The sequence below is a fragment of the Trematomus bernacchii genome, unplaced genomic scaffold (genome assembly GCF_902827165.1).
Source record: "Trematomus bernacchii unplaced genomic scaffold, fTreBer1.1, whole genome shotgun sequence".
NCBI classification, from domain to species: domain Eukaryota; kingdom Metazoa; phylum Chordata; class Actinopteri; order Perciformes; family Nototheniidae; genus Trematomus; species Trematomus bernacchii.
Window position 1 is genome coordinate 5,610,371 of NW_022987705.1, and position 67,611 is coordinate 5,677,981.

General features: G+C 40.0%; 5 protein-coding genes across 8 annotated transcripts; 3 read left to right on the top strand and 2 right to left on the bottom strand.

Moving 5' to 3' along the window:
- The first annotated feature begins 4,804 nt into the window (after positions 1-4,804).
- spag7 (sperm associated antigen 7) lies at positions 4,805-9,790 on the top strand. 2 transcript variants are annotated; one of them, XM_034140593.1, is made up of 8 exons: positions 4,805-4,920; positions 6,255-6,322; positions 7,049-7,137; positions 7,234-7,318; positions 7,404-7,493; positions 8,481-8,637; positions 8,741-8,898; positions 8,929-9,790. In XM_034140593.1, exons 1-7 carry the CDS (start codon positions 4,836-4,838, stop codon positions 8,854-8,856), a joined length of 690 nt encoding a protein of 229 aa, XP_033996484.1. In that variant the 5' UTR covers positions 4,805-4,835; the 3' UTR covers positions 8,857-8,898; positions 8,929-9,790. The 2 variants fall into 2 exon arrangements, with proteins under 2 accessions (XP_033996484.1, XP_033996483.1); XM_034140592.1 differs by having other exon boundaries at positions 8,741-9,790.
- A 325-nt stretch (positions 9,791-10,115) lies between these two features.
- Positions 10,116-17,047, top strand: chrdl2 (chordin-like 2). 2 transcript variants are annotated; one of them, XM_034139804.1, is made up of 12 exons: positions 10,116-10,367; positions 10,516-10,539; positions 11,669-11,781; positions 12,261-12,350; positions 12,444-12,589; positions 13,722-13,815; positions 14,126-14,187; positions 14,661-14,823; positions 14,946-15,134; positions 15,234-15,407; positions 15,907-15,999; positions 16,083-17,047. In XM_034139804.1, exons 1-12 carry the CDS (start codon positions 10,243-10,245, stop codon positions 16,214-16,216), a joined length of 1,407 nt encoding a protein of 468 aa, XP_033995695.1. In that variant the 5' UTR covers positions 10,116-10,242; the 3' UTR covers positions 16,217-17,047. The 2 variants fall into 2 exon arrangements, with proteins under 2 accessions (XP_033995695.1, XP_033995696.1); XM_034139805.1 differs by lacking the exon at positions 10,116-10,367 and having other exon boundaries at positions 10,410-10,539; positions 12,257-12,350.
- Positions 17,048-25,013: 7,966 nt separating this feature from the next.
- On the bottom strand, positions 25,014-30,987 carry xrra1 (X-ray radiation resistance associated 1). The gene is made up of 16 exons (XM_034140393.1): positions 30,858-30,987; positions 30,053-30,201; positions 29,880-29,951; positions 29,724-29,796; positions 29,536-29,633; positions 29,035-29,155; positions 27,357-27,444; positions 27,134-27,252; positions 26,964-27,049; positions 26,785-26,878; positions 26,586-26,704; positions 26,329-26,505; positions 26,106-26,247; positions 25,864-25,979; positions 25,637-25,742; positions 25,014-25,554 (listed from the first exon to the last, which is right to left on the bottom strand). Exons 1-16 carry the CDS (start codon positions 30,946-30,948, stop codon positions 25,370-25,372), a joined length of 1,836 nt encoding a protein of 611 aa, XP_033996284.1. The 5' UTR covers positions 30,949-30,987; the 3' UTR covers positions 25,014-25,369.
- A 449-nt stretch (positions 30,988-31,436) lies between these two features.
- LOC117490162 (sialidase-3-like) lies at positions 31,437-34,432 on the top strand. The gene is made up of 3 exons (XM_034139776.1): positions 31,437-31,752; positions 31,915-32,154; positions 32,265-34,432. The coding sequence occupies exons 2-3, from the start codon at positions 31,930-31,932 to the stop codon at positions 33,270-33,272; spliced, it is 1,233 nt and encodes a 410-aa protein (XP_033995667.1). The 5' UTR covers positions 31,437-31,752; positions 31,915-31,929; the 3' UTR covers positions 33,273-34,432.
- Positions 34,433-37,202: 2,770 nt separating this feature from the next.
- Positions 37,203-55,930, bottom strand: LOC117490724 (voltage-gated potassium channel subunit beta-3). Of its 2 annotated transcripts, none has more exons than XM_034140519.1 (14): positions 54,565-55,930; positions 44,896-44,939; positions 44,774-44,811; positions 44,212-44,291; positions 43,985-44,029; positions 43,449-43,493; positions 43,295-43,338; positions 41,381-41,467; positions 41,190-41,275; positions 40,421-40,541; positions 40,230-40,324; positions 39,965-40,085; positions 39,203-39,291; positions 37,203-39,082 (listed from the first exon to the last, which is right to left on the bottom strand). In XM_034140519.1, exons 1-14 carry the CDS (start codon positions 54,831-54,833, stop codon positions 38,993-38,995), a joined length of 1,254 nt encoding a protein of 417 aa, XP_033996410.1. In that variant the 5' UTR covers positions 54,834-55,930; the 3' UTR covers positions 37,203-38,992. The 2 variants fall into 2 exon arrangements, with proteins under 2 accessions (XP_033996410.1, XP_033996411.1); XM_034140520.1 differs by having other exon boundaries at positions 55,677-55,928.
- Between the last annotated feature and the right edge of the window lie 11,681 nt (positions 55,931-67,611).

Genomic DNA, 67,611 nt, shown 5'->3' on the forward strand with positions numbered 1-67,611 from the left:
ATGGGTAGTTGTTTGTTTTTCTAGATGAGGAACTGGGTTTGTAAAACTTGTTTTGGGGTCAGACTGTAAACTTCTAATCGTAGGTCTTAGGAATGACTCTTATAACCAAAGCAAGAAGGCATTTAGATATGGCAGGTTAGCGTAGGTAAAGAAATTAATTAAGTTTGGGCCTAAAGTATTAGATTGTCATTCAGTTTGTCAAAAACATATTGACATTTGCCTAACAGTAAAAACATTATTGAAAGTTGCCCTATTGAAGTGTCTGGGATTCTGTTCATTCAGACTCAGAATGAACAGAATCCCAGAACTCAGAAGAACAACAATCAGGCAGTGTTAGACTAGCAACCCTCATGTTTTTAGATTTAAAAAGTACAGTTTTTTTTAAATAGAGTCTGGCAGTTTTGATAAGAGCTCAGAAAACGGCATTGGTTCCCTGTCGGAAACATATACTAAACAGCTGACCATAGGTAAAGCACCTATGACCTAATAAGGACTTACTAGGGCTGCCTAGTATATATATTTGATTTATCGTCAGCTTCAGAAAAAAAGCGCCCGCAGCATCCCCTAACTCTCATTTCTCTTCAGTAACGCTAGTCTGTGCGGTGACAGTTCATAAATACATCCATCCTGTAATAACTTTGTGTTTTAAGCTTTGTGAAGACAGACAGCCTCATGTAAACAGGTTTGTGGGGGTGTTATGCCTTTGTGGTTTGGTCACGCTGCGCTGTCTGAATAGCACAAAGATTCCACTCAGATGACAAAGCAGGGCACAATACAGCGGCCCATGTTTACAAATAGCATCCATGCCTTTAACACCTACGAGCCCGGACCGCTCACCAACCATCTTCAGATGTTAATGGGTGCAACATTCAGATGTGTAATTAAATGTTACAATAATTTGAGTTGCTTCCTAGATGTCAGTTATTCATAATTTATCAGGACCAGGCTGAGTATATTGGATTTTTCAGCGAACAGTCGTGTCTCTTCCTTATTAAATAAATAAACCAGAGATGACCAACAAAGATATTTGACCTTTGATCGTAGATAGGCAGACAATTTAACAATGAATTTGCTTTGCAGTCGTGACGTAGTCCGTCTGTTGCAGACAATGTTGTCTAGTCAGACAGAATGGTGAGATAACATAAACACAGACAAGAGACATAACACTTCATTCACAAAAGCTCTATTCCATCACAGCTATTTGGGTCAGTCACTTGACCATCATTGTGTCCAGTCAGTATAGCGCTGTGCCAGACTCCACTGCTTTTCATGCTGTTATATCCCTAAAGTTAGGTCCAAGTGGGTAATGTGCTGCAGAGTTAGTGTTAGCACTATATTTAAGGTATTTTTCAGATGAAAAGTGAAGACAATTTTTTAAATTATATTTGGGACAATATAATTCAAAAAGAATGACAAAAATCAAAGAGAAACATCAGTCATTTTCTTTCATGCATTTATTGTCAACACGGCATCTCGGAGAGTAGATGTGGCTGTTCACACAGGGTTGTTTAAGAAAGTGAGATTACAGGACGCTTCAGACACAGTTTCAAGCAACAACAGCAGTTTTATGATTGCACCTGCACACCTAATAGCTAAGTGATCTAGGTCTAAATATAAAAAGTCCACTTCAAAAGCACTTGTTGTCAGATCCCACTGCATGTTAGAGGTCTGAGAGGGATTGTTTGTCCAGAAGAAGGTTGTTGGTTATCAGATCCAGCTGGATGCAGCTACCCATGTACTGGGGATGTCAGTCCTTATTATGCTGCATGCAGGTGCTAAGCCCGCATAGCACAGCACCTGGAAATGAGTGCAGAGCAAATTAAGTTAATCTTACAATCATTTCAAAAGTCTTTGCAAAAAATAAGCTATAAGTATTACAATAGTTCTGCACAGTTATTCTTTATGATCGTAGCAGGTCTACCTGTATCTTCGGGGGCAACCGTGATGACCAACGATGTACTCCTGAGCATAACAGAACCGTCTGCAGAGTCCTCTATACCCACAAGTCCAGTACTGCATTTCTGGATCATTGCCTGCGGATAATCATAAAATAATCATAAATATGGTTCATTTCTGCATCATTTTCTGTTGTTATTGTCACAAATATGTTGCATTTCTAGATCATTGCCTGTATATAATCATTAAAGAATAGATAATCCTGATGAATATTGACTTGTTCATAAACTGTAATCACAGTAAACACATTATTCTCAAGTTCTTAAATTGTTGAAAATAAATTCTGAAAAAAAACTTGTTTCATTATTTGCTTTACTTCTCCTTAGAGCCATGCAAATATGCACAGTGAAGTTTGAGCATTTGCCATATTATGAATTGGTTGATCTGATCTCACACTAAATGAAAACAGGTGTATTTATTGCTTACCCTCCCCGACTGCGAGCATCAGGAGAAGAACAAGGAGAACCAAGCTCAATCCCTTCATGTTTGGGTACCAATAAGCTTTCAGACACTGTTGACAGGCTGATGCTGCATTTATACAGCATTTCAACCACGGGGGAGGAGTCCGACGTGCTCTGTGCAAATCACAATAACAAAGTGTCTCTGAATGATGGCAGTCTGAGGCCTGATCAGCTTACTCAGCTTAGTATAAACAGCTGAAGTGTCTTGAGAATGTAAGATCACTTTTGGACATTTTACAAAGAGCCATACTGTTATGGGACTGTGTAAGTGAGCAAAAATATCTTTATTATTCATCCTAAAATAAAAAAGAACCAGTTTTTGAAATTGGACTTTCATACTACTGTATGGCTGTACCAAAAAGGACTCCTTCAGTTTTAGGTGTGACATACAAACGTATCTGCTTGCTTTAGACACAGTAAGCAGTACAATTCTGTCTGTCCTGCTGTGTTTTCAGGGCAGCCCTCTGTTCCACCACTGCTCTGCCCACATCTGAATATGGCAGTAGTTCATGTGTTATTGCTGATCCCGTGAAACTACAATCAAACAGCACAAAACACGCTGCTCCAGTGACACAGGGGAGGATTGTTAACACAACAATAACAACACAAGGCATAGACCCTCTGACATGTACTTGTATAGCATGCCCCCTAGTGCTTGTGTAAAGACGTTTGCTTGTTTAGTCTCTGACACACTCTAGTACAGATTATCAACATTATTATTGTTTTCGACCCAATCCATTGGCATGGTAAAACCAGGATGAAGAGCAGTGGCTGTGCATCAGAATTAAGCACAGGGCTGTTGGCAACCACACCAAATTAATGTATTGATTTTAGGTTACTGTCGTAATCACGTATGCTGCAAAAGTGCAGAAGAAAAATGCCCTGTAACAAATAACAAGTCCTGCATTTAAGGTCTTATTTAGGTTATTATACACAAGTGGCCTATTAGCAGATATGTGTAGGCCTCCTGGATGTATCAGAAGCAAAAATAATTAAATAGTCCTATTCAAAGTGTTGCATTTATCTGTCATTGTATTGAATTCCTGATTCGTAATCTTGAAGTTGCATCTGAATGTCAAAGAGGTAGAGCTGACTTTAACAACTCTAAGTTCTGCTAGGTAATTTCCGTGGGTAAAAACATGCATATTTAAAAAATGATCATAGCCTATAAACTGTGATATAAAAAGTGTCCTAACTAAAGATGTTTTCAGATAAATGTAGTGGAGTTAAAATACCTCTTCCCTCTGAATTCTTTTCCATCATATATTATAAAATTATGAATTCATGTTATTTCTGTTGGCCCATATTCATCTCTACAGTATTGTTGAGATTTAAAAAAAGATTTAAGAAAGCTTTAAAAAAGGTATTTTTTTGGCCTCTTCTTGAACTCTAACAATTGGTATCTTTTTTAGATGTGTAAATTATGAACTATAAAGTATACCTCAGTAGGCCTTCATGTATTTATTTACATCCCACCTCTGTAGTAATACAACCCTCTGATCATGGCCGTCACTCTCCAGATTTAACATCAGCATACCGGGAGACAGAAGATGGTGTTGAACCTCCAGCACCTGCATGGATAACCAATGCATAGACCTCTGGACCACCTACAGTATGTGTTTTTTATACATTGAACGCCCAACTATAGGTCTTGCTGTGATGTGATTTGGAGTGAATTTGTACATTTATGCACAAAACGAGCACACAGGTATGGAGGACAGAACATGACATGAGTACAAAATAAATAAATGCATAAATACAGGAATAAATACATTTGAAAAAAAACAGAAATAAATCAATGTGTAAATAAATACATGAATAAATAAATGTGGGAATAAATAAAGGAATAAATAAACACAAGAAAAAATAAATAAATACAGGAATAAATAAAGAAATGTGGAAATAATTACAAGAATACATAACACAATAAACTGTATTCATGTTCTGTATAAACTGTAAAGCCCCCTGAGACAAAAGTACAATTTGTGATATTGGGCTAAATAAATAAACTTTGATTGACATATTTGAGGCAAAAGTAAACTTCACTTCAGAGCCCTCAAGAGCCAGATATAAATGTTTATTAGCGTCAAAAATGTTGTTCCTATTAAAAGTGTACTAACATGTCCAAATTGCACATCTTGACACTAAACCAGTGTCTTTGTTTATCATATTTCTTTGTGCACGCTATTTTACAGAACATTTATAAGTTATACTTAAAAGTGGTGGCTACAAAATTGGCCATTTCAAAACGTGGTGGCGACATGCCTGTGATACACAGGGTGGCGACCGTGGCGACAGATGTTTTACACGCCGGTTCTTCAACACAGCGAAGAAAAACCCCACACTGTCTGCGCATGCGCATACCGTACAGCTGCAGCCAACAACAACAGACTGAACGCTGTGCCCTATCATTCCAAGATGGCGGACCTCCTAGGCTCAATCTTAAACTCGATGGAGAAGCCTCCAACAGTCGGAAACCAGGAAAGCCGACGAAAGGCTCGAGGTACCTCATGCTTTGCCTAAATAACGAATCGCTTCCGTTTGAATAGTTGATATGGATATAAAGGGACTCGGATGTGTGTGGAAACTAGAGAGCATTTCTGGGGCTGCCATTGGCCAGTTGAGCCTTCAGTAAGCACCGTGGGCCCGGGTCTGCTTTAGCACCGCCTCAACGTGCAGCCCCGCGTGTCCCGCAGACCTCAGGTCACAGTATGGATTAGTGATGTGGGAAATTAAGGTTTCTGAAACACTAAATCACTGTAAAGCTTTGAATTGAAAGCGGTTAATTCATTCCAGGCATTTGTCACAATCAAAATGATGTCAACGCAAGTCAGAATCCAAACCCGTGTAAAGAATTGTAAACAAACAGCTCGTTTTACATGCTGCAGACTCCTGGGTTTGACTTAGAAACAGGTTACTTCTGATCACTAGTGCTTTACCTTAAATCCTATTATTTTCATCGATGATCCCTTTAATCTACCTTTTATTTGCCATTAAATCCACAGCTTCCACTTTGCAGAAATTGCTATGCTATTAGCTCAAGCTATGATCATTTTAAATGTTGAATCAAGTGCATAATATAAATGCAATGTGTTCATGATTCATATATTTGTTAATTGGTATGGATACTGCAGATAGACTTTTTACAGAACAACTGCTACTTTTCTCCATTTAAATCTATTTTGCTATCTTTCCTGTTGGCTGATATCAGATGAAATACTACTTCAGAGCCAAATTGTAGCACTTTGGCAAAGCTGAATAGTGTGTTGCTACAAATGAACAAACCAATCTAATTTTCAGTTATCGTTAGGACACAAGACGATTGTGAGAAAAAAAAAGACAATCTGTTCCACTAAATATTATGAGTATGCGTGCCAAAAAACATTATATCAGAATCCTTTTTATTACCAAGTAGGTTTACACATACGAGGAATTTGCTTTGGTATATGTGGTGCATACAAAGACACAGCAAAATGATGTAGCAAAACTAAGTAAAATAAAAATAGCACTGTAATGACAATGTATAACTATTAGACTATTATAACAAATTAACAATATTTTCATATGACAAATACTATATACTGTATTTAAAGTGGAGAGCTGTGCAGATTTAAAAGAGGTAGTGTGGAGAAGAAATTTGCAGGATTTACACATTTGAAAAAGAACAAGATATTTTTCGCATGATGTGATAACATAGGCTTGATAAGTCTTTTTGTAACTTAAGTCTTCAAAAGTATCAACAGACCTGTGATCTGTGTTTACACCGGTAACATTTATTGCTATATCTGCACAAACAAAACCCATGAAAACTGAAATGTATGTCCTTTTTTTTTGAAGAGCAAGCAGCAAGACTCAAGAAGATGGAGGAACTTGAGAAAAGAAAGAAAGCTGAGTTCCGGAAAAAGGTGAGTGTCACAACTGATATATATTGATTGCAAACTCAGAGGCCATACATACATTACACAAGCCTAATTGGACACAGTGCAATATAACTGTTCTGAAACATAATCTACCTCTACAGAGTTTATAATGTTCAGTTTTTGTTGACAGGGTCTGAAATGTGTCAATTCAAGTATAGGTTTATAATTAGGTAATACTGAAAAGTGTCCTTCCCATTTGCATACATAATAATCAAAAAGCTTCACTGTTATAAAGTCCAGGGAAGAAGCACTGTCCTGGGAATAAGATGTTGCACCTTGGAAATTTAAAATACATTTAAAAAGTATGTAACACTTTGAACTGGTTTGGTTTATATGAACCTAATGTACTTGCAGGATCATTAGCTTACTGCTCTGAAATGTTGTTCAGCTAAATGAAATGGAATGTCATGTAAATGGAATTTGTAGTCAGCTAACATCAATGCAGTTTTGTCAACTCATTGACAGATCTCAGGTTCTCCACAAAGAAACATATGAAATCACTTTAGACTAGAGCTTGTGTTTCCCAGAGATGTGCTTTTATTGGGAGAAAGTCATTTAAGATGAAAAAAGACTCATCGCCTACAATTTAAATCCTGCATTAGACTGTATAAAGTGGCCACTGTGGGTAGATCTAGTACAAAGCTCCCATTCACCGCTGTTGGTATTTATCAAACGAAAATGACACAGACTGTTTCTCCATCTCTTGTTCAGATGGAGAAAGAAGTGTCAGAATTCATTCAAGACAGTGCACAACAGAAACGGAAATACAATCCTATGGGGAAGATTGAGAGGAGTATATTGTAAGTAGTGATTACTTCAGATAATTACAATACGTAATGCAAGAAACATGACAAGTGTCCTCATGTGTTTGCCTGTCATTCCTTCCTGTCTCTTAGGCATGACGTTTCAGAGGTGGCCGGTCTGACTTCTTTTTCTTTCGGGGAGGAGGAGGAGAGCCGTTACGTCATGCTTTTCAAGAAGGTCTGAATACTTTACTTTCAAGTCAGTGTTTGATTTTAAAACAAGGTGGAGAAAGGTGACTCATTTCCATGTTTTGCCGTGGCAGGAGTTTGCTCCATCAGATGAGGAGCTGGAAGCCTATCGAAATGGAGAGGAATGGGACCCCAAGCTGGCAGAGCAGCGGCGCAGACTCAAGGTAAGGAGACCACTTTTCAAGATTCAAGGCTTTATTGTCATGTGCACATTAACTATAGTGTAGATATGGCAATGAAAAACTTAAATCACAGGCTCCTCCAACAGTGCAACATGAATATATATAGGACATGGAACAAATAAAACAGATAACATAGTGCAAGAGAATACAAATAAAATTGAAATAGTGCAAGAAGAGTCTATATACAAATAAATGGAATATTAGATCAATAATTAGCAAGATGCAAACAGATGAATGTTTATGGATGGTCTTTAAAAAATGTCAGGTGTTTAATAGTCTTATTGCCTGTGGAATGAAACTGTCTCTGAGTCTGGTGGTGTCTAGCCTTACATCTGATCTGATGGCAATGGTAACATGCAGGTCTCAAGTCCAATAAGCAACCTGATCTGTCTTACGTAAAACTACCAGCATCAAACTTACTAGTTACTTATCTTACGAGGGACCTTTCCAGATCCCTTTCAACACGGCACCATATAAATGTATGAATTTGATATGAGTAAAAAAAAATACTATTTGAAAGAGATTATTTTAGATGGTTTGCTGCAATTTTCAACAAATTCAACACGCATACAGGGAAGGAAATGATAATAAAAGAAGCATTATGTTTTTTTACAGACCCTCACTTCAATGGAGCTTAACAAATACAATTACATCCTTGCCTCGAAATGCCTAAACTGGTCTGCTTCAGATTTTCATGTCATATTGTCTTTCCTCTTTCCTGTAGTTGTATACACAATTTGCGTTTGACTCTCATTATCCTCTCAGGATCTCTGTGTTAATGCATTCACTCAAGTAGAATCTGATGAGGCAGGTTGAGAGGCAAGAGGTTAAATAAATGTGCGTTTTATGGTCAAGTTTCTTCTAGAATGCATTTCACATGGCGACTGGATGATATCTAACCATGTATTAGTGGTTGAATTATCCTAAAATGTTCCTAATAAGTCTCTTTCTATGTCCTTGTCACTGCAGGAACAGGCCGCGTTGGAAGAAACAGCATCCAGTAAGACAAAGAAAACTGAAATGTGTCCTAACACCAACTACAGGGACAAGTACGTCCACCTGATCGGCACCTCGGCTGCCAAAGATGCAGCACACACACTAGAGGCCAACAGGGCTTATGGCTGCGGTGAGTAAATACTGTCACACCGATCACTGCATTAATTGGCTAGACTTAAGTCCTTCTCCCCCCTCCTGAATTGACTTATCATGTAAATAATGTTCTCCTCCAGTGCCGGCAGCAAACAAGAGAGACAAACGCTCCGTAGAGGAAGCCATCGACCAAATCAGAGCGAAGAAACGGCAGAAGCAGGAGGAAGACTCGGGGGCGCCCAGCAGCAGCTCCTGAGACTCCACCATGTTTATGTCTACCATTTTGTGTGTGTGTGTGTGTGTGTGTGTGTGTGTGTGTGTGTGTGTGGATGTGTGGGCGCATTAGTGTGTCTGTGACCATTCTGATTCATTCTATAATGCAATACCTTGTAATTCAGACATTTAAAAGTATAACTTATATTACAGGCGGTATGTCACTCTGAATGTGTTGAAATCATGAGATTGTGTTTAGTGGAGGATGCTCAGGTGAGTCTAAATCCAGGAGCTGGATTTTTTTTAAGTCTTTAATGTTTGTTTGGGACTTTCTCGCAGTTGTCAAGCTTCTCTCACACAATAGGATCCGATACATTTTGACAAAACAGGATTTCATTTTAAAACAATGTTTCTGGGATGTTTGATGCAGATTTGCGTCTACAGTCCCATGTGACATTTTTTATCAATAAAGTATTTACAATTTTAAGCTATGGCCAGGCCGGATGCACATTTTAGGCAAAGCATGACTGCAGTCAGTGTTCCCAAAATCCAGTGCGGCTTTTAAAAGGGAAACCGGAATGCCCTTTTATTTTTTTCACCTGTTTCAGATCTTTGTAAATTTGGACATTCGCATGCCATTTCCTCCATTTCAAGAGGAATCTCCTTTTAAGAAAATCCAATATTTTGTGGATTTTAGACATTTGTGATTTCGCCTGAGATGTTCTTTGTCTTGATGCATCTGCACTGACTGTGAATTAAGCTGTTACTCCAAACTAAATGTTTTCTTATGAAGCCAGGTGACGGCTTGCAATAGGCATCACAGCAGGGAGCAGAGGTACCAGACTCATCGTAGGAACATTGGTCACATCTGTTTTGTTTGATATCTTAAAGTTTGTTCCTTGGCATCTTGTTTATTTTAACATGGTAGCACTGTTTTATTCCCCTCGTGTGTAATTAAATGGAGAACAATATAAGAACTTTGTCTTTATGTTGCCCTCATTTCTGCCTGGCCTAATCTGTGCATCTAAGAGAGGTGTGCATTTATGAGCTTTATTTGGCACTGGTTCAATGGAACTCAATTAATTGACATTTAATAATGTGAACTGTACTCGAGGCCTTTCAACTACTACATTTCAGAATGAGTTTTATTTGAGAAATATACAGTAAATAGCTCCTTAATTAAAATACATTGGTAAGGATTAAACCAATAAAATGCAAAGTTAAAATAATATCGCAAAAATAATATGCATTTTTAATAATATTTTTTTACTTTTTTACCATGGATGTTGTAAGTAGATTAAGCAGCCAAAATGTGTATACTTTTACTTGACTAAATTAGATATTGAGGATTAATTTATTCTTATTGTAAAGTCTGAAATAGCTTCTCATGCTGGAGTGAAAGCTCGTAAAATCCTCCACATGTGTATTTATGACTCCATCCAATCTGATCTATTTTAGGCTCATGTGGTCACTCTTCAGTTATCCCTGTGGCAGAGCTGGCGCTACCAGTTATCTCCTGCAGGGGGAGCCAGAGATCAACCAAGAGCCCAAAAAGTTAGTTGTTTTTTTTTGTAACCTTCTCTCACACTGTCCTGCAGTTTCTGTCCTGCACAAACAGACTTATTGCGCGGTGAAGACCCAGACACGCACATGTAAAAGATGAAGTCCACGTTTTTCTTCTTTTTCATCATTTGGTTTGCAGATGCAGAGCTGAAAACCCGGAAAGGTAAGTCCCAGCTGATACTCTGTCCTGGTCAAACTTCAGAGGGGTTTAACATAAGGAAAAGCATGATAATGTGACTCAGATAAGGAAAGTTTGGTCTGACTCAGCCAAAACTGAACTTGTATTTAGAATATTTTTGCTCTATGGCCCTGAACATAACTTTGGTGTTCTGTGGTAAAACTTGTGCATATAATACTGTCACTGAAGCCACTAACAATTCAACTTGTGTTTATCTTAACCCATAAGAACCCGCACCCATTTCTACTTTTGTGAAAATTAAGGGGAACATAATGTTGACTAAATAGACCACATAGAACACATTTCTGACAAGTAACCCCCCCTAGTGTCATTGGGCGTTAATAGTAAAGTAACTCTTATTTATAACTTAATTAATGAGGATGATTTTTTTGTTTAAAATAGTTTGAACATTCTTTGAATTGAAGAATAAAGAATATATTAACTAAATATCATTGAACCAGCTAAATTAACTGAGCAGATCATAATCATATTTCTAATTGTGACATATGTGTCACTCCGGGTTTACTGTGAACGTTTAAGGTTAATGTCCCGATGTGACATTAGTGTCACAGCGATATTTATCTCATTTGTTTCATATCAATTTGATCAAAACATGTTTCCACAACAGGTTAAATGTAACAAAGGACATGTTATGTAAGCATTTTAATTCTTAAATGGCTTGAATTTGACCTTTATCAACAAAAAACAAGTTTTTGGAATGTAGCTAGTTTGGTCACATGTATTAGTCTGGCACATGGACATCTTGGACATGTTGTTATGGGAACACAAAATCAAATGACCTGGCCCATGACCCACCAGACTGTTCAGGGTGTGTCACTTGGGGACTTCATGAGATAAAAACAAGGCTAAAGCGGTATAAGGAACTTTCCAGAACATTTAAATGTCATGTAACACCTGTGTCACTGTGGGCTCTTATTTAATGGGACAAATGGGATCATGGCCCATGTTTTCCTCTGATTTATATCACTTTGAGCTGATTGTGGGTTTCACTAAATGGCTTTGACAAATATTGTGATAGTTAACATCGAAGTGTTTTTGATTTTATGTTCGCTTCTGCCACATGGAGCTCATCCTGCTCATTTTTGGCACCCAGGTTCTCGGGTGGTATGCACTTTCAAAGACAAGACATACAGCCCAGGAGACAGCTGGCATCCTTATCTGGAGCCCTTTGGATTCATGTACTGCATGCGCTGTGTCTGCTCAGAGGTATCTTTGTACAGTTACATATCACTCCTATACAAACATCTACATATAATAATAATAATCTTTATTTGTATAGCACCTTTCATACAATAAGTGCAGTTCAAAGTGCTTCACATAGTCATTTCACAGAATATTGATATCACACAGAATACAGTTACCAGTAAAATATATAAAAACAAACTAAAAATAGCATAAAGCAAACATAAAAAATACATTTAGATTAAAGGTATAACGATTAAATTGTGCATTAAAAGGAGGATAGTGCAAATTCAACACACAATCAGCTGACAGGTTAAAATGCATTGAGAAAGTGCAGCAGAGAGCAGGAGTTTGCTTCCTAAAAGGCTAGATTGTACAAATATGTTTTGAGTTTTTTTAAAAGACTTCCACCACATATACTGCACTAAAACTGTGAAGAACTCTGTGTATGTGATTTAAATGTGCTTTTGAACTCTTATAATATATTGCTCTCTCTTAGACAGGCCATGTGAAATGCAAAACGATCAAGTGCCCTGCTCTGCCCTGCGAACACCCAGTAGCTGAGCCTCAGCAGTGCTGTCCCAGATGCACAGGTAGACGTCCTCTAATGATCCTATCAGATCTGAGCTTTAGAGTTCTGCTGGTGACTTTAAGGCCTGCTGTCCTGTGTGGTGTGTCCTCCTCAGATGAGCCCAGGACCCCTGCAGGGCTGAGAGCTTCAGTGAAGTCCTGCAGGTACAACGGGAGTGTTTATCAGCCGGGGGAGACCTTCACCAAGCTCGACCTCTTCCCCTCCAAACGGAGCAACCAGTGTGTCGTGTGCACATGCTCTGTGAGTTGCATCTAATATACTACTTGTATATAAATGCATGCAGTATTCAAGACATTTAAGGTCTTTTTACGAAATCCAAGTTTTAATCAAGCATGTAGCCTAATCTGTGAAACATTCACTATACTAATGTTCAGAGCAAAGTTATGGTGTGTTTTATGGACCAAAAAACAAACAAAGAAATTGACAGACATTTTTTAGAATATTTAGATATATCCCTATTTTAGCTATAAAATACATTCCCAATTAATAGTTAATATATAGTTTCCCAAATCCTCTTGTAATTAGTTGTGTTCCCACTTCAACAGCATATCCAATGTTTTCCACCACAGCCTTTAAGTTTGCTTTTATTAAATGGTTATTTAACCAATTCTAAAACTTCTCATATATAAAGCATTGAAATATTTTAGACTTTTCAAAACGTTTTGCATATATGCCTGGATAGCATCTCTGCCTAGGACTCATAACTGCTTTGCTATGCAGTGAAAGTATAAATGTATAATTAAATGTATATTGTAGCAAGTAATGGCATCTTGCTTTGGTTCATGTGTTGGCGAAGCTTGGTTGTGATTGGCAAAAGAAAATGCATGCCTATTTTAATTTAGAGAGCCAACATCAGAAAGAATAAGTAAATGAACTTCACTGTGGGGTTTCCCCATTAAAAGCCCCATGATGAGAGGAGTTCATTTGAGTTGGTAAGTGGTGTTTGTTAACAGATGTTTCCAAGGAGACAACTGTTAACACTATAATTAGCAAAAAGACTCCCCGCAAATCACCATTATCCTAATGCTTTCCTGCCATAGATCTATTAGTGTATATGTTATTGTTTTAATCTCTGCAATTTGTCTTTAGGAACATCCTCATAGCTTTTCTTATGACTGTGATATTCTCTGCATGTTTTTGATTGGACAGAACCTTGCTTGTGCGGAAAAATTACGTTTTAATCAATTTCCATGAAAAGCTAAATAAATATAATGTCTCATTAAGTCTTTGCTAAGTTGTTTTAAAAAAAACATTGGATCTCGAAGACACTAGGTCAAGAGAGGCCTGCAGAAACCTTGCAGTACTTTAGACTTGGCCTCTGGACTTATATAATATACAAAGTACGACATTTTCCCTCCCTTTCTTTTCTCAGAATGGAAATATCTTCTGCGGTCTGAAGACATGCCAACCAATCACCTGTTCCTCTGCAGTCTCAGTCCCAGACACCTGCTGTTTGGTGTGTAAAGGTACTCAAACTCATCCAAGCTCACACACTGGTTTACTCTTTATCCAACCTTTACAAACAAATGTATTAGCCTATGCATATGACTGATTAATAATAATAAAAAAATGTCAACAAATATAAAACATTTAAATTAAACCACTTATCGAAAACGATGTTCTACGTAATGCAGTTTGTTCCACTGTAAATCACAACACAAAGAAACTCCTTGATGTGATCATATTGTTACGATGACAATTAGCAACTGAATTGAAATATATTCAATGTTAATTATAATGTCCTCACACTTGTTTATTTTCTCCTTGGTCTTTTAGATACTGGCACAAGTGTGTCCTCATCATCTGAGGAGGGAAACCAGCAACTGAACAGAGGCGTTGTATGTTCTAGCTGATTTATCATAAAACTAACATGTCTTTGCCTATTTTTGGAAATATATTGAAATGTAGTGTCCTTAATTGAAGTGTCCTTGAACACAACACTGAGGTGCCTGCATGCTCACACTGACCTATGACCTCTGTGGGAAAGTGGGGGGGGATACAATTAGTCAAATCATTTCTGAATAATCAATTTTGCTGTGATTTTTGAAGAGAAGGCTGTTCAAAAGATTTCCCCTTAAGATCCCCTTGGCCTGATAAAAAGGTTTGAATTACATCGTGTTCTATTCAAAGTGCTGAAACAAATCTGAGATATGGGCCGTGTTTCAGAGATCTGGAGCCAGGATATAAACTTTTATGATGAATGAACTAAATGTGATGCTCCTTTAGCTATCACTCATGGAGAAAGCCAGGAAAGCCAAGGGCTGAGTAGATGAAAGATAACTGTGTTTTGTTCTATCTGTTTGAATCAAAGAGGCATTCAGTGGATCAGTGTTCTGGAGAGCCGGGCAGGGTGCGGTTCGACCGTGCCACTCCCTCCAGGGTCAGGGCTGCTCCCCGAGGCTTCGCTAGACTCAACCTCAAAGGGGCTTCAGAGACCACCGTGAAGATTTTGTTGCCGAGGAAACACCATAGAGGTGAGACTTGGTCCTAACAAAACGATCCAGTATAGGTATTTGATTTTATAGCCATGTTCCTTACAACTTTACGATCGCTTCCATATGCAGTGCAACCCTCAGCTGTTTCCCATTTCTCTCAGCGTGTTCCTACAATGGCAAGACGTACTCTCATGGAGACATGTGGCACCCCGTTTTGGGTAAGGTCCTGGAATGCATCCTGTGCACTTGTACTGATGGCGTCCAGGACTGCAAACGCATCACTTGTCCCAGCCAGTACCCATGCCAACATCCTATGAAATCAGTGGGAAAGTGCTGCAAGACTTGTCCAGGTAGACAAACACGACTCATAACATAATGAAGTGTTTACACTGACATGATGTTGATTAGAACACCATCAACATAACTTGTGTCTGTTTTTGTTGCTTTAGAACGTAGAACTGAACGTAACCAGACCCAGTGTTATACTGGACATAAGAGCAACGTCTTAGTGTATAAAGTGGACTCATCGATGAAAGTGGACCCACCCGACACGGTCAGGATCATTGCTGTTGAAAAACAAAGTACTGCTGAGGTCGAAGTGCAAGTATGGAAGACTGTAGAAGGTACTGTATCTGCTAGTGGGAACAATATCAAAGGAATAGTTTTACACTTTTGTTGGATGAGAGAGCATTGAAAGCACTCTGACCACTAGGAAGCCAGCAGGCAGTCTTTCTCATAGAAAGATGAAAAAAATAAAGCCTATGTGAAGATGCCTTGAACCTGCCTTTTTTCCCCCTGATAGCTAGCAGGGGGCGTTGCAATGTTTGCATATAAGAAGTCTGATTGTATAGAAGTCTATGAGAAAATGACCCAACTTCTCACTTTATTTATCATCTCCGTTAACCATTTCCTGATGAGCTTGTAGTCTCTTTTGCTAATTCAAGCTTCAATAGAGCATGGTGTTTGTTTAAGAAATGATGGTCCCATTTAGAGTAAGATAGACAATAAAGCAACCTTGGCTACCTTTTGAATATCGGTTACTCCCACGTTGTTGTCCATGTCTTTCTTCTAAGAAATGTAACACTTTTAAATGTTTCTCATCTGAATTCTTCCTTTATACAGGTGTCTTAGAACTAATGGATATTGGTGACGTTGAAAGAAAAAATATTGTGGATAATCCAGGAAATTACACATTACTGACAACACTTAATGAAGGTTTGTTCTATGCCTTTTTTTTATTTCGCAAAACGACCTATTTTGGTTTGACAGATTAATGTGAATTCCGGTTTGTTTTTCAGAGACGTGGAAAAAGTTTAAAGAGGAGGGAGAACATTTGAGTACAGCTCCTCAGACGACAATCTGTGAAGACGGCATTCGGGAGATGGTGACTTTCTTAAATCCCAAGCAGACAGAAGACGTATGCTCACCCTGAAGGTTGTTTTACTCCCGTGACACTCCTTGTATCGACCAATAACTACATGGATATCATACAGTAAATACTTTATTCATACATGTTGACATGTCCTGCGTCATTCCTGTATTACAAGTGGAATTTCAAAATTACAATCTTGTTTTTCGTGTTTTTAACCATCACACATATTTTATATGTAACTCATTAGGTTACAAAACACAACTGGCAGATAGTTCTGACAGCTTTCTTGATTAAAATGTGGTTATGTTTTGTGGAGTATAGAGATCAGAGTTTAGAGCAGGAGACGCCCTCAGTGTGAATCTTTTGGATGATTGAGGACCTTTGGGGATCAGCATTTCTCAAACATACTCTTTGCTATGAAAATGATTTGTATTTGAGAACATTTTAGGCATCTGTTCAAAATGTAAAGGTTTTCTAAGGCTGTTATATGATTATCAACATATTTATTGTTAATACAAACAGAGCTTTGTCAACTTATTTAAAATGTATGGTTTTTTGAATGCTTTTTGTATATACATTTACATTTCTTTGCATCCAGAGTCATTTTATTAGGGTTTGATCTGTCAGCCAATACAGGGCTGTGCCGAAGCTGTTTGTTTTTGAGCGAGAAAACAGCCTTTTCCTAATCCTTCTGATGTGAAAATGAAAACATTGTGTAGCTATTTTTATGCAGCCACAGGATTTGGTTTGTTATTATACACTAATGACTTACCAATCCACATACCAGAAATATTTCTTTTTTTAAAGTGGTCATATTCGATATAGCTGAATGCACTCTGTACATCTGCTTACAATTTTAACCCATAAAGTTATTCAGTGTTTTACACAAGTCATAATTGTTGTGTGATTGCTTTATGGTGTCTATATATAGTAGAATAATTGAAGTCCAACACAGTCATCATTTAAGACATGGCTTATAGAGCTCAGAGTTGTCTTTGAAGGCGTTGCTTCAAAACTATGTGCTGATTCATTTATGGTCGGCAGCAGAGCGGTTCTAAACTGTTTTCCAGCTGGAGATGAAATGTTATCAGAGACATGAAAATCAAAAGCAGCAGTTCGAACCTTCTTCACCTCCCACACCCACCAAACTCAAACACAAACACACATAATATTTTCCCAATATCAACCCTAAACCTCTATCATTTCTAGAAGGGAATAGATGCAGAAAGAGACGTGATAGATGCATAGAAGTCCATGAGAAAATAACATGACTTCTCACTTGATTTATTACCTCAATATATATTTATGAGTTTATTGAATCAATGGCTTCTGTTAAGTCCTCTTCAATACAATATATGATTACAATGTTTGCTAATTATTGTCCCCGTTTAAGAAAATCTAAGTCAAAGTCAACTTTATTGTCAATATTTCAGTTTGTGTAAACAGACAGAGATCGAAATATCATTTCCCACAATCCCGATTACAAAAATATAAATATATAAAAATATGTATATACCTATATATACACAATCAACAGACACAAAATACACTAACGATTAGTGTATTATCTTATGGCAGGGTACCTTGTGTTTGATATGTGGCTACCACTGTGTGCCTGATTTTGGAGTTGTTGTTTTTGTTTTTACAACTTTACCCTTTTACACATTGTCATTGTAGCTATACGTTAAATAATACGAGACAATGTCATGGAAATAATTATGTAAGCATGATTATTATGAGTCCTTTTCCCGAGCAGCACAGTGTGCAGTCTGTCCGGAGGCCTGTTTGGTCAACAGGTGTCAAATTATCACATGCGGTTCCCATGACTCAGCCAGAGTGCAACTGCAGATTTGTGTAGACTGAGTGGGCTTCAGATTAATATTGCTTCCCTTCTCTGTGACCTCCCGACGTGCTCTCCCTGTCCCCTCCCCTTCACAATGACTCATTGTGTTTCTTTCACACTTAGCGCCAGACAGCTCTCGCTCTCTCACTAAAAGCATGAAACAATATTTTGAAACGGACGCACTACCCTTGTACGCCTTCATTACTCTCACAAAAAGGCTGTCATATTTCTGTGTAAACTGGTGGGCCTGGCAGTCTATTACAGCCTCTCTAGTTCAAAGCGGATAATCACGTCAAAAAGGGTGAGAAAGGTCTGTTCTACTTTATTGCTGCCAACTTGAATTAAAATGTTCTCGTTGCCCTTTTCCCATGCAGGTCATTTAATGATGAGTGTCCAGTGTCCAGATTTAAAACAAGACTGATTTTCAGCAAACATGCTGCATTCTGCGCTGCATATTTCCTTATGACTTTTTCTATTTTGATGGAAATCCTATCAGTCCTCATTTTGTGGATGTTTGAATTTGTCTCATGGGCCAATTCAGCTATGCATGCTTAGTCTTGGCTCCAACAATTGTAACAGCTGGGGGCAGTCAGTAGTTATAAATCATCATGCAGTCGGTCAGCTCTGTGTGTGTGTGTGTGTGTGTGTGTGTGTGTGTGTGTGTGTGTGTGTGTGTGTGTGTGTGTGTGTGTGTGTGTGTGTACCCCACCCTGTAACCCAGGTTCAGTGAGAAATAAAATGTGAGACTCGGGGTCATGACTCTGCCCAGTATCTGAGACGCGTCTGAGCCATTGTTGTGATATTAACACATCTTGTTTTATACGTCGCAGAACATCATCCATGCATGTCACAGGAAAGATTTATATTAGGTGTTAAATAGGCCCATTGTGCTTTTTGGGGTTTTCCCTTTCCTGTAGTGTGTTATGTAGCTTGTTGTGGATGTAAGTGGTCTGCAGGGACTAAAATCCCTGTGCCCCCCCCCCCCCCCCCGCCTTAAAAGCCTACTTAGTTTACTTAGTGACATCACTATGTAACACTGGTGCTGCTATTGGCTAGCGCTCCAACACATGGGGGGCTATGGGGCGGGACATCTCTTAACGGTTGACCAATCAGAACAGAGCCAGCCAGCTAACCAATCAGAGCAGACTGGACTCTGGTTTCAGTCAGAGGGTGAAAAGAGGTGCTGCAGCACAGGCAGTATGAGACAAATAAAGAGCTTTTTGAACATTAAATCATGGAGACATGTCACAGGAGAGACACTACATACACATATAACCTGAAAATGAGCCTAATGCGGCCCCTTTAAAGGATTTCCCAACAGCTTTACGTTCTACTTTGTGGTAACCACACTGTATTAGGAAGCGGCTGAGTTGAACTGATTCCAAAATATTGAATACATTAATGTTTAATGTGCTGCAACAGGTCTCTAATGCATACTGTGTTTGAGAGGAACTGAAGCATCGCAAATAAATCAGGCGGTCTTTTGATTCAAAGGGAGCCAAGCTGTGTTAAGTTAATTAAGTCTGATAGATGTTTTGCTTTCATAACTGATTAAGGCGCCCAGCATAACCCCTGAGTTTATAGTTCATGAAAATGCTTCCGAAATCTATAAAGAAAACTCGTTTTTTACACCCTCACACTCTAATTAATTAAGTTGGCCTTGATCCTTTTAGACAAAGATTGGAGTCAGGCCAAAAGAACATGGACAACACAAGCATACATGTCATTAAAAACTTGGTCACCTACTCTCAGTTTAGTGTTCACAACACATGCTCGTAGTGACTGTAAAGACAGACCACAGTGAGATCTGTTGTTTCACGGGATGAAACAACAACGGTTATGATCTGTAACTAATAATGTCCTCGCTTTCAGATGCCATCCACATTATTCAAGCCCTTTCCAGGATTACATGATAAGTGTGTTACAGTTCAATTGTCCCATCACAAACAACTAATGAATAGGTCCGGTCCGCAGTGAACTCTTTGGCACTGATTAATGAGGAGTGTTGATTCAGGCCTATTTTTTCCTGAGCCAAATGTGATGCCTGAGCCTCCACAGGGTTTTTATCCAGGCTTAACAGTTTGCCCTCATTTTGAGAGTCTAACACATCTTAACCAAACATTTCTAAAGGCTTTATTGTAGCGATGACTGCTCCAGATGTGAGAATGTGCTGCGTTGAAATATACGTACACAAAGAAACCAACCTTATAAACAACAATCCGTCTTGCCTAACATAGAAGACCATCTATGCCTTCTCCTCATCTCTTTCTCCTTGTTTCCCCTCTTGGACAGGGTATCTCTCCTCTCCTGCCAGAGTTTGTATATCACTGAGAGCATGAAAATGTGTTTTCAGTTAATAACTCACCTCATCAGTTTTTTATTCCAAGAACAAAAGAGGTTACATGGGAAAAACACAACAGAGCCTTTTTGGCTGTTTATTCTGCTTTGATGTTATTGTGAGGAAGGGTCCAGTACAAATAATATTAGATATGTATCTATTGGCTTCACTCTAGAATGAACCTTGTGATCATTTCAATGACATCTCTGGAATATGAACATATTTGTAGGAAACTAATTGCAGCCATGTGTGGATTGTGAAATAATCGTCAGTCTTGAAGAGATTTGTCACATCAGTAGACTGTTTTCATTTGTTTAACATGCTTGAAATCTATAAGTTCAAAAATATCAGTAGGCAAGATTTCTGCTTGAATAGCAAGAACGTCACATTGTTACATTTAAAAAAGTTAATCAAAGTAACAGTTAAGGAGTATACCTCCGCTTTACTATTAGAGTTCACATAACTTAATGTAAATGGTTGTACAACATCATCAAGTCAGAACAAATTATGAAACAGTGATATCCTCAGGGATATATTGGCTTGGATATAGAGACTTCATAGTCATAACATGTAGGACTGTGTTGCAGTCTTGACGTCTAAAGTCGGAATATGATAACAGACAGAATGTTAAGGTTCGGCAAAAGGTAGGACCCAAATGCAGATTAAAAGGGAAGCGGGTTTCAAAACAAAAGTGAGCTTTAATAAAAAAGCTGATGAACGTAAATAACATGGCATGAAACACATAGGTAACACGAGGAAGATACAATACCAAAAACGATCGTGACCAACATGGAGGGAGACAGGAAAAACAAACAATGAACCGACAAGGCACACAGGGGAAGACAAGACTAAATACAGAGAGGGGTAATCACAAGACAAGACACAGCTGGGGTAAGGGAGGCAGAAACACAAGGGCAACAGGTGAACACAATCAGACACACCAGGGAAACTAACGACAGGAAGGCAAACACAGGAAGAAGGAACAGAGAAGACACAAGGGCCCTTTCTCATGTCATCAAATGTCCCTCCTCGACTCCTCGACTCCTCGGTCCTCCGGTAGTGACCCGGAAATGAATTTTAGCGCGCCATGTTGAAGGACATCTCATTTCTCGAAATGCACATCGAGGACCGAGCATCGAGCGTCGAGGAGGCTCTCTGGAGGAGCTATAACCGAGGATACACTGATGGGTCCTCCACGGTCCTCCTCGGCTCCTCCGCTCGCATCTCCTGTGGGCGGGACTAAGTCTCGAGGATAGGAGTCGAGGAGGGGAGTCGAGGAGGGACATTTGAAGACATGAGAACGGGCCAAGGAGGAAAACATTTCAAAACAAAGGTGGAAAATGAAAACATAACTACAAAACCGCAACACAGAAACATTCTCATGGAAGTTGCATTGTGGAAAGTGTAGGACAAAAGGGAGTTAAAGTCAGGATATTTCTGTCTCTCCTGCTTCGATCTTGTAGTCTCTTTTGAGTCCCCCAACGTAATGAAAGTGCAATACACAAGCACTGGAGTCCAGCTTTAAAAATGGTGTTTATAATGGCAATTTACATGTCTCAATATCCTCGTTGCAGTTGCCATTAATACACAGGAAAGTCGTAAAGGCAATCTTAAAAAAATATGATTTTCCTGTCGTTGGATGAAGTTTAGCTGGATGTTTATCAAGCGGTTGTACAATACCAGACCCTATTTATACACCCCCGTGCAGCTTGTCATCTTCACCAAATGTTACATGAAAAATCTAAACAAAATAATATAACATGCCAACAATAAACACAAATGGCTCCTTCGGTGTTTAAAGATGATCACCTCATCCCCGGTAAGACTGAAAAGGGAAGCATGTTGTTGTTGTTGTTGTTGTTGTGGATTATTTTTAATTCACTATACAGTCTTTTCTCCTAATGCCGAATAATTGCAGGGTTGAAGAGAAGAGGACAAAAGTAGAGGTGAGCTTTTGTGACCAGGAGTAATGTGATGCATTAAAAGATAATGCAAGCTAAGAACCCACATTTTGTTTGATTACTTTATAGTTCAAACAAATGATCAACTGGTATTCATTATGTATAGAAATGACACAGAAAATGTAACTATGGGAGGGAGAGCAACAACCACAAGCTACAAAACAAGGTTTATTTATCACAACATAGCTGGTGACAGAACCAGAAAGGTATTCATCCAAACACTGTTATCACCATCTCGTGTTTGTGTTAGGAAAAATGGTTTCAGATTTTTTTTTAACAAGTTTTATGAGTCTGTGCTGAAGTCAGTGAGTCCCTTCTGAAATATAACAGCCGTTCCTGTGACCGATCATTGCCCAAAACTGAGGAAAACTCACTTGTATGAAACTTTGAAAACAAAAGGCTATTTTCTTCTAGAATGATGTAAGTGCTGAATGACACTGCACTTATGCAACCTGAAGTATTGAATTATCACTTTAAAATGACTTAGTAACAGCAGATTTGTCAGGAAAAACAATGGCAGGACTCACTGGCTGGAGAACAACTCCATTATGTCACTGACAGCAACAACAAGTCTAAGAAGAAGGGAATTTGACTTGGCTTGAATAGTCTTGAGTTGCACTTGAGCCTGTATGCAGCATAAAAAATACAGCTATTATGAGAAAAATAAATGTGCAATTACATTAAGCATCATATGTTTTTAGCACTGTGGGTTATTTTTGTAACACAGATAAGCTCTGCTGTGTAGAGCTTGAAAGTTGTATTTCTGCAGCGTGTCTATTCTTTGTCATTTGGCACATTGTCCTCATCACCATTCATCATATTTGAAGGGGACCTATCATGCAAAATGCACTTTTGCACGTCTTTTATACATGAATATGTGTCCCCGGTGTTCCAGGAAACTCACCAAGTGTCAGAAAACACAACCCTCTCTATTTTCCTCCATACCCAAATCTCTAAAAACGGGGCTGCAACGGATCTGATACAGATTTGAAATTGTTCTGACGTCAGAAACAGGGACCTCCGCCTATATGGGCAACTCTCCACCTATCAGGGGAATGGGGGGTTGGGCCACGGCCACGGCCATTGCCGCTCGAAAGCGCTGGAGACGCTGTAGTACATATGCCAGGCCTATAAGTGGCGCTGTAGTCTGCCACAAAAGCAGCGAAGAAGACTTCTCACAGAATCAGCCCTTGCAAAAACAGGGCTGGAAAAGAGCAAATAGAGTGAAATGAGGCATGGCTAAAATGCATGATCTGTTTGGTATTTTGAAAAAAAAACTTCACAGACATGTTTTGTATAGGTATGGCCCTACAATATATTATTCAAATATAGCATGATAGGTCCACTGGGATGAAAACATCCCAACCAGACCCACAGACTGAAGGCTATGTGTGGCTGGTTCAGGAGATTGTCTTTAAATGTAAAAATGAAATTATTTACCAAATAAACACTGTTCTGTGTCAAATTTCACCGTACTCTTAGATCAAATATGTTGTTGTCATTTTTTACTTCTAATATTTCGGATTGTTTAGGGTCCTCTTTTGGTAACCTAACATAAGAAACCAAATTCCATCTTAACAAAGTTACTGCTTTCAGTTTTATTTGTGTCATCAGAAGCCTGGCCATTTGTTTTAATCTGGTTAGTTATTTGGAAAAATGATAAGCAAATAATTTGGTAATTGATGCAGATGAAATATGAAGTCTTTCAAAAGGAGAAGATAAAAACAGAAAAGAAAAGATATTGCAAAAATGTTTGGAGAACAAATCTTTAAAATGTAAATTGCATATCACCGGTTGACAGCCTAGAATCTAGATAAAGTATCTGCTGGCTGCGTACACAAAGCCATTTTCTTGCTATGCATTATATATGATATTCACCAGCAGCAGGAAAACAAGCAGACATGAATATGATAATGTATATTCCCATGAAATATCTGCAGAGTGCGTATTGATTTATTCCACCTGAGCTGAAGCTGCATTCCACATCTGCAAGCTGCTCTGCAGAATTTAAATCATATATAAGAGGAGGCTGGGAAGTCACAAGGGGAACGAACAGAACATGACCAGAAATAAATGACGTTTTTATTGTAAGCCTGCAGGAGATGTCACACATGACCTTTCAATCATAGGGTTACTAAGATATTTGATATTGAAAGATATTGAACTGAAGAGGTCTGTTTAGATTACAAACAACAAAATATTCTTGTTCCTGCTCAATACAGATGTTCACAGCTAAGATCCAACAAAAGGATTCTACATAAGGATCCCTTGCTAGCTATAGACAATAGGTTTGTTGTTGAAAATAAACTTTTGCCTACAGTATTAAATACACAAGACCTGGAAGGCAAGTAAAAATATATAGTCTCCTGTTACATTTTCTCTTTAAAATAGTTTTTAGAGAAAAACTGCATCAGGATTTTCTCTAAATAGTTTTCTACTCGTGGTTTATGACATAACAGCAGGAGGAATGGCTCTTCTGAGTAACTTTAATGTGTAAACAGCTGAAGAAAATCTACTTTTGGCTGTTACGTGTGTTAATAAGTTAAGTAAATGAAACGGCACATAAAAGGCACATTTCTCCCCAATCTGTTTCACAGATGAAACATTTAATTTTCCTTCAAAACCTTTTTTCCCACTTAAAGAGGCCCCATTATGCTTTTTGGGGGTCTCCTTTCCTGTTATAATGGTTTTTGTGCATGTACATGGTCTGCAAAGGCTAGACAAATAAAGAGCTTTTTGAACATTAAAGCATGTAAACATGTCACAGTAGAGGAACAACATACAAATATGAACCTGAAAATGAGCATGACATGTCCTTTTTAAGTCTAAACACAAGACAGAAAACTGTTTATATCAGACTTAGAAAATGTTTTTTTCCACCTTGCTTCTCAGTTTCATCTTTGCTATGAGCAATCAATCTTAATAAAGGCAAAGCGATATGAAAGCACTTACAATTTCACACAAGGTTGGTTTTCTCACTCATTCCATTCACACCAGTTGTATGTCAACATCAAGGAAATGTTATCAAAGGAAGAAAGAAATTCACAGTTAATCTGATGGTTGAATATGTATTAGAGAATCTGTACAGGTGGGGGTTCAGCTCCGTTTTGGTTGGTGTTTCTCTCAGACTCTATGCTGGCTGCTCGCTCCATTGTTTTCTTATGGACCATCTTGTGCTTTGTCTTAATGTCCCTCAGCAGCGACAGAGCTTCCTTTTGCTCCTGCTTGTTAACACCGGTGCCGTGTATGGCCCTGCCTGCAGAGAACAGAGTGTTATATAGAGAAAGGTCATGACATGTAGAGTTAGCGGACATTCACTGTATCAGAAATATTCGTACTTAAGGGGACTTCTCTGATCGTTGTACTCTCCTTCATTTCCTTTATCAGTTTATCCACCCTTTCAGTTGGCTGCTTTATCGGCTTCAATGGCGGAAGTTCCTTAATCTGTGAACAGATTTAAAAGTCAGGACAAAAAGGTGATAACAATGTATTTTATTCTTTATAGCCCTGGCTGCCTTTACTTCAATTTGACAGTAATATTGAGGGTGAATGCAATATATGAGACCCTTTTCTCTCTTTTGCTGTAAGGCATCTGGATGCTATCAAGTTTTGGTTTTGAGTCTCTGTAAACATTCAGATTCTTCAGTTTGTGTTCCAGCATCCGAACAGCTGTTTGAATTCCTGTTGAAAGAAGAAAGAAAACATGAATATTCCCCTAAACTATGGGGGAATTGTATAGCCAAACGTTTAAAGGCTTTAGAAAAATGTACAAAAATAAACAGCCACAGGAGAAAGTGCAGCCCTCACCGACAGGCTCCACCACATCGGGATTCGGTTTTGTGTCCATCAACATTTCGTAGAATCTTTCAGGAATGGTATCGGCTTTGATCGCTGAAATCTCTTTTTCATCAGCTTGAAGATCACACTCAAATTCAGGAACTTGTGTTGCCTGAACATGAAATAACACTCTGAGAGCCTATTTGCAGAGAGGTAGAATATTAAAAAACACAAAATCTGGACATGCACATACCTGAGTAACAAAGAAGTGCTCTGTGCTTTCTTGGAAGGTGTCGTCTCTGCTATTCCCGCTCTCAGATTCTGGTGTTTTCTCTGCAGTCGACTCACTTTTCTCCACATGAGTTTGGGTGGGACAGGGTGCCTCCATCAACAGGGGCTTCTTCGACACTTTGGGGGGTCTTTCTATGAACTGTGACGCAAAGATGTCCCCAAATGAAGTGACTCTGGCTGGTCGGTCACAATCAAACATCGAAGCAGAACAGATGTTACCTTCCATTTAGGGTCAGTGGACACCTTCAGTGAGAGCTTCAATGCCTCTTGGGTATTTTTGCGTATTATCCTAATCCCCAGTTTCGCTTTGAGGTAATAGGTCAGTAAGGGAGGATCTCCTGTGTCCAAGAAAGACGTAAAGACAATTTTAACATTGAATATTCCAAAAAATACTCTTACAGGAGGAGAGAAGCCTTACCGCTCCTCTGTGTGGTCAGAGGGTTGGAGTGAATGTCAATTTCTCGAAGCATCGGGAAAAGAGCGACCGTCATCAGCGCTTCCTCCTCCGAAATCTGACGAAGAAACACTGATGAGACATGTTAGCTGATTTTAAAAAGGGGTTTTATTTGTTATATTAGAGCAATTGATCCAACACACCTTGTTGTTTGCTAAATTGAGAAACTGAAGCTCAGGTAGTGGGAAGCTGGATCTTTCAGCAGCATTAGGATGTGTCTCAGTGTGGCCTGGATCAAGGAATAAAGAGATTTTTGATTTTTTTTAATGCAGGTCCATTGTTAGGTTATTTATAAATGATATCAAGCACTTACCAAAACCCTCTTTGTCCATTTGCTCTTCAACAGAAGTCTGAAAAGGCCTGGAATAGCCCTCAATTTGCGAAAATGTAATTTCAGAAATATGGTTCCCCTGCAGGTTTAGATACTTCAGCCTGTAAAAGATCATTATAAATCCTTTATTAATGTTTACACAGATTTGTTTTACGCATTGTGACATTAGAGACTGCCTCGAGTAATACTTCAACCACATCATGACCTCTTAAGGTTTGCCAGACTGTTGAAGACTCCAGAGGACAGTTTGTTATCGTCCAGCATCAGGACCTCAAGAGCTCCAAACTGTGCGTCTGGCCTGTAAACACAGGAAAAACAACACAATTCACTAAGACTATGACTTCCACACAAACACTGATGAATGCATGAATGTGTACAGTAACATACGACATACAGTTTGTGTGCACACCACTTCCTGCTCTTTATGAACCTGGCTGTCCAGCAGGTGTATCAAATGTCTCCACAGTTGCTACACTAGATTCAGGAGTGTGAATTTGGAGCATTGTGTGCACCCCCTCTTGGTCAATTTGAAAACGTTTTGTAAATGCATTGAGTTTGGGGCCTCTCTCTGTAAGTAACGCTTAAGACAAGTTGTTGTGTAATGAAATCATACCCTTGTACTGTTTATTATTGGCCTCATTATAAGTTGAATAACTGTGTATACTCTTAACTGTAACCACAAAGGCATTGTGGTACTTTGTAAGCAAGATATTGTAGCCTATTATGCTTCAAAGCATCAATAAAATGTACATTCTGCAGTAACAGATGTAAAAAGCAGACTGAATGCAGCATCATGTTGTTAGATACTTATTTGTCCTCGAAACACTGAAGCAGATTAGTTGTATTTAATTCTGCCAGCTTCTCCATGACTCATATAAGAGGATTTTTTTGTAATAGCTTTTAAATGGAAAGTAGGCCCTGTCTCTCAGGCAAAAGAGCCAATGCACAGAGCTGTGTGTGACAGAGCTGACCTGTTTGTGAGGTGAGCGACAGAAAAGCAATCCCACTCTGGCAAGATTTTATCAATTATCTTCTTGTGCTTTTGCCATTTTTTCCAGAATAAATGAGCAAAACTGAGAGCAGAGGAGTGGATTCATTTGGGCAAATGTAAATCAAACTAAACAAGTAAACAGTAACACTATTAACAAATGTATCATCCGAATTGTCACAGTATCATCTGCTCATAAGTGAAGGATTTGTTAAAGTGGACCTATCATGCTATATTTATACTTTTTTCTTTTCAAAATACCAAACAGATCATGCATTTTAGCCATGCCTCATTTTGCTCAATTTGACATTTTTTTGCTCTGGATTTGCAAGGGCAGATTCAGTGAGAACAGCACCACCTACAGCCCTGGCATATGTACTACAGCGTCTCCAGCGCTTTCGAACGGCAATGGCCGTGGCTGTCTCCTCCTGATTGGTGGAGTTGGCCCAATAGCCGTAACGCCACCGTCCTGACGTCAGGACAGTGTTCAAATCTGGATCAGTTTTTATCAGATCCGTTGCAGACCCTTTTTTTAGAGATTTGGGTATGGAGGAAAATAGAGAGGGTTGTGTTTTCTGACACTTGGTGAGTTCCCTGGAACACCGGGGACACATATTCATGTATAAAAGACGTACAAAAGTGCATTTTGCATGATAGGTCCCCTTTAAGTAAGGAGTGTGAATGCTCTAAATAAAATATAATATCTTGACCCACTCAATACCTATTCTACAAAAGAGTGATAGTGCCAGGTAGAGGGGGGAAAGGAAGAGGAGGAAGATGTGTTGGGCATTTTGAGAATAAAGATGAAATGTCAAGAATAAACTTGACACTTCATGATGCCTGCCCAATGAAAAGTAAGGTACGAACAGGTGGGACGGGTCATGGTTGGAGGAACCCAGATCAGGAGGAAGATGATGAAGCTGATTTCCAGTCAGGTGAAGGCGTTTTAGATGTGGAAGCCGACCCAAGGAAACAATATCCTCTGCAGACAAACTGTTGTAGGACAAATCCAAAACCTGTAAAGATTTAAAGAAATTGTTAGGTAAAGTTGTTGCTCATTTGCAGAGTACAGGTCTGAAATATTTCATTTGGAAATATTATTGATATTAGACACAAATTATAGTCGATCCTTGTAATTTCTTGTTGCTGTAATTTTAATAATGTAAAGGCATGATATAGGCAGATATACACAACCTAAATGTGCAATGAACATTGTTTTCTCACTATTTAAGATCAATGCAAGAACACATGTTGGATGATTATATAATGTTTAGATGTCATGGTTTGACTAAATGGGCATGTAAAGTTATATTTTTACCCATGTGGCAGGTCAAAACCCAAATATACAATTTTAAGAACGTAATAGTGGTCTATTAAATAAGAGAAAGTCCCTTACCTCGAGATGAGGGAAGTCAGCAGCTTGAAACGTCATGTTGCTGATCCCATTTAATGACACATTGAGTTGCCTTAAAGAAACAAAACTGCTGAAAGACCCTGTAAAAACACATTGTCTTAAAGAAACATGTTTGCAAGAGGCACAACTTCTTATTGAAGGAAAGTCTGCATGATGTATACAATAATCACCTAAAGAGAGGGAGTTAATAGATGCATCAATGTCAACTACATTGTCAAACACCTTGAGCTCTTCTGGCTTGACCTGTGCACATGAAGAAACAAATATTAAATGTGTTTTACCCACTGAGTTTCAAACAGTTAAAATGTGTGAAAAGTCATTCTTACAGAGTTCAGTTTCTGCTCACTGATGTCAACGGAGCACAGCTCAGACGGATTATCAACACAATGTAACTGGAGCTACGAAAGAAAATTGTGATTGTTTGTGGTCACCGACAAAAAAAACATCTTGCTACAATTTTGTCAAATAAGCACATCTATAATATGTTTCAGAGCCTTACCAGTAAAATCCCATCGAATGTGTTACCATGAGGAGTCTCAGCCCCCCTGCTGTTCCCACATTCTTCATGAGTCTCTTTTATTCTTCTACGCACATTCCTGTGGTTCTGCTCCTCTGTCGTTCTGTGATATTCAAGCAAATGTCCAGCCACTACAGAAAAGTTGAATTGAAATATAATCAGCAGACATTGCATATTTACAAATGTATAATTAATAACCATAGTGCTCAGTGGGGGAAGAAAAAGGCTATTCGGATCCTTTATTTCCTTCAAAGTACACACTGTGAAAAGGCTCCTTTAAAGTACAAATCCTGCCTCATCAGTAATTTGCTATTATTACTTTTTTGGATATATATTGTTACTGCATAAAATGTGTTTGCTGCATTTTACTGTTGTGATGTTGTGCTATTTTTTAACTCCCGGGTGTACTACTTGTTAGTTTAATCCTCAGCAAAACATCATATTCTATAAAATAATATAATATTGTAGTAGTAGTGTTTTTAGTTTTGCTTTTCTGTAAAAAAAAAAAACATGTTTCTCTGAAAATAACTTTTTGACCTTAGAACAACAGCCCTGTTTTCATCTTTGTGACTGTGCATTTATACTTATATTCAAAGAGGGGTTTTAAATAGTGTATTTAGCTTAAGTAGGATACTTTTATTCATCCATAAATGAACACTTTTTAGTTTATGACAAACAATCCCAATAACAAAAACTTGACATTTCACTGGACAGCAAAGGGTGTGTAAATCGGTAGTATGGGAGCCTTCACGTATATTGTAAGTAACTTGTATTGTTTTTAACATACCTTCTTTCCTCCGGCTGAGCAATGTCCGGGGTGGGAAACATTTGGTGAGATTCTTCTCTCCATTATCACATTTATAGGACGCTGCAGTCATCTTGTTTGCTTGTGATATCCATTTAGCAGCAAACAACTTAGCACGTAAGTGTTAATGAGGCAATTCGCGAGGTCATTTAGAAATACTTCAAAAATATTTTGGTCTGGAGCTACACTATAGTCCTCTGTATCCTAGCAACAGCATGTAAGACGAGAGCCGTCCTCCCGTCCGGCAGGAGGCGGTAAAGAGAAAACATGGCCAGACTGGCTAGTCAAAGATTGACTTCACTGGTAAGATAGAGGTCTGCCCATGCAGGCGAAGGTACTTTAAAAACATTGCACATATAGTGTTATGAATACGCCATCGTTTGTCATGCACAACACGCGGTGTACGACTTACAAAGACGGATAAACGATCGACCCCTGTTCATTTTACACAGTTTAGCGGGCTAGCGTCTAAACCATAGACTGTATATATAAGGTTTAAACGGAATTGACAACACTGCGCATGCGTGAGCCAGGACACCGTAATAAGTCCGTGTTTCTGATAACTCCTGTCTTCCAATACTTAGTAGCCACCTTATATCTCATTTAGGTTATGTGAAAGCACGGGTAAGCGAGGAATGCTTGAATTAAAACTGAAACTAAAGTTCTAGCTTACGTATGTATTGTTAAACTAGACGTCTGAGCGAACCCGGAAGTAACAGAGAGTGTATGTTTCGCTTCAGAGCCGTCTTCTTTTCAGATGGACCCACAGCATCAGTGTCGTGAAAATTAGAGGTCTCTTTTATGGCGTGATATTAGACGGTATAATGCCGTTAACGAAAAGATCAAGGGTGTCAAATGTGAAGAGTGACAAGTGAAGGTGAGCATTTTATTATGCATGCACACTATACGTTATGTGCAATTTGTCACAACGCTGTCATATGTGTCTATGAGGAGCTGTTGGACTGTGAACTCTTTCTGTCTCAACATTGTTATACCAAACCAACACTTTTCATATATTTGGCACATGTTCAATTCGCAGGAAATCTGATCCACCATGGGAAATACACCATCAAAGAGTCGCAGTGGAGATGAACCAGTCAAAACAACTTTATTTGAAAAGGAGCCAAGTGGGATAACATACAGAATCCCTGCTCTCATTTATCTGAGGCACAGTCACACCTTCCTCGCCTTTGCAGAGAAAAGATCCTCACCCTGTGACCATGATGCCAAAATCCTGGTTATGAGAAGAGGAATGTTGAAGGATGATGGATCTGTTCAGGTTATTATTCACTTGCATAAACCAGCATATTAACCTTTGCTTAAATACTGATACCTGGTAACATGATCGATGCTCATCTTTTCTAACTCTTGTCTTGTAATGTTTTTCAGTGGTCGTCCAGTCAGGAGCTATCAACAGCATGCCTCCCAAACCACCGCACTATGAACCCCTGCCCTGTATACGAAAAAAACAGCAAAACACTGTTTTTATTTTTCATCGGTATCTTGGGAAACACCACAGAGTTGAGGCAGATTCTCACAGGTAAGAACAAGACACGTCTCTGCTGTGTTAGCAGCAGCGATGACGGGCAAACCTGGAGTCAAGCGAGAGACTTAACACAAAGTGTGATTGGTGAAACTATCCATAAGTGGGCCACGTTTGCTGTGGGCCCGGGCCACGGTGTTCAGCTGGAGAACGGCAGATTGATCATCCCAGCGTACGCCTATTACGTCCCTTACAGATGCTGTTCCTACCCCATTCCCTTCACAGTCTACCCACGTGCACTGTCAGTTTATAGCGAGGACTTTGGCCAGACGTGGCATATAGGTAAGATGCTTCGAAAAAAGTCATGTGAGTGCGAAATGGCAGAGATCATAGACCACGAAGGCAGGAGTCATCTTTACTGCAATGCTCGTAACACTGGGGGCCACAGGTGTGAGGCCCTCAGTGAAAACAGCGGTGTGTATTTTGACAAACCCCACATTGCTCCAGAGCTGGTGGAGCCGCCTTCAGGCTGTCAGGGCAGCGTCATCGGCTTCCCTGCCCCTGAATTTGTCCCCAACGATGACGCTGAAAGCAAAGCTTGTGGCACGTCGCTCTTGTCTCCAGACACGCAGACCTGGCTCCTCTTCATCCACCCGACCAACAAATCTAGTAGAAGGGACATGGGTGTGTATTTGAACCGATCCCCACTGCACTCATCAGGGTGGGACAGGCCCAGGATCATCCACAGCGGGCCCAGCGGATACTCAGACCTGGCTTACAACGGAGACAAGGATCAGTTCTCGTGCTTGATGGAGTGCGGGAAAGAGAGTGAACTTGAGCAGATTGCGTTCATGTCGTTTAACCTCAATGATGTCATGCAGACGGGCAGTAAGAAAGACAAGAAAATGTGCTGAATCTTTTTCTCTATCAACAAAGCTCTCTTAACATTCTCCTGCAACCTAAAAATCCAAGCAAAGGCTACTAAATATTCTGTGCAGTAACATCCGTCTGTGTTTACTGTTGTTCTACAGTCAGGAGATTAAAGCATGCATGAGTCGTGTGTTTTGTTGTCTCCTCGTTTACATGAAAACGTTATCCAAGTCTTAATAGTATTGATATGCAAGCAGCGTGTGTAAGAAAAAGAAAAACTATTTTTAATAGGTTGGGTGTCTGATTTCAAGCATGCTGTGCTGGACTGTCATCTTTGCAACAGGCTTTGTGTGTAGCATGTTTGACAAGTACATCAATGCCCATTTTTGCATCTTATTAAACTGTCAGTATATCCTGAGCAGTGGAGAGAATCAGCCTACCTCTTTTATTTTCATATGAAGATCATAGCAGGCCTTGTATAGTAGAGCGTAGACTTTCCTGCGTGCTCCGCCTCTCCTTCACATTTAGTATACTCTGATTCACATATGCCTTCTATCTACTCCACTGTTTAAACTTAAGCTGTGCTGCAGCCTATCAGTGCATAACCCTTTGTGTAGGTCGCAGTGCGCGCTGCGAAGTTGGCATAAAAAAATAGACAGAAAAGATTTTTAAAATCCTTTAATTGCCACAGCCAACCCTAATCAATAAGGAGACAAACCAAACTGTACCACATCTATGAGTTTTCTCATAATATAAATATACTACTGTCAAAAGCATGTGCCTGCGCTACTTTGTACTGTACATAGATATTATTATTTTCCAAAGCAATATTTCACTTGGTTCTTTTATTTTCTTATTTATTTTCAGGTGCATTTATTATTGTGCTCTTAACAGACTTTTTTTTTGGCATCATAAAGTGAATGCAGTGTAATGACCAGGTATGATTGGCTGGCTGTTGGTTATCAAATGAAAGCATGTAACAGCATGAAACAGCAGAAGAAGACTCACTATATTTATAACCCCTCTAGAAATGTGCACACACTCAACCTTGCGTCCATCTTGCCTAATGTTGTGTGGCCAAATGCCTCCAGGTGGCTCTAAACTAGTTTCATTGTGTTTTTGTTGGCTGTTGTGGAAAGTGACCAATCCTGCATGAAACATGTGTTTTAGTAGAAAATAAAAGTTACTGTGATCAAGCAATTCATCTTTTGTTTGCTTTTGTACTATTTTTGATCTGATAGTGTAATTATTATTGCTTTTAACAACTGAATGTAGGGAAGAAGAGCATTTAAAATAATGATCAACTATCATATAGGGATGGGGATAGAATATACGGCATGGGTGTGTTTTTAAAAAGCAGCTTCGAAGAACACTTTATTGACTGTAGGGATAATTGGATTCCCTCAGCAGCTAAAGGAGACGGAGGACATGTCGAAGTGATGTGAAGGACTTTTGTTGTATAGTGGCCGGTGGGGAATGGAATGGGATTCAGCAGATGTGCTGAAAGCCGGACTGAATTAAGGACAGGAAGGAGCCTTTTAGATGCGGATAAATGTGGATTTTCTTTATTTTTTCCCCCAAAAAAGATATGATACCTCTACTGTTAGGAGAGTGGTAGTGTTTGCTAAATTGCATTCAACCAATGAGACTAGCAGTGTCATGACATGCTTAAAATGAGTGCTTTGACAAAGGAAAATTCACTAATACCACTCTTACGGGTACACTGCAGGTTCTCGCAAATCGTGTTGCAACCTCAAAGGTTAAGCGTTATGTTAATCGTAATGTTATTATTGTCAATTTATTATTAAATGTTACTGTTTTACACCCTCCAGACATCATGTGCTCTTACTGAAGACGTTTATTAAACATGATAACAGGCCATGAACAGATAGTTACATTTTTAAGGCTTAGTAAGTTTAATCAAGTGGAACAGCTGGACAATAGCTTTAATCAAACGTTCCTCAAACAGAAGTAAATGCTGCGGATCTCTGGGACTATTTTCAGCTGTGGATTATTTCACCAAGTATTAAGCAGGATGGTCAACCAGTGCGATGGAGTGACTCACTGATGTGTGTGTTTAAGTGTTTTTCGACAACAATCGAGGCGAAAGGACAGCTCAGAGGAATAACATATCTGAACTTCACTGAGTGTGAGCACTCAACTCATACTGACAGATTGGCCTGCTTCATTTCAATAATATAGTTGTAATGAGACATACAGTATGCACCCTTTGGTACACAGCAGCAGATACGGTCTTCATTCAAATAATCAATGAACTGGTATAAAAGCAACAACTAGGCAAGAAACTGTATTAATTCAATGCTGGGGCTTGTAAATTTGATATGTGGCCAGCTTCATCCTTTCTCACTGTTTTTCACCACCTTGTCCCAACAGCTTCTCCAGAAAAAAATGAATCATGCAGTGAAACCTGTTTATCTCCGACAGCGTTGGCGGTGACAAATCCAGTATTTTACAGCACATATGATAATCTTTATCAGAGGGTGGCTCTCGGTGATAAGCACATATGTTATCTTTATCACTCCGATGACATTTGGGAGTCGAGAAACGAGAGGCTGGCAGATGTTTTGTGTTTGTGGTGAGCATGTGGTGTCCCAGTGGACTCGGCACAGATCAGCGCTGGACTCACAGCTCTCACATTGTTCCTGTAACATCCATTTGAATGACTCAGGGGCCCGAGGGACATTATGGAGGAGTCCATTTAGTTTGCAGTTTGAGTACCATTTTGATTTTCTAAAGCAGTGAAGATATTGTATGGTTTGGTAGTTCTTACCTTCTTTTAGGAAGAGTTAATTGCAGGTAACATTTGTATATTATCCAACTTGATAGTTAGGAAATCCTCGTTAATTAGACTTTTTTTTTTATTTCTTAATAACCAACTCACCATTCTTCCAAATATATCCTACTGTATGTACATGTGTCAGACAAATGTGGTACCTGCCTATGCTCTGTATTTGTATATGCAATTGAATATATGTCCACATGGTAAACAATTCAATTTTGCCATCAGATATTTAGTATGTCTCAGCCCTTGTTAAACATACTGTATAATGAGTGAGTCTGTAAAACAAAGCTGTTAGTCGCAAAATAATATACAAGAAAGCTAAAAGTTTGTAACTGCCAGAATGAGAAACATGCAGTTATAAAGGTAGCGGTTTAATCGATGTATTCGTTTACACAAACAGTAGTCTGTGGGAGATTTCACAAGCAGCTCGTTGTAGTTCTCGTTTTTGCAGAGCCCCGAAGATGATCAATGTTTTGATTTGCCTAACACCAGGAAGCCGACCAAAAGGTGCATTCAGAGCTTCACTAGAAATAAAGCAACCAAACCTGTTCAGGGTTCAATGTAGTTATCTGTCTCTGTTTGCTTGTTCAAGTTATGAGTGCAGAGATTTATAAAATGAGGAAATAGCAGCAGAGTTCACGGAGCTGCTGCTGCTCGTTTTACTCTCTCTCTGCAAAAACATTTTGAATCTGAGGGATTAAATATTGAGAAAGATCATCCTAGCACATGGTATCTTTTTAATGGAAGTTGCAAATGTAATCCTAGAACTAAGGGCATTGTGGGTAATGTGCTTTATTTAGAGTCTTTGGGATAGGTTGTTTATATGCAGCTCATAAATTAACATTCCTGCATGTGCACAAATAAACGGTTTATTTCAAATGGGAGCTGACTTTAACATTATAGCTATACATACTCTATTTCTTCAGGTGATGAATAGCGAATACAAAATCTTATTTAACTTTCTATTCACATTTTGACTCGGTGTGGTGTGTGTGTGCAAATAACCTTTGTCCGAGTCCTTCTGTGCACGACAGCTCTGCAGGTTGTTATGTAACGGGTGCTGCAGACACAATAAGAAATATACCTTTCAAACATGTGCTTTGTCCCTTTAGATGAGAAAAGGTTTGAGCAACAGACATGATACATTCAGAATGAGTTGTCTCTTCTCTGTTTTGTTTTTCTCTTTGTTGCAAGACAAAATATAAGTCATTCAGGCAGAGTTACATTTTCAAGGTTTGATTGAAGTATCTATGTACACTGGAAGCTACACCCGGTCCATCATCACAGTCACAGAGGAGCAACGCTTCAGCCGCTCCTTCAGAAGAGTCTTCCATGATTCATATATTTAACCTTTATCTCGCCATCTCAAACAGATAAGCCTATTTACAGTACAATGTCACCTTGTACCAACTGAAACAACTTCATGTATCAAAACACACGCACCCCGATCTGGAGATTAGTGCTGCTTTCATGGGAGAATCACAAAAGGAACAAATCCGCCTCCTTCACATTACAAATAATTGAATTAAATACAAAACTAAAAGGAAAGGACATCAAATGCACATTAGAAAAACCAGTTGTGCATGGGAGCAAGACTCAAGGGAACAAATTATAAACAGAGACAGAAAACTCCCAGAGAAGCTATATTTTTAGGCTTCCACAAAAAAAAAAAAGTTACATTTGCTAAATCTTACCCCAAGTGAACTGTGGCAATAGTATTATCACATGTGATAAACTCAGCCTTTTCATATGTCCTATCATTTGAAAACTACTATTTTAACACAGTGTGTCCAAATCTTTGCGTCAGATGCTCAGTGACCTTCCCGAAAAGTCCAACTGCCTCAAACCTCTGATTTTGGAACAAGGATGCTCTTCACAAGAACGGCATTGTTGGAAGTGATGCCAACATGTTTTTGATACAGTTGAAGACAATACAAAGATTATACGTGGACACCCGTCCGTGTCTGCAGACTGAAGAGAGTCTTTAAAGCAAGAGTGCCCGTCAACACAGATCCTGGATCAAACTGCCAGAACATTTAGAGTAAAAAAAATGGCTTAAGGGCACTGCAGATCTACATAAGCCATAAAAGCCATGCCACATTTACACCCTGTGTTAGGGCTATTCTCTCTTAAAGGGACATGCGCACAGTTTACAAACAGAAGAGGCAAAAAGACTGCTGAGAAAGCATCAGGGTTGGGAAAGTTACTTTCAAAATCTCATTCACTACTGACAATTTTAGATTGTATTAACCAACACTCCAATCCAAAAATCAGTTATCGTTGCAGTGCAATCTATTCATTTTAGCTGGTTGCTAAAATCATTGCAGAATGCGTAACAAATATTTGGTCATTTCAAAGTAATACATCACTTTCCAGATTTTGAAAAAGCATGTGATCTGTTTCTGTTTTTTTTTCTTGACAAGTAATCCCTTGTTCCCAACCCTGTGAAGCAGTGAGCGTGGCAGACCAGTCACATGCACACTATGGGAAACGTCAGGCTAGACACATGAGTACTAACCTTTGGCTCTCTGAATGCTGGGTAATAAACATACAGATTAACAGGCAGCTGCGAGGGGAGGAGACTCACATGTCTAATGAAAGCACCATTCACGCTTTAAAGTTGCATCTCAGCACATAGGTGTTTTTTTCTATTTAAGAACATTTGATTCAAATCTTTGAGCCTTTCGTTGTCTCTGTGGATGGACCTCTGTAAAAATAATCAGTCTTGAACGGCAGTGAGCAATATATGACCTGTTTTTTTCACAATTGAGAGATCTTATTTTTTTGTATACATGATACAATGTACTGCGCAAAATGGATATGCGCACATACTGGAAGCATAATGTTGCTGAGGACATGCAAGTTGTTGAGTATACAGCAGAGCAAAAATGGATGTTTCCCAATGTCATTGTCTTCTTCATCTTTTCGAAAAAACATAAACTGTCACTCAGTTTTGCGTCTTCAAGCGCGCAACTCCTTCTTTGAGTGTGGCTTGTTTCCCAGCAGGCCATCAATCTCAGCGATGGTTTGTGGGGTCATTTGGGATAGGATCTGCAAGGAGGAAGAGACAAAAAGGCAATGAAGTTTTTCTTTTTCACAGAGCAAGTAAGACATATTTCATACTCTGTTTGTCAGATATTTAAATATGGAAGGAAAAAATAAAAGTAATACCCGTAGTGCACCCAGGTTCTCAAGTAGTTGGTCTGTATTAGAAACACCCAGAAGAACTGAGCTGACTCCCTCACTGCGCAGACACCAAGCTGTACAAAAGAGATAAAGCATAACAAATGTGTCAAATGGACAAATTCAACCTGAATACCAAAACAGTAAGAGGTCTGATCAGATACACTTTGGGCTACTACCTAAATCAGTACATTTTATAGTAGACAGGCAAGCATTCATTCTGGACAAATTCACATGGCATAAACCATGCTTTTAAAAAAAATAACTGCCCTATTAGTTAAATAGTGGACTAAGATGTATTAAGTCAATAAGTAATTGTCCTTGTTTTATTCCATGCTGAATACCTTTTTTGAGCACATCTCAAGAAAGTGGTGCTTTTGCAGAAATTCTTTGTGGAGAAACCTTCTTTTACAGATTTGTCTTTTAAATGAAATTATCGATTAGTGGACTGAAAAATAGACACTGATGATTCAACCGAAAAATGGGAAAAAGTAATGTTGTAATTGCAACTGACCAATATAGTGGATGCCCACTGGCAGACAGGAAAAATGTATGTAAAGCACTAAAAGTGTTGCCTAATCTCTCTTAACACAATCAATGAATGCACTTGAACAAACATTTGAATCAATCATTTTGTACCATGGAAAAGATTTAAGATTGGAAAAAAAGTAAATCTGAGAAAGTTTACAATAACCTCCAGTCACACAACAGTAAGAAAGCAAGGCTCTGGTAGATATTTTCTGGTCGTACCGATGGCTAACTGAGCCGCGGTGCAGCCCAGTCTGTCGGCCAGTAGATGGAGCTCCTTGATTTTAGCGAGCTGCCTGCGGCCCTCCTCGCTGTTCACTCGCTCCTTCAGCCACTGGTATCCCTTCACCGGGAGCAAAATGGAGACAAGCGTTGATACAGTACTGATTTCACACTTCAATCCCCCCACTGATCAGGGAGAGAATTACCTCGAGGCTGATTTCTAGTGAGAAAAATCCCAAGGGAGGGCCAGTCAAATCAAACTGACCTTCATTGCTGCTCTGGAGCACTCGGGCACACCATCGCTGTACTTCCCTGTGATTAATCCACAAGCTAGGGGAGACCAGGTCATGGCTCCAACACCTGGGATAGGGGAAGAGATTGAAATGAAACAGGGTGAACCTTAAATAACAAGAAATAAAGATAAATAAAGTGCTGCGAGACTGGTGAGAGTCTGACCGATCTTGTGGTAGAGCTCAGGAAGCTGCACCTCCACCTTATCCCTCTGGAAGTAGTGATACTCCGCCTGCTCACACACAGGCGGTATCAAGTTGAACTGGCGTGCCACTGAGTAAGCCTCCTGTTGCCAGAGAAAGCAAAACAAAAAGGTTAATGGTGAGCATTTTATGACATAACCCAGGGGTGTCCAAACTACGGCCCGGGGGCCAAATGCGGCCCGTGGGTCATTTTGAATCAGCCCTCAGCAAATTAAAAAAGTATAATGGAGTATGGCCCACAAATGAAACTTGTGCTTGTCTTGTATTGTATTGTACTTCTTAAATATAGATGAAAACGGATATTACACAGTATTCATGTGTTAAGAAGCACGCTTTTCAAACAAATTCAGTCAATAAAAGTTGAAAATATTTTCTATGAAATCTAACTTGATAAGAAAAAAGGCCAATAACTTATTTTCATAACACGCTTGAAATAAACCCTTCCTATTTCCTCTTATGATAATCAACCTGGGGCTCCTGTTTTAAGGAATGAGCTGCTAACAAATTAAATGAAACTCTCTGGAGAGCTGGGATGTAGGCTGTTGTTTTTCTTAAAGCATATTCAAGTATTAAGCATAATTGACCTACATTTGATTGATTTTGCTAACATATAACTTAACTCTAGTGAGTGGCCCAGCCCTTCATATATGTTTCTGTATGTGGCCCTTGGTGAAAAAAGTTTCACCCCTGCCATAACCTGACGGTGTGTAAAGTGTGAGATCTGCATTTACCATGATTTCCATGGCACTCCAGCGTGAGGTTCCCCAGTACATGGCCATACCCTGGTTTATTACGAACGTCATGGCCCGTACTATCTCTGTAAATGACAGTATAAAGCATCATATTTACATCACACTCTCCTGATAATTTAAGGCAATTGATCACAGCAAACAAGAATCATAATTTCAAACGTGTCACTGACCCTCCATCGGACTGTTCACATCGTTTCTGTTGGCAAAAACGATGTCCACGTATTCTAGCTGCAGTCTTGATAAGGATCCTCTCAAACCTGTCATTAGAAATGGTCACAGATCAGACAATATCATCAAAAACAGCCTAGCTAGCGACTCTGAAAGGCTTCACTAAGCTAAACGCTAACATCAGAATGCTGGTATACTGTTCACCATGTATACAATTTTGATTTATATTGTGAACATATCATGTAGCCAATGAAAATGTCATTAGTCCTGCAGATATTTTGGTCCAAAACTTGTTGACCTGTTGATTTCACTTGATGAAGAGTGAAAGGAAATGCATAAGGATTCATGGGCTATTGAACCATGACTGTCAACACTTGAAAGCAATCCATCCAAAAGCTGCTGCTGAGATAAATCATTCTGGAGCTGTCTGGAGGAAAGACAGAGCAAAAATGCCGTCCATAGAGCCACATTGCTAGCATGGCTAAAACCAAGTCAGCGTGGTAGTAATCCATCGGCATCTATGCAAGATTCCTGATTTACTACAATGTGCAACAGCGCGTTACTCAAGTTAAACCTATATTATTTTACAGTGGGATATTGAAAGGTATTGCTGTCTTTTTCTTCTACTCAAATGTGTCCTTGGGGTATGTTCCCAATATAATGAAGAGGTTGAAGTCATGAGTTAATAGTATTAGAGTAGGAAGTCCAAATATGAGCACTGTCCTTGCACATATTCACTCAAGTACGCAATGGCCTCAAATCAAAAACATCATCACAATGACGAGATATTCAGGTCCTTGGTAAATGGCCGCCCCAGGGCTATTTCAATTGCAACATACACAAAGAAGTTGTTGTGTACAAGGCCAGTAGGCACTTAGTCTTTTTGAGAATGATTTTGTAGGAGGAGGAACGAGTTAAGTGGCCGGAAAGACAGTCCTGGGGACCTTGAGATGTTCTTTATACAGAAAATGCATCTCTTTCTTTTCCTGGTCCACGGAAACATCCAAGCTCATATGATTTCAATCTGCATTTCCATTCTTCAACACTCTTAATGCTAAAGTCATGCACTTTATCTACCAGTACACCATTTTGATCATATATGCTGCAAAGGACCATACTTGTTTGTACTTCGGCTGTCATGAATCATGTGTTATTCTTATATATGTTGATGTATTCACTGTGACATGGAGTGGCTTGAACTGAGCGCACACTCAAAGATTACAGCATCATCAAATGACTAATCACAACTCAGGGTTAGCTGAGGGGTAGAATTAATGCACTTTGGAAGAAATGTCATATACGGTTATAGTAAACTCTCTAAATTGAACTTAAAGGGGACCTATCATGCAAAATGCACATATGTACGTCTTTAATACATGAATATGTGTCCCCGGTGTTCCAGGGAACTCACCAAGTGTCAGAAAACACAACCCTCTCTATTTTCCTCCATACCCAAATCTCTAAAAAAGGGGCTGCAACGGATCTGATAAAAACTGATCCAGATTTGAACACTGTCCTGACGTCAGGACAGTGGCGCTACGGCTATTGGGCCAACTCCACCAATCAGGAGGAGACAGTCACGGCCATTGCCGTTCGAAAGCGCTGGAGACGCTGTAGTACATATGCCAGGCCTGTAGGTGGTGCTGTTCTCACAGAATCAACCCTTGCTAAAACAGATCTAAAAAATGTCAAATTGAGCAAAATGAGGCATGGCTAAAATGCATGATCTGTTTGGTATTTTGAAAAAAAAAAAAGTATAAATATGCCTTATATAGGTATGGTCCTACACTATATTATTATAATATAGTATGATAGGTCCACTTTAAAGAAAATAAAAATAAATGTAGTAATAATACACACAACTGAATTGATCCTTTTTCTGATTTAAAAGCAAATTTACTCAAAAGTCACTTTACCTTCAATAATGTGCTTTCTTGAGAGTCCTCTCTCTGTCTCTGCTCTGTGGATGAATGAAAACACAAATTACTGATGTTTTATTGAGAGCATAAATTAAAACAATAACTTATATTAGACAAAAGAAAGCACATACTCTTTTAGAGTTTTACTTACTGGCCTCCCCAATAGATCTTTGTTGTGATGACGAAACTTGAACGCCTGGTAATAAAACAGGAGGGTTAGGAGGACAGTTAATATATCAATACAGTGTGCATTATGCAAGTTTAAAAGTCAGAATTTCCTTTCTCTGTGCCTTCAATATTTGCTATAAAAAGACTATGTTGACCACTATTGACAGATTGCATATTCTTGATTTCAAGTTTGACTTTTATTCCTCCTTGTATTGTTCCCCATCAAAGGTGTCTCGAGGATTGGCAGCCAGGCAAATCAGCCCCCAGTGTTTATGTTCACGTGCTATAACATTTTAATCCTTTTATAGTCTTTCTGAGGCTTAAACTCCTCATTTGTTTAAAAAGTATGAATTTCCCTTGAGATAATTTAATGGTAGCCTATTTCAACAGCAACACAACACATGTGGGCAAGCAGTGTATTTAAAAAGCAAGCGGATTATGAAGGATTAAAAAAAATAGTAATCATAATAAAGCTTTTGACATGCTCCGAAGTCAGTTTGAAAAAATGAGTAAAATCACCTCCATCCTTTCTTCTTGATAATAATCCCTAGAGTGATCTCCGCTCTGTGGAGAAACACATAATTAACTGAGGTAAGTTGATGCTGAATTCAGATCATACAGGGCATCTGCAAACTGGACTCAAGGAGCATCAGAAGACATAAAGACACCTACAAATACAGTTTGAAGAAAACTGTAAATTGATGTAAAGTTAAAATCGATGCTTGGAGGAAGGAGTGAAGCCTGACCTTCCTGAGGCGTACACCTCTGCCGTGTCAAACAAATTCACTCCGTTCTCATAGGCCATGGTCATCAGGTTCTCGGCCATCTGCGGAAACAGAAAATATGAGACTGTGAGACGTAGGCGGTGGACAAATGTTCAATTACACAGAGGTCGTCCGTGAAGGACACGATGCAGCGAGGTTAATATAGTAGAGATGATATCTAATATCTCACCAAGATACTTTTGTTTCAGATGTGGGATTTAGAAATATTTGTATGATTACAAACACTGAGAGTTGTAGTGTTGTCCACAAATGCAATATGAGCACAGGTCCTAGGGAATGGACTTATCAAACAAATAGAGGGACAGCGATTTAATAATGTTGGACTGAAGCATCCTTTTGTGCATCTCAATGTACGTTAAAGGGTCTTGAACATATTGTCTTCAGTGGTTGTAATGTTATGGTAAATGCATGTTGTCCTTATGTGTCTTTGTTGATGTTACAAATGGAGCTGCTGTGATGCAGGGAAAATGTCAGACTTGATCTCACAATAAAGTATTGCCGTATCGTGCGGCAGAGCCCTCACCTCATCCGAGATCTGAGATCCAAACGTCACCCAGGTGCCTGAGGGAGAGGAGAGACACACGTCTGTTTAGTTTGAGGCGGAGGAAACAGAGATGAATAATATCCTGCATCAAACCAACTCACCTAACCCGAGGCAAGAAACACGAAGGCCTGACTTCCCCAGGTTCCTGTGAAGGAATAAAGAAAAGATGATGGTATGATATGAGGTTATTTCAAAATACGATTGCACAAACACTCGCAGGTGAGATCCCATCATACAGTACACTGATGTGAGTGAGTGACAGGAGCCACACCCAGTTTTCATCTGAGGTACTTACTTTTTGCCATTTATGCTATCTGTACTGCATTTAAGAGGCAGATATTGTTCTTTTTACTCAAATACATTTACATGTCACCACCAAAATTTGGGATTTTTTTTTTTTAGACCAAACATATCTTTAAAAGATATGATCCACCATATTGGACTCTTTTATCTACTTCAGTAACATAATGGCATCACTATGTAACACTAGCACTTCTAGAGCTCATCTCTAAGCGGTTGACCAATCCCAACAGAGCCGGCCAGCTAACCAATCAGAGCAGACTGGGCTCTGGTTTCAGACAAGGGTGAAAAGAGGTGCTGCAGCACAGGCAGTACGAGACAAATAAAGAGCTTTTTGAACATTAAAGCATGTAAACATGTCCCAGTAGAGTCACTAAATACAAATATGAACCTAAAAGAATTGCACTATAGGGCCACTAATGAATCATTTTGGTTTGTCACTGTGTATCGTACTGAAAGATAATTAAAAAACTCAATAACATTTTTTATTTTCACATGAAGCATGAGAACACAAAGACATAACAAATGAATTAATAGTTCATTAATAGGATGTAACACATGATAAACTGCTAAATGTTAATGATTTTCACAGTGATCCTGGACGTCATACAGCTGCTGAGTGAAAGTCTTCCTCGCCCGTGGTTAAATTACAGCGTGGGTCTAATTATCTCTGAACAATTGACCTTTCATCCTTTCGTATGTTAACAGATCAGTGTGTCTCGCAGTGGGTCAGAGAAACAGCTGGACGGAGCCGAGCTCATCTCAGAGAGGCGAACGCTTCTTTTGTGTGGACTGTGTAAACGGCCCAAAATGTTCCCTAAGCATTAAGAGGAGTCAATTACCCAGCGTGCCACATCTGATTATCCAGACAGCTGAGTTCTGAAGGGCGAGCACTGGGAGAAAGCAGAGAGCTGCATTTCTGACCACAGGAGCATGTACAGCAGAGAGTGATGTGGGCTTAGCGCTCGCTCTGCTCCTCTGCGCGCTCTCCCCCATTCTAATTAGCTGGGGAGGCAGCTGGAGAAGAACTGCAGCAACTTGCCGTCTTTTCATCCAGCGCCTCTCCCCTCTTTGCCTGCCTGCGTCTGCCACAAATAGCCAAATGCAGGAAGACAGACTGTCAGAGCATTTAGACTCACTGGAACAAGTCCTGCTTTTATTTTCTCTGGTCTATTTTTAATGCTCGACCTAAAGCTATTTTTAGATTCCTGCATATGTAAGCACTTGTGCCCCACAGTGTGCGTGTGTGTGGGGGCGTCATTGTTGTGGGTGGGAGACGCTTATTGTTCCTGTCATTCCTTTTCAACTCTGTCAAAATAGCACACAGGTGGAAGGTCGGGAGTGTTTCACTGAGGGAGAAACTGTCAGTGGCGTTTGATGGTGATGATTCCTTGTATGGTAATATGTCTCTCGTCTCGTTTGTCAACCAATGGCAGCTCGGCCTGTTCTCACACGCTGAGAGTCGCTTTGAACACTGGGAGTGAATATAAATGAGGCACATGGGAAATACACACTTCAGATGCTTTTTCAAATCAAACATTTAAATATTTGTTGGATTATTTGTTCTCCTTTACTGGTATTTTTCGGTGACATCCATCAAATTGTGCCTTCTTGCCTCATCCTCAGTCAGGGGGAGGTTCAAGGAATTTTTTTTTCTTGCATCATTTGACAAGATTGGACCAAAAAACAGTAACCCCAAAATATTCCCTGCTAGTTGAAACAGCCATCCTCAGCTTAAAAACAAAACAGAAAGCCTTGAAATGTGTCAAAGGATAGCAGCTTTGACTCAAAATCCCCTGCGAGATAAATACAGTGCACATGAGAGGCTATAAATGACAATTTTGTGGCTTAAAAAATCAAATAGTAAATCTCAATCTGTATATTCATGTTTTGTGAGTAATTTCCTACACTTTAACTGAAATTCAGAAAAAACTGTTTTGCCATCTATAGCAGGACGTAGCCTGTGAAAAGCTCATTATTTAGCACGTGGATATATTGCAGTGGTAGTAAATTTGATTTAATTATAGCCTAGACCCAACTGCGTTTACCACCTTCCTCACACAAGAGTACCATGATGAAAAACAGAATGTGTTATATTACACATTTTAAATGTGACAACTAAAAAATGCAACAGCTACAACATGACTCAGCATTGTGTTAATGTCAAGCATCCGGTAGCATCCACAACTGTTACAAACGCATGTTTTTTTCTGTCAATAAAAAAACAGAGCACAGAGCTGACAGCTTAACATGTTGGTGCGTCGTTACAGGAGCAACAGAGACACCAGCGTGCGTTAGTGGCTGAGTTTCATGATTGCTATGCACCATAAAACACCTTTTTTATTTTGTTTCCGAGCAATGGAGGATGTCATTGTTGCTCTGTGTGACAACTGGCTGCCCCCCCCCCCCCCCCCCCCCCTCCTGCTCTCAACTCCACCGCTCTCTGCAGTGCTGCAGTCTGCTAAATTACTATCAGTGAGTCTGGAGAGACACATGCTCTCTCTTTCCTCTCACTATCTCCCTCACGACATTCTCTCTCTCACACACACTCTCACACACACATACATGCACAAGTACCGACACTCAACCTATATCATTTGACATTGATTTGGCAGGCTTTATGCAAAGACAACAACAAGATCTATACTGTGAGGCGTCAGTGGTCCAATGCTCTCACGTGAACGTTCACGCTCCGAGGGAATTACACTCCAACTCCGGCACAAATATTCATACGGTCACGCATGAATGCACACGTGAATAGTCCACACAGAAACACAGATGCTCTCTGTGGCCTCTATACTGTAAGTATGGCCTTCCCTTGTTTACTGTTTCATGTTTTTTTCTCCTGCCATAAATCATGAACTCTAAACAAGGTGATTATAGTGAGTTGGTTGACTTGGGCATACATTGTTAATGGGAGAGAGAGAGAGAGAGAGAGAGAGAGAGAGAGAGAGAGAGAGAGAGAGAGAGAGAGAGAGAGAGAGAGAGAGAGAGAGAGAGAGAGAGAGAGAGAGAGAGAGAGAAGGAGCAGGTGCTCCGTCATGGTGTAGTCAGCATTTTAACCTGTGCTGACATTCACAGTTTCCACCTGACGCTGAGGAAGACACTGTACAGACGGTTAGGTGCAAATGGTCGAGGTTTTTTTTTCTGCAGTTGTCATAAAATGCCACACACATGCTGAGCAGGCTTTTCTCCGGAGGGAAGAACACCTAGATATTAATAACACACACCTCAGTGTATGTGTGAGTGTGTGCTTCTCCTCACTTTTTCTGAGCACAAACTGTGGAAAGATGCTGGACTGTCTGTTCTCTTTCAATAAAGCTTAATAAACCGCTTCAGGGTTTTTTAAGGGTCAGTTCACCAAAATTACCTTCTTTTTGCCCGTTCAGAACAATTCTTATTCTGCCTCAATACTGTATTGGTGGATAATTAAATTCTTATTTCTCGGTGCTCAAAGCACTGAAAGATGCCGTCTTCTTTTTTGTGTGTGTCCTTGTTACTAGATAATCCAAATAACTGTTAAAAGGGACCAAGGACTCAATAGAAAGTGAGCTCAGGGACATTGTATCTCTCTTTCATATTTGTCAAAGCTTTCAGCAGCACAAACTAGATTCCGGTTATTTATAAGATAGATATCTCAGATTGTGGAAAGAATCACGTGCTGCTACACCACTATAAGTGAGAAAACACATGTGGTGTTGTTGTGTCTATATCTCTACGGGACAAGAAGCCAGTGTAATTCGGCCAGTGCTCTAATTTCTCTTTCAGATATTATTAATGAATTAGGCTAAACAACAGACTTTTCATGTAATGTAATGTTTTTTTAATTGATTTATGTTAAAACAGATTTGAAAGTAGGTCTGTCCTAATTATAAAATACACATGCCGTGAGCGGAGCAAATGAGACAAAGACACACTCAGTCAGATGCTCCCCTTTAATGTGGGTTATGTTACTTGTGACAACTGAAATTTGATGTCCATTTTATTGAGCAGCATTTTATGTTTGTGTGAATGGACTGCATTCATTTAGCAGATTATGTGTTTGAAATAATACAGAAATGTCTCAAAAGCCTAGATAACTTTGAATCGTGTCAATGTGCTCATGACAATGGCAATGTAAGACTAAGATGTTTTTGAGCATCATGCTGTCCCCCAGAGTACTTTGGTCCTCGTGTGTTTCTGTGAATTAGCTAGTAAAGGTTGTAGAAAAACTAAAATTGCTTTTAAAATGCATGTCGAATGTTCAAGACATTTAAATATAATGGGTCAAATTAAGAAGATTTTTAAAATAAAAAGATCTTACATTTAGAATATATATTTGTATAGTTTGTGAGACTTTTCTGTGATTCTTTCATTTAGCTGTGTTCCTGCTCTTACATAATGACATGCAATGACGACACTCTGCCAATAGACCATATCAGACTCTGACAGTTTTTTTTCACAGGACGTGACGTGGATTTTCCGGCCCTGATTATGTCACTCGATGCTGCCAGCACTTCAGTCCACAGGCAAATATTGACAAATGTAAGTCACTGACCCAGCAATTATCGGTTTATAAGTGCAGTCTATTTAACGTCTCCAATCCGCAGCTGTACAAATAGAGTATGGCACAATTCCATGTTTTATAATTATAACATTTAGCAAACCTGTTAACACATATTACTAGGTGTCGGATAAAAAAAAATAGCCAGATGTTTGTCACTTCTCAGCAAAAAACAGATTTGATTAGGAGCGCTCCAACACATTGTACATTATAGGCTAAAGGGTGAGACTTCACAACAGAGCCGGCCAGCTAACCAATCAGAGCAGACTGGGCTCTGGTTTCAGACAGAGGGTGAAAAGAGGTGCTGCAGCACAGGCAGTATGAGAAAAATAAAGAGCTTTTTGAACATAAAAGCATGCAGACATGTCACAGTAGAGACACACAATACAAATATGAACCTGAAAATGAGCACAATATGTCCTCTTTAAAATCAAGCTAGTGAATATACAGTGAACCTTTACCTAACATTTTCAAAGTGATGTCACTAATCTGCTCGGTCAACTGGAAAATAAAAAAACACAGCGAGAGAAAATGTAAAGGTCAAGGTCGTTGCAGCCTCTTCATCCTCCCTGCCACACACACCATTTGTTTCCAATGATTGTTTTCCCTGATAACAAAACGAGGCCAAAGCATTTAGTTATCACTTTATTATCATTCATCACAACTCCACTCTGTGAAGTCAATATTTTATCACTGTTTGGTATTCATTAAGGCGGCCGTAGGGTTTTATAAAACTGAGAATATGTATTCACCACAACCATTTATATGAATTCATAATTGGCAGTTGTATTGCTGAGGATGAGAGATGTGGACTTGAGTAACATGACCTGGACTTGAGTCAGACTCAAGACACACATTTGATATCTTCAGACTTGAAATGACAAAATCTAAAAAGACCTGCAACTCCACTTGAACCTGCATACCGGTAACTTGTGACTCCACCTGCACTTGAGCCACTTGACTCGGAAATACTTGATCATTCCCCCACACCCAGAGATTAAAAAGTGTGTTTTTAAGAAACGTTCAACAAATCAATTTATTTCACTTAATTTCCTGTTAAGTTAATGCTATATATCCCCGGCAATTCGATTCTTAATTCCCCTGATCCACTTTGTTTAAATCAACTCAAAAGCATTCAATTGCAGAGGAAAGAACAAGGTTTTGTTACTAAGCACCAATTGGATGAAATAATACCAAAGATCATTTTTGTATGCAGACAAAAACAGTTGAAAGTTGACAACAAACCTAAATGGCAGTATGAGATACGTGCAACATTATGGAAGGGCATATTGTTGACTTTTAGGATTCAACATTTAAAGTTTAGGACTTTGGGACTGTCAGTCTTGACTTGTGACTTGCAAAATAATGACTTGGTCCCATCACTGCTGGATGTCCATTGGCCAGCGCGAGCTCTTGAGATCTATGGGACATATTTTTCAGCTGTGCGTTTTGTGCAATGTGTGGTGTTTTGGCAAGGTACCAGGACTCACTGATACACCGCCAAACAGCATGATGGGTACAGACTGCTCTCTGTTGACGTTTGTGTGAGGTTTCGCACCCAAATGACGTGTATACTCTAACATTTAAAAGGGTTGCAATTAGGTCTTTGCATGTGTATTTCTCTCAGTGTGGAGTATCAAATCTGAATGAGCGATTCTCACAACCAGCTAGCAGCAATACTGAAGGCCAAGCCTCTTACAAACAGACCCTTTTTAACCAGACACTGCACGCGTAGCCACAATGTGTCCGTACAACTTAACAGGGGTGTTCATCCTGTTCATCAACTTGACCGTTACTCCATCAGCTACTGAGAGTTCAGGCTTTCAAAACTCACTGTTGAAGTGTACTCTATTAGAGCACAGCACTTCTCTGAATGGCTCAATGTCATGACACGTTGGATCCTGATAGAAATGCAAATGGTCTAAGCATTGTTCTAGAGCTAGAAATGCAACTGAGGAGGTATTATTGTCATTTTATGTGATATATAACCCTATCATAGGGAATGTCTATTTATTATCTACTTTTCTTATCACTGTTGTGAAATGTGACCTAACTTTTATTCAACTAGAGGCATATGTATATTACCTGGGATATAGTAGCTTCACAAAATAATCTTAACTAAAGGGCCACTAACACACTTTTCCCAGAGCTTTCTCCCACTTCACAGCATCTGAGGAAACTCAATGTGCTGATGATGACCGTAAGATGTGGGTCAAAGTCCTTGAAAAAGCTGAGTTAAGATGAAACGACAAAGGGAAAAAGAAAACTGAAGACAATAAGTAGCTGTGTCCAAATTTGTGAGAATTAGTCACAAGAAAAGATTGATACCATCTCTTGCTTGGAGTGGTAATGATATTATCATCTCATTCTCTGCTAAGTATTTCCCAAACGTAATTTTATGAGCTTAAATGATAATGAAAATGATGCCAATAGCTCCCTGTCTCTCCCACTCTCAATGAAGTTGTGTTAGACCGTGCAATGTTCTTAAACCCTCATGAACAATGTTTGTTTATACTGTTTTAAGACTCTACTTAAATGTGTTCCCTTCTCAATCATGCATTAAGATAGATGCATCCAGCTGCCTCCAACTGATACAATGTGCCCCGAGGTCTTGGCAATACACAAATATATGAGGAAAAGTCAGAAACAGTGGCAGATAAATCTTTCCTGGAGGTGTACCTGACCTGCTTACCGGGTTGCATTCGGAGAGAAGAAAAGAGGAGGCCTTGTTACCATAGAAACTGACAATGAAAGTGACAGCCGAGACTCACCTCCACAGGTCTCGAAAAAACTAAAAGACAATGGCTGCTGTTTTTTGCTGATATAACTATGTGCTTAAGGATTTTATTTTGAATTAAAAAATATATTAAAATGAGCTGATGTTGGTATAAATGTTACACAGTTATTTTAATCACACAATAATCATAATACTTAATCAACCCAGTTCTTTTGAGATAGTACTGTATGTTAAATACATAACACATCATGTGTAAAAATTGATTTATGGATATGGACATTTGTGAAATCCGTCACAGAATCTGCAAGACAGTAGTGTGTCTGTTTTTCACGCTGATAGCACATTTGTCACCTTTTTACTACCCTGATGAACTACACACAAACACACACACACAGACACACATACACACACACACATACACACATCTTTCCTTTTGAAGCTGCCTTTTTAAAGACTTGGATGAAAAAGGGGAGATAGAGATATTCAAACAGAGGGGGCAGCAAAGGCTCATTGGATAGATCATGGCAGCAGGTGCCACTGTCTGCGAGTTATGAATATTCAGGTTAATGTGATGGCAGGGGAATTAAAACAATGCACGCAAGCAGGCCAGATAGTTGCAACATGATCGACCATCTGGAGATCAGATTTTTTTAACTGTTGACTTCTGCTCTAATGTGATGTTCATAAGGCCTCAGTCCACATCGTGTCAAGATATCTCCGTCGTTTCCTCTCGTCACGGACACACGGACTCATCACAGCGTACGTGTTTAATGCAGATCCTGGTTCCTCCCTGACCTCAGTGTGGTGTGACAGCAGTGGAAAATGGAGAATGTGCGACTGCTGTGCCTCCACAAACACAGTCTGCGGCCGGGCGGTGGGCTTTCAGAGGACTCGGTTTACAGAGAAGGGCTGATAAGAGACAGCAGTTCTGACTGATTAGGAAATAAGACAGGCACAAACTAAAGGCAATGCCTGGGGTGTTGCCACTGGCAACTGGAGCTGCCCATATGCTGTATAGACTTATTGTGCTGCTGCACTCCCTGCTAGTGACACTGTACCAGAGACGGAGCATGAGAAGAAACCAAATCAGAAGATGCAATTCACTAGGAAGATAAATCCGTAGTGGAGGTATCCAGGTTTCATCTTGTGCTTCATTCCCGTTTTAGACATCCTATTTAATGAAAACTGAAGAAAGGTGGCAATTCAATCACCCTGATTACAAGGAAATCGAGTCATTCAAAACCTTCAGTTATTGAGTTTTACAACGGAAGGAAACGTAGCATACAGAGGTCCTATATATTCTAGTGTGTTTCTATATGCATTTTTATATAAATCCACTGCGGTGTAAGTAGAGGCTGCATGAACAACTGTCCAAACTGAAGCTCTGATCCTTCAAGAATCATATACTAAAAGAGAAGAACCAACATTATTTCCTTTGCTGTTTATCTGGTCTGTTTTCCCCCACATTATGACTCAGACCAGGTATATGTGCAACCGTTACAGCAGTATTCTGTGCATATCATGCTGCACCACTATTTTATGAAACCTTAATGCTTTTTAAACCTCCATAAAAAGCTCTGGTGGTGTTGCATTAAGGAAAGCTGTTATTATTGGAGGCACATTCATCTGTGGTAAAGAGCAAGAAGCCAGGGCTAAATTAGCATAAAGCACCTAAGCCTATGGCAAATGCTCCTATATGCATACTGCCTGTTACGCTGTGATAACGTTATAGCTGTTCGGTATGCATTGTATAAGCATTTTTACATCTATCAGAGCAAGCATTTTCAGGCGTTAATGCCATTTTTTATGATGTCAGTGAAATCACTGCTGAATGTGCACTTGATGAGGTGCTTTACATCCTCGCTAATGGATGTTCTGCATGTAGGCAGCCTGCAAAATATGCACCAGGATGCATATTGGTGAAAATTCAAGCTAGCCTTAAATTCACCTCACATCTCAGCAAATAGATGGAGAGAAATAGAAATAGAAAGCTGGTTGGTGGAGCTTCATGATGTGCAGATGGAATCACCTCGTCCCTGCATGGGATTTGTCACTGATGCTCATTATGATAATCTGCTACCTGTGGGATAATCTTGGGGGTCAGAATGTCGTGATTATCATAGAGAAATTAAAACCAGTGTGACAGTGGATTAACCCTTCACCCCCGGGGCTCCTTATCTCCATACTCACCTGTACTTCATGCTGGTGTGGCGCCCGATGGCCTCCTTCATGTGGGCATGGCCGTGTGGAGCCTGGCGCGACCCGGGACCCTCCCTGGTCTTGACCGTGCCTTGAGACATGTAATTGCCATTACTCCCTTGTCCACTACCTCCTCCACCTCCACCTCCACCGCCTCCTCCACTGCTTCCTCCAGGAGGTGGAGCAGTGCGAAGGCCACAGAGCCGGTCCTCACTGCGACTCTTGAGGTTGTGCTCAGTGCACGCGAAAGACACCTGCATCCTGACCCAGGTTTCCGGGGGCTCTTTATTTTGATTTAGGGAAGAGGGCGGGGGTAGTAACACACACTGTTGGTGCTGATTGTTGTGGCGAAGCACTGACACTCATACAAAAAGGGCTCAGACAGGGCAGGGCAGAGATTTCGGCTGAGAGTTGGAGGGTGCAGGCAAGAGTCCAGCCTCTAACATGACACACACAGAGTTACCATCTGCACTGTCTCCTGTCTGGGGATGCAAACCTGGCAAAAGGGCTCTTTGAGTTTTCACACTCATAAGATGCATCAGGGCTGCTTTCCAAAAACCATCAGGCGGCTTGTAAGCTCACAGCAGTGCTCAGACGGATTTGGGGATGTGGCAGTTCTTGGGAACCCCCTAAAAAACCTGCGTGAAGCCTCCCTCGAGAGTGTCAGCAACACGGCCTCCTCGCACATACATGCACGCACTCCTATAGCTTATGTTGGCTGGTAAAACACTTGATGGATCTCTGTCTTCTCTTCAACTGAGGTTGTGTGTCTTGAGCCGAGGAGCTCCGGAGTGTGCCGCAGCAATGACACAACCACAGCTACAGGCATCCTCGCACCTCGCGTCGAAATAAGTCATAATTTGTTTTTTTGTCGCAAGGTGGGTCAGCAAAAAAAATAAAAAAACTGCTCGAATTTACATTTCCGAGGAATCCAATCCGAGCAATGGGAAATAGACTTGCTATGATGCGTATTCACACAGTCAGAGCCCACTGATGCATCATCGCCCAGCAGCCTCACGCAGCATCAAATTGATGCAAAGGGATAAAGAGAGAGAGAGGAAACAGAAAGCAGGAGCAAACACCGAGCCGGGTTTTTTTATTACCTTCAGTCTGTGAAGTCGCTCACATACCGGCAGCAAATGAGCAGCTCTCCCGTTATTCGACAAAATTTCACGGGGCACGGATTTGAAAAAAAACGCCGGCACACTGGCCCCAAAATCAGACATCTCTCACGCGCGACGTCCCCTCCCTCAGTCCCATCCTGTCAGCACACAGAGACCCACTTTATTTATTCTTCTTTCCCTTTCCAGAGGCTCCAAAATGTTCACGACACACACGCAATGTGGGGGTTTGCGAGATGCTCTCTCTCTCTCTCTCTCTGTCTCTCTCGCGCGCTCTCTCTCTCTCTCGCGGGTGTGATCTCTACATTTTTCATCACACGGATGACCACACATTTCCTCACAGCGTCATATTGTGTTAGTGGAGCTAACACAACATTTTTTAAATAATCACTCAAAAAACGCCTGTTGTCACATTATTTATATAACATCACTTCAAATTCCACTTAAGGTCGAGAGAGCACCATTTTGACACGCCTCTCTCCTTCTCAACAAGCAGGGCTCTCTCTTTTCTATTCTACCACACCCATGTTTCTCCACTCACATCTTGAATCAGCTGTTATAATGCCAGATGTCATCCTGCAACACCGTGCCATCATAGTCTCGCAACAAAGAGCAGATTCATGGCTTCTAAGTCCCCTCACATCACATCATAATACAGCATAGCATGGCAAATCATATTGCATCACATCATGTTAAAATTAAACTGATGTGTTATTTGGTGGCCAGGCAATGATAACAGTTGCTTCCAGGCTGTGTTCACAATCTAAATGATGCTGCCAGAGAGGACGTCAATCCAGAAAGTTTCAGATGTTGCTCACACAAAGGATGGCAATCTGCTAAAGCACCTTTCTTGTGCAAATAAAAAATGCAGGCACGCAAACTAACATCATATCTGTCAATTTGTTTGTGTGTCTAATGAAATCTTGCTTCAGAGCAATCTGCAGTCCCAGGATGATGCCAGAGCAGATTGCAGTCAGCTGTCAGCACACTAACAACATGGAGCAGAAAATCAGCTGTTTCTAAAGAGACATTCAATACATGTTGGGACAGTGGTATATTCACGAAGAAAATGAGAAGGACATATCAAGAGAAGATTGATGAATGATCTCTTGTTCTAACACAGACACAAATATGTTGAGGTTGAAGCCACATTTCTCTCATTTCACATGTTTCTGTTGTTCCTACGTGAATATAATCATGTCTTGACATTCACCTTAACTCAAACAATGTTCATCATCATCTCTTTAATGCAACTGTGAACCCTGTCCCAGTTGCACTAAAGTTAATGGCTCACCAACACTTTGGATCTTCACTATAGAGCACCAGCTACTGCAGGTTGAAGTGCCATATTCAACAGAGGTGAGTGTCTTTAGATACATCAATTCATTTTGGCATGAGTAAAGGGTGTGTTAAATGTGGGTCTTTGAACAAACTATCTATCTATCTATCTACCTACCTACATACCTACCTACCTACCTACCTATCGACCCACCCATCCATCTATTTGGCCGTCCATCCATATATCTACATATATATATCTATCTATCTATCTATCTATCTATCTATCTATATATCTATCTATCTATCTATCTATCTATCTATCTATCTATCTATCTATCTATCTATCTATCTATCTATCTAATGCTAAGTTGCCATATAAAAACAAGTGCAGTATAAACTGGTACAAAATAAAATTGTATAACAAATAGCTTGTCTTCAAATGGACATTCTTCCAGAGCTGGAGTAAAGAAACCTTTCAAACTGTGTCATTTTTCTGGTGGCAACAGAGATCATCATAGCTGACTGAATTTCTTGGTTTGAAGTAGAATAATGAAAGCTGGACATTGTTTGTGGTATGCCTCTACATGAATTGTGCATGTAGTCTAGCAAAGCTGAAGGCATGTATCCTCCCTGAACTTTGAAGTGATCCCTTTTGTATTGAAACGATCCAGCCTGTCCCAAATAGGACAGTCAGAGGACAGTTATCGCTTTTAGCAGGATTATCCATCCCATTTCTGAATCCATTTGACACATTTTAATATGTGTGAAGACTCTAACCTTTAGGATTTTTTTTTTTGTGAATGACAAGATTATGTTTTCAGCCCTCATAATCTGTAAGTGTCCATATCAATTTCCCAAATTTGAAGACCAGCGGAAGAAGAATCCACCGAATCCGATGAATTAGACAGCACGCCGGCACAGATTGTTAGCTGTTGTGTTGATTACAAGTAATGACTTTGAGTCATGAGGGAGTTTTAATGTGATGCATCATGCTCAGAGCTGTATAGAGGCTGCTGCCATTACAGACATGCAGTGTTAGAGGAGGGTCACAGTTAAAGGGATGGAGAAGCAGAGCTGGAAGATACTATTAAACTGCTTTATAGTTTATTAATATCAGTTATCAAATGTATGCTGATAGAAAACTCTGCAAATAGATCAGAGAATCAATGAGCAATGTCTCTTGTTTGTACAAATGTTCCTCTTTTTGCTGCAGATGATGTTTTTCCTTCTCTGGTTCTGTGTCTTTGTGCCACAGGGTTGTCTTGTCTTCACACCAGAGAGACGCTGCCACCTAGAGGCAACTCTGCTGGACTATTAATGGCTGTGTGAGACTATGAGATTCAATTAACTGACACCTTGTGACAGGAGAACTGTGATGGTAAATATATGCATACATGTACTGTATATTTACTACTAGGCTAATAAGTTATGAATGATATTCACAAATAAGCCTCTGATATTGAATATTTCCATTTTTCAGGGGAAACGGATATATGGCAACCAAATATCATCTGAAAATACTTCAGCTATAAGCACTTCAAGTTACAAACACTGTAACAACAGAGTCTGTGTCCCCTGCTGCAGAATCATGCATCATTAACCCTAAACACATGCCCCACTGCTGTTGACTTTGTAAAGCCGCTTTTGGAGAAGAATTAGACAATGGTTGAGCTAAAATTATGACATAAGTCATCGTATCTGGCATTAATATTGTCGATCCCCAAACAAGCAGATGTTTCCGCAGTCCAGCCACATTTATTCAGCTCTGCTGTGCTTTGAAATCTCATCAAACGCTTGATATTTCTTTCTAGGTCACTGGTGGAAAGAAATTAAAAACTGCAAATATATTTCCTTTTTTTCCACCCAGGACTGATGCCTCCATTCACTGCCTTCAATTGCAGTCCTTTTCAAACATTCATGCATTAGTTATATATTTTATTTGTTTATTCCACACATGGCAGTTATTTTAACACAAAACATATACACTTTACAAAACATGTACACTTATACTGATTGTTTATTTTTATTTTTATTTTTATAGTGCATGGTGGAAAGGAGCAGGGAGAAGAACATCTTATTTTACCTGCCCCTTCTTAAAAAAAAATTACAAAAAAAATAATTGAAATAACCATAAAAAAGTAAAATAAAATTCTTTCAGTCACAGTTGCTTACAAATACTGAAACATAAAACCAGAACACAATCAAAAGTCAACTTCATACTGTCTAATTACGCTTTCTTTATACATTTTCTTGAACATAAAAATGTTCTTTAAATCATTCGGCAAAGAATTCCACACATCTGGGGGTCTGGGGTTCTAACGTTTTTTCACATCCTTTTGTCCTCTTTTTTATGCTTAAAAATGAAATTGCATTGTTGGTTTACCTTATAACTTCCTGTGCTTCTTTGAGCCTCTTCCCCTCTCACCTGTATGTCATGGCAGAGCGAGAGGCCTCGCACTCGGACAGCGAGAGGCCACACTCCCTCAGGTAGAGCTCCAGGCGCCGGCGCTCCACCAGCCTGTGCGCCGCCTCCAGGATCTGAGAAGCCAGAGCCTCGGACTCGTTCCTCTGGTCCGGGGTCTTGCTGCTCCGGGCTCCAGATTTGGCCACAATACTCCCAGAGGAGGACGACGCCTTGGGCTTCTTACTGATGCCATAGAGGTCTTCCACTGAGTATTTCCCTCCTTTACCTCCTCCACCACGGCTGGCAAACATTGTTTTTCTGGTACCAAGCGCAGCAAACTGATGAAAATCGTCCCTCTCTTTTGTTCAGTTCTGTCTGCTATGTCCACTTCAGGAGAAAGATGCTTCCGAGTTAGATACAAAACAACAAGGCAGAGCTATTTTGATAGAGATTCATGAAGATTTCAAACATCCGGCCCGAGGATGTCAGACATCAAACACCTGGAAACAAGAACTTTAGTATCAAAAAGTGTTGATTGCTCCTTTGTGGAGTCTAAGTCTAAAATAAAACAACGCCCAACATTTCAGCAGCAACACCCAGTCACAGACAATGACTCCGGCTGATGTGAGGTGCTTCTTTGAGCAAAAATGAATGTGAAAAGCAATCAGCATCTTCCTCCCTTTATCTTTTAAAAGAGGGATTTGTGGTTGAAGCCCCACCAGCTTACATTTGTTCAGATTAAGAGCCCGGATGATTTATCTGTACTTCTGTGGCTGCCATATAATCTGATGCAGCAGAGGCGGTGAGAGTTCAGCTCACAGACATTTTCTTCTCTACTGAGTATTAATGAATCTTTTTTTCTACTTACATCTAGAGTTGAAAAGTGTATCTGCAGACTATCAAAACTACCAGTCACTGCTCTTCAGATCCTGTTGGCTCAAACAGAAACGCAGTGGCTTCCTCCCAAAGCCTGGCAGCAGCTTCAGGCCGGCTTTACTGTGGGGGTCTGGGTTAATGTGCAAACCCCCCAGTGCCTGATGTTCACAAAAAGCATAAAATAGCACAGAATGTGTGAACCTCTTTCCACTGGAGGGGGAAATAAAATGTCCTTCAACTGATGTCCTGTTCATAAAAATGGATCGGATATCATCTGGGTACTAAAATGTAATTAAATTAAAGGAAATAAACTCAGCCATGAGACCACATGGACACACAGAAGGTTGCCGTCTGCCACACGCTGATGCTTATAGAGAGCATTACTGATCTTCAAGGGTGTATGCAAACAAATCCACCTTCTAATCTCCTGCCCCAGCAACAAGAATTAAAGTATTAAAAAACAAGTCATTCAATCTCTTCCACCATTAACAAACAGATGTTTTTTCTTTTGAAAAGAAAACAATCAAAAGAGCCATGTTTTTTTTTGAATTAGTGTAAATAATTGCTCACATCGACACACGTAGACAGTAGGTCAAAGTCTGGCTTGAAAACACTATCAATGACTTAATGGATCACTGGAAGTGCATCAAGCTCATTGACTGATTGAGAATCCATTCACACATCTGTCACTCTTTGTTTTCATACATCTTCCAGCCGCCATGCAGGCGCTATTCCTAAACTGTGTTTCCGCCCTTCCTCTGCAGCAGTAGCTTTTAATAGCACAGATCATCTGGGATTAAGCTGCTATAATCGCTCTTTCCATTGACCGCAGTCACACTGGCAGGTCCCAAGGGTCAGTCTTGATCTTCGGTGTTAAACACAACCCTAAGTGTTTCCGGGCCTCACACGTTGCTTGATGACCTCCATCAGCTTTCTGGGAAATTGTGGGAAAAGTAGCCGAGGGAAAAAATATACCTCCACCATTTCCATGTATTGGGATTATCGTAGGAGGAGAGGGAAAGATATATGTTCGCATTCGTGTGTGTCAACATTGTATAACTGTCAGATATCTGGGTTAGAACAGTTTTTTTTTAGTAAACTGTTGCATAACTGTGCAAAGAGAGACTTAGTCAGTCTGAGGATATAGTAACTTGGGAATATACTGTGTCGGGATATTTATATACCACCTTTTACATACAGTGTGAGGGTGGCGAGCTCAATTGTTTGTGTTTGTTTTCTGGCGATGGAGGCAGAAATAAACTACTTTCAATCAGACATCTTGCCAGCACTGTTCAGGATCATTGCCTTGCTCCAGTGTTTCTCACCCAGTAGCTCCTTATTACACTGATGCACCAATGGTTATCAGATTCATTTGACTTTAACAACATAGAGGTGGAGCGGAAACAGTCTATAAAAGTCTGCGGCAAATCACAGAACCAAATTAAGGGACTGTATGGAAATTATACAACAACTTCTCCAAATAAAATAAAACGCTGTTTATCCATGCGCTTAACAGAACCAATAGGAATTTGAAGATTTGAAGCCCTTTTCAGCAAGACAAAATAATTGGCCTGATCCTTCTAAACCTTTAATAAATCACTATTTAAAAATAAATCAGTTTAATTATGTGACAAACTATGGTTACGGTTTGGTTACATTTACTTGGTTAGGCTTATTTATAGACGGCGTATTATGCTAATTTTCAGTTTCATATTTTTCACATTTTGTGCCTCTACTGTCACATGTCTCCATGCTTTAATGTTCAAAAAGTTTTTATTTTTCTCATGCTGCCTGTGCTGCAGCACCTCTTTTCACCCTCTGTCTGAAACCAGAGCCCAGTCTGCTCTGATTGGTTAGCTGGCCGGCTCTGTTGTGATTGTCAACAGCTTAGAGATGTCCCGCTCCTTAGCCTTTCACGTTCAATGTGTTTGAGAGCTAGCCAATAGAAAAGCAAGTGTTACATAGTGATGTCAGAATTATTCCTTTTTTGTTGATGTTAGGGTTCAACTATGATTATTTCAAAAAGAAAAACATGGTTGATTGTCTTTAGGAAACAAAAACAACCACAAACCACATGCCCGGAAATACTTTGTTGACCCATAGCCACTACCTTCATAGTAAACATTAAACAATTGTTTGGCTTCGACAAACCCAACAAATGTACACATTTTCTTAACTGCGCTTTCAGTTAGGATCTGGAATAAAGGGAAGGTGGGAGCTGCTGACAACTGTGTGTGTGTGTGTGTGTGTGTGTGTGTGTGTGTGTGTGTGTGTGTGTGTGTGTGTGTGTGTGTGTGTGTGTGTGTGTGTGTGTGTGTGTGTGTGTGTGTGTGTGTGTGTGTGTGTGTGTGTGTGTGGGGTGTGATTTAACTGTGGTATTTCAAGCGGAACATGACTCCTATTTTTCCTGCAGGGTGCCACACCTTCCTCTCCCCGCTAGGAGGCGACAGAGCATCGCGGCTAAATCAAATGGACACACTGAAGTCTGGTCATCGACACAAAGTTGCCCTAAGGAAAAAAAGAAATGCTCAATTTCAATACATTTTGAGACAGTACACGACCCACCCCTCTAATGTAAGAAAACGGGAAATGTGTCATATCTGATGTTTTTACTGCTGTCTCTGCTCTGTTTCCTGATTTCAGTCAAATCCAGACATGTGGAGACGATGGCGCAGGGACACACCGTGTTTCAGCCCGGGGAACAACACATACCGTGTTTTAGCCCGGTGACACACCGTGGCAGACAGGAGGGATAACCGGGCATTAACACGCGGTGCTGTATGGTGAAAAGAGCGTATCGATTCAGACAGCAGGTATTTCTAATTGTGAAGTTGGTAACGTTTGTCGGATCAAAATATAACAATACTGCAGAGCAACTCTCTCTGCACAGATAAGCTCATCCATGTCCGATATGAACAAAGTCTGCATATTTTTCCTATTTCAACCCAATTGTCGCCGTAAAACTGACCAGTGCATGTATGAGGTAGAGAGCAAAATTATTTTTTATCTTCTCTATTTTTCTATTATAAAAAATACATTAGGTTTCCGGCACACTAGAGGGAGCTCACAGCACACAAACTAATGTCTTCTCTTTTGGTGGCTATAGTTTATCCAGGCCATGATTACAGTTACTTGATGTTTGTAATCAGATTACATTCAAAACACATTCATTTCATTCACATCACATACACACTTCATACTCTGTAAACCTGCAGTGTATTGCATCCAGATGCTGATTAAATCATAACCATATGCTCCTTTTCTCAGATTTCTAAGTAAGTGGGTTCTGCACATGGTGAACAAAGGTGACTCTCTCTCACACACACTCACTCACTCACTCACACACACACACACACACACACACACACACACACACACACACACACACACACACACACACACACACACACACGGTCATGAATGCCCTGCAGACCGCCACAATGCGAGGCCAGAAATCACAGTTTGTTCATGGGGTCAGTGATGAACGTGAGTGGTCATGTTTTTACAGTATAATGATCAACAGTTGTGATGAGCTGTCATTTATCCGCGGGAGGCTGGAGCAGCGGGTGTAGGTTTGGGGGCCCCAGGGGAACGGGGCGGGTGCATTAATCTGAAGGCCTGCTGTGTGAGGAGCTGCATTCACGCAAGCCCAAAAGAAAAGTAGGTTGAGACTTTTCATATAGGAGCAAAATCAGTTCTGCAATGCAGTAACTCACATGTTTATCTAACTACTCAGTGTTTACCGCTCGTTCGCTTTATAAACATCAATTAAAATAGCTCAGTTAGGCGATTGGTTGCAAACTGTGTAATTTAAATGTAGAAAAACAGGGGGAAACATCCAGTTAAGGTAAACATGTGCCACCACAATGCAAACAGAAAGACTAGGGTACGCTGTAATCATGAAAAACAGGACATTTTTCACTTCAGCACGAAAAACAAACATTTTAAACTGATGTTGTTTGGTCGTTTCTCCGAATCCTAAACATCTCTGTCTCCTGAAACCTCACAAATGTCCCGGTGGTAGGACAAGTCTGGGGTGTCTCAGTTTGTGAGGAGTTTCCTTTCAGGGGATGCACATTTCTGATCTGAGAGATTTATTGTTACTGGGTTCAGAGGTGTGGAGGAGTAAGCCTGAGTTAGGACACGAAGGTGAAGCACGTGTGAGAGGTTAAGCACAACGCCGAAGACTAAACTCATCAATCTGAGTTCAATAAGCCGAGTTCAAAAGAGACACTGATCAGAAACATCTTTAACAGGAGATGGTTGCCATTTCTGAATCTCACTTACAAACCTTTTTGTCACACAACACCTCACTGCTTCTTCTGACTTCAACAGCAATGTGATAGTTTTCCCCTACTTTTAATTCCCCCCAAGCATAGTGGTTCTTGTGGATTGAGTTTCAGAGCATTGGGTGATTCACACGGAGAGAGGATAAGAAGCGGGAAGGTCCTACTCCTTTCATTTCCTCACAGAAGGCAACGAGCACATCTTAGCGGAGAGGGAAACAAAGGGGCGCCACGGGGGAGATGGACGGCTGCTGAGTGTGTATTGAAAGCCGAGACAGAGCAGGAACCTGCAAACACCTTTGGAGAGGCCACTCGCCCGTCCTGAAGGTGTTCACATTTGCATTCTTCAAACCACTAACACCTCCATCTGCTCTTTGAAGTCTGGTGAACGAGACGTGGATGCCAGATGTATATTTATATGTATGTTATGGTTGTTTTGGATTCGGAAAATGTATCTGAAAACTATTTGGGCCTAAATTAAGATAAAACCAAATGATATTCCTTCTGGAGTTGACAGCCTGGAAGTATAACACTCTACTACAACACATAATAATAATAAGGGGACAGCAGGGGCCTGTAATCTGAAGGTTTAAATTGATTTACTGGATTAAGTGTATGATGAAAAGTACAATACTAATCCCACACCAAACTGTACTACAGCATGGACGTATAATTACATTCCTACAACCTTTATTTGACCAGGTGGATCAGCGAAGAACAAACTTTTATTTACAGCGATGGCCTGGCAGAAGCTCCGGCAGAGTCAACACAACTGTTGCAGAGCAGCGGGGGGGCCACTCTCCCTGCGATCAGACTTAATACAAAACAGAGTGGAGGCGCTCAGCCGCAAACTGTGCCTCCCATCTTCCACCGCAATCACACTGCGTACACAGGTGAACAATAATCTTAGCTGGCTGCTCGCTGGATTTGCTCAGAAATATTGGGCCATTTCAATCAAATAGTCTGCGAGCCATCCTGGAGAGGATATCTGGAACCTGAAGATAACAATCTCACGTCTGACTTTCCATTTCCTGCTGTTGATTTAAAAAAAATGCCGATCCAAAAAGAAAAGTGATGGAAAGTTTTTCTGTACTTTACAGAAATGTATGTCGTGTAAAAGAGGCAGCCCACACCAATCTGCACATTTTAACTTTTTTTGGTTCACATTTTCTTTGAAGAGGCTACAAAACTTTTCCTAGCTTGGCCAAAAGGTCACTCAAATGCATGGTGAAAAGCTGCCTTTGATTATTAGGAGAGAGTGACATCACAATGTAACACACGCGCTTCTATTGGCTAGTCGCTAGTGCTTGAACACATTGTACCTGATAGGCTAAGAGGACATCGCTAAGCGTTTGACCAATAACAACAGAGCCGGCCAGCTAACCAATCAGAGCAGACTGGGCTCTGGTTTCAGACAGAGGGTGAAAAGAGGTGTTGCAGCACAGGCAGTATGAGGAAACTAAAGAGCTTTTTGAACATTAAACCATGTGAACATGTGACAGTAGAGACACTACATACAAATGTAACGCTAAAATTGGGCATAATATGTCCTCTTTAAAGGAGTCAAAAACACTTCAGGCTGGCTCATAAGCGAGTCAATCCTCACAGACCCCCATGTCAAAATATCCAAATTTAGAGCAGAAATGAACCCTTCATGACAACTGTAATGAATTTTATATAACTCAAAAATTAAAATGATATAAAAGCGTAGGTTATGCCTTACTATGGGCATAGACACTTTGAGTGGCAGCTGGATAGTGGTTGATTTATGGAAGGCTATTTTTTGACATACTGTACAATTCCATTTTTAATTACTTTTCTTAATGACGTGCTTTATTAAGCTTTTTTTGCTCATTTTATACATTCTTTGGTTCAAACCCTGCATACTTTCTTATCTCTGCACACCTGGCCATTCGCTTAAAGTTACATCAATTGTCGGACACATTCCCGCTTTAAATTACGTTGTTGGGGGGGGTTGTGGTTTCTTGCGTGATGATGTTATCAGAGTTATTTATCATCTGTTATCTCAGGATTAGGCTTGAGACTTTTGGGGCTTTGAACAGAGAGCCTGCACTACAAACTGGAGGTTTTGGGTTTATGAGAAGAGGGCATACAGGGGGCAGGCCGAGTCTAACAGAAGAGGTTATAGAGTTGCATTATGGGAAAAGAAGGACACGGTGTTTTTAAAGCTTGACCCTTAGTAGCAGCTAGAATTTAGGAAATTATGACCCCAGCTGTTTCAAATGTGGCTGTTTTTCTTCTATGTTTTTTACAAATATGTCTCTTGTTTCTGCAATTTAATGAAAATGCACCAATAGTACATCTTCAACAATACATATGACTTTCTGTGTGTTTACTGCTAGACCTGCAGAAACTATTTCAGATTATCTCTTATCCTGTCTCTCCCTCCCTGCCCCCCTTGCTTGGAAAAAACAGATGTACCTGTCCCACTAGTTATCCCCCACCCACCACACACACACCACACACACACACCACACACCACACTTGAATGCACACAGGAATGCGAGGGGAATGACACAATCCGCTAAAACCTGGCCAGCCTGGTCCGCTCTCTGCTCAACAGCAGACCTAATGAATGGCCATTCAGATACACAGACAAAGCTTAGGGTAGATTTCTACTATACAGTGAGGTCAAAGGTCACGCAAAGCACTGACAGAAGTAGAAACCAGAGATGAATGCCCGTCTCTCGCTTTCTAACACTGAATCACACCGACACAGAGATACAAACAACCCGAAACACAGTTTTTAGTGCATGCTTACAAGGAAAGTTACTCATTGTTATTTATCTCCGCTACATGGAAGCTCTACATGCACAGGTCGGTACTTTGAGGGCCACACGAGAGCCGTAGAACTAGAGGCATGAGTCAGTAACACAGAGATAATCAAAGTACATTAATCAATGGACCTAAAGAGTTCTTGAAGCCCTGGCAGTTTCGCCTGGTTAGCTTTGGAGATGGGAGGAGAACAAAAGTGTGAGCGTAAGAGTGTAAGCTTATGCGGTGCTCTAAGCTGCTCCCAGCCCGAGGCGAAGGAGAAGAAAAAAGAACA

What these genes read in the sequence shown, in the direction of transcription:
- xrra1 (XM_034140393.1), bottom strand. Translation starts at nt 30,948, where the DNA reads ATGACTGCAGCGTCCTATAAATGTGATAATGGAGAGAAGAATCTCACC. An exon ending in TATTAACTCCCTCTCTTTAG is followed by an intron (nt 29,634 to 29,723) that starts GTGATTATTGTA and finishes GTGTTTTTACAG; the next exon opens with GGTCTTTCAGCAGTTTTGTT. An exon ending in GATCAGAGAAGTCCCCTTAA is followed by an intron (nt 25,555 to 25,636) that starts GTACGAATATTT and finishes TGTTCTCTGCAG; the next exon opens with GCAGGGCCATACACGGCACC.
- LOC117490724 (XM_034140519.1), bottom strand. Translation starts at nt 54,833, where the DNA reads ATGCAGGTGTCTTTCGCGTGCACTGAGCACAACCTCAAGAGTCGCAGT. An exon ending in GAGGTGTACGCCTCAGGAAG is followed by an intron (nt 44,030 to 44,211) that starts GTCAGGCTTCAC and finishes GTTTCTCCACAG; the next exon opens with AGCGGAGATCACTCTAGGGA. An exon ending in ATCAAGAAGAAAGGATGGAG is followed by an intron (nt 43,494 to 43,984) that starts GTGATTTTACTC and finishes TTTTATTACCAG; the next exon opens with GCGTTCAAGTTTCGTCATCA.
- spag7 (XM_034140592.1), top strand. Translation starts at nt 4,836, where the DNA reads ATGGCGGACCTCCTAGGCTCAATCTTAAACTCGATGGAGAAGCCTCCA. An exon ending in AAGCCGACGAAAGGCTCGAG is followed by an intron (nt 4,921 to 6,254) that starts GTACCTCATGCT and finishes TTTTTTTTGAAG; the next exon opens with AGCAAGCAGCAAGACTCAAG. An exon ending in ACGTCATGCTTTTCAAGAAG is followed by an intron (nt 7,319 to 7,403) that starts GTCTGAATACTT and finishes TTGCCGTGGCAG; the next exon opens with GAGTTTGCTCCATCAGATGA.
- chrdl2 (XM_034139804.1), top strand. Translation starts at nt 10,243, where the DNA reads ATGACTCCATCCAATCTGATCTATTTTAGGCTCATGTGGTCACTCTTC. An exon ending in TGCGCTGTGTCTGCTCAGAG is followed by an intron (nt 11,782 to 12,260) that starts GTATCTTTGTAC and finishes TCTCTTAGACAG; the next exon opens with GCCATGTGAAATGCAAAACG. An exon ending in GTGCTGTCCCAGATGCACAG is followed by an intron (nt 12,351 to 12,443) that starts GTAGACGTCCTC and finishes TGTCCTCCTCAG; the next exon opens with ATGAGCCCAGGACCCCTGCA.
- LOC117490162 (XM_034139776.1), top strand. Translation starts at nt 31,930, where the DNA reads ATGGGAAATACACCATCAAAGAGTCGCAGTGGAGATGAACCAGTCAAA. An exon ending in AGGATGATGGATCTGTTCAG is followed by an intron (nt 32,155 to 32,264) that starts GTTATTATTCAC and finishes AATGTTTTTCAG; the next exon opens with TGGTCGTCCAGTCAGGAGCT.